Source organism: Oryza glaberrima, chromosome 3, assembly GCF_000147395.1.
Source record: "Oryza glaberrima chromosome 3, OglaRS2, whole genome shotgun sequence".
In the NCBI taxonomy this organism is placed as follows: domain Eukaryota; kingdom Viridiplantae; phylum Streptophyta; class Magnoliopsida; order Poales; family Poaceae; genus Oryza; species Oryza glaberrima.
The window spans coordinates 21,661,434-21,721,489 of record NC_068328.1 but is presented as its reverse complement, the minus strand read 5'-3'; the positions used below and the strand labels follow the sequence as shown (position 1 = coordinate 21,721,489).

The window sequence follows — 60,056 nt, the reverse complement described above, 5'->3', positions numbered from 1 at the left end:
TCGGTCATTTGACCGGTGACAGACCGGTTGAGTACACTGCACGCCGCATTAAATGCGGCATGGCGCGACCGCTCGGGTCGCCATAAATGCGGGTAGGTGGGCACCTGTAGGCGGACACCTAACCCAACGTACGTGGTGACCTAGAGAGGGGGTCGGGAGAGCCCAACCCCTAGTCACGGGAGGGGGCGGTCGCCCCCCGACCTCGGGCCCGATCCCCCCGCGGGGGAGGGCCACGTGGCGCCTGGGGCAGCCTTCTCCCTCTAGTCTTGGCCAGGGAGTGGCCGCCACCCTACCTCGGGCTCGACCCCCCTCGGGGGAGGGCCACATGGCATTGGGGGGCAGCCTCCTCCGTCCAATCTCTGGGATGGAGTGGCCGCCGCCCTACCTCGGGCCCGACTCCCCTCGGGGAGGGCCACGTGGCATTGGGGGGCAGCCTCTTCCGACTAGTCTTTGGGAAGGAGTGGCCACCACCCCACCTCGGGCCTGACTCCCCTTGGGGGAGGGCCACGTGGCATCGGGGGGCAGCCTACTCCGACTAGTCTTTGGGAAGGAGTGGCCGCCACCCCACCTCGGGCCTGACTCCCCTTGGGGGATGGCCATGTGGCATTGGGGGAAGCCTCCTCCCTCTAAAAATGATACCCCTGGGCCCATATCATCGACAGTAGCACTCGGCGTTAGCCCTGACCAAAACCTTTCCCAGGTGGTCAGGGTTGACGCCAATCTGCTAGTCAGTTGACATGTGGGCCCGATCTTCTGTCCTATCATTCTGGGAGTTGGGCGGTGGGAGTTTAGTCACGTTCAAACGTCGCCTTAACTTCCCACTTTCCTCCCGGTTTCCGAGGCGCTGTGGGCTCGGGAGTTTAGCCCGTACCTTATGCCGTGAACTTATTTCCTGTATATACTCAGCAAACGTTGTTAGATTCTCTCGGGCCTGTGACCTTACGCCGCGTACCTTGCTTGCCCCTACCTTTTGTTAACCTCTGTTCGTGTTCTACTTCATCTATTCAAACGATTATTTGGCGTGAGCGTGAGGACTGAACTTTCCATAGCCAGCAATCTTCACCCACGATCAAGCCAAGCTAGGCACTGTAGCCAGCTGGCGGGGCCAGAGCCAACCGCTATGGAAGAGCTAGCACAGGGGGCCCCGGGCGTCGACGGCGCCCAGAGCTTAACGCAGGGCTAGGAGAGAGCTAGGAATCGTAGCCCCCGCACTTTAAGCAAAGAATAGTTTGAATGGTTGAAACGAATACAAACTTTTTGTTACCAAGGGAGGCAAGCCAGCGCGTGACACGTGGGTACCGCAGGACCGCGAGGAAGAGATGGGTGAGAGATAAATATAAGCAATAATAATTCTATGCAAACGATTACCTTCGCGCGAGTGCGAGGACTAAATTTTCCATAGCCAACAATCTTCACCCACGATCAAGCCAAGCTGGGCGCTGTAGCCAGCCGGTGGGGCCAAAGCCAACCGCTACGGAAGAGCCAGCACAGGGGGCCCCAGACGTCGACGGTGCCCAGAGCTCGACGCAGGGCTAGGATAGAGCTAGGAATCGTAGCCCCTGCACTTTAAGCGAAGAATCGTTTGAATGAATGAAGCAAACACAAACCTTGCATGCATGTCGCGACCTTTCAAACCTTTAGCTCGAAGAGGGCCTCCCACCATGGGTTCCTAACCATTTTGGGAAGCCTGCGACCACTTAGCAAACGAGGTGAGGTTCCCACGAGCCTGTGTCCTCACGCTACACATTCTGTTTGCTCTTTCCTTTCGGTGGCCTCCTTCCAATATCTCTCCCTTCTACATCGACGACTACTTTCGCACGAGTGTGAGAGCCAAAAAACTCTAGAGCCAGCGATCCCCATCCATAGTTGAGCCAGGCCGGGCACCGTAGCCAGCCGGCGGGACTAAAGCTAGCTGCTACGGAAGAGCCAGCACAGGGGGTCCCGGGCTTCGACGGCACCCGGCGCTCAACTTAAGGCTGGAATAGGGCTAGAAAACTTAGCCCCCACACTTAGCGAGGAAACGTTCATGTAGATGGGAGAGAGGTTGGGCTCTTACCACCGAGGGAGCAAACAAATGCGTAACACGCGAGCGTCGCAAGGCCATGAGAAAAGAACGGGGGGAAAATAAATATAAGACTTCAAGCTGTACTAAGCTGATGAATTGAAAAATTGAAAATTACTTGAAGCTTGAAAGGACGATTAGTTGAGCCGGGCCGGGCACCGTAGCCTGCCGGTGGGACCAAAGCTAGCCGCTACGGAAGAGCCAGCACAGGGGTCCCGAGCTTCGATGGCACCCGGAGCTCAACTGCAAGAGTCCTCCCAGGAGTAGACCGAGGCAGGTGGCAGGTTCATAAGCGATCCCCGCGCTTGGCCCTGGAGGGCCATGGGGAAGAAATTCGCCTTGACCCGGTCGTCACCCCACGCCACCTCTAAGATCGTCGTGTGGATTCGGAGGGACTCGGAGGGGTTGACGCTTCCGTGGTACCTTTCGGTGAGGCCGGTGAAGATGCGGGGGGACTAGCCCCCTGCCTAGGGTGGCGCGGCTCTCCTGAGGAGGCTGCGCCCTCCCCCGCATTGGCGGTGCGACGCTCGTCACGCCGGCGCTCAAAAGAACCTCAAAAATCACGAACGCGCCCCCTACCTGGCGCGGCAGATAGCGGAGAATGAACTCCTCCACCAGGGAACCGTAAGGCCCCCCTTTGTGAGTTCGGCCAAGGGTAGAGGGTGAGATTCGAGGGCTTGGTGAGCGAAGCTGTGTGATCTTGAGAAGGTTCAATCCCCCAAAGACGATGAGACAAAAGGGGTTTATACAGGTTCGGGCCGCTAAGAAGCGTAACACCCTACTCCTGTGCTTGATTGATTGAGTGTAGAACACAAGTGCTTGGGGTTGCGAGACCCAAGCGCTAGTTCGCTCGGAAGTTCCCCCCCTCCTTTCTCACTAGGCCTAGACCTCCTTTTATACCTCAAGGGGTTACTACATAGGCCCAACAACCTAACTTCGTCGAGAAGTATTACAATCTTTGCATTAAATGCATTTCTTGTTCCTTGACGTGGAAGCCGCATACACGTCGCCTCGGTCGTGGGGCCTACCAAACCATGCCGCCTGACATGGGGTGCGCCCATGTCATTTACCATTTAATGGGTGAAGACTTCTGGGCTCCTATTACACCGAGAAACGGGAGCCTAGCTTTGACCGGAGCGGGAGGACCGACTCCGGCTGGGATATAAAGATGAGAACCTCTCACCATCATTATTTGATGGGACATGTTAGGCTGCACGCCGCCTGACACACGAGCAACGCACAGGCGCACTAGCCAGTCCCATCGGTCATTCGACCGGTGACAGACCGGTTAAGTACACTACACGCCACATTAAATGCGGCGTGGCGTGACCGCTCGGGTCGTCATAAATGCAGGTAGGTGGGCACCTGTAGGCGGACACCTAACCCACCGTACGTGGTGACCTAGAGAGGGGGTCGGGGGAGCCCAACCCCTAGTCACGGGAGGGGGCGGTCGCCGCCCGACCTCAAGCTCGATCCCCCCTCGGCGGAGGGCCAAGTGGCGCCTGGGGCAGCCTTCTCCCTCTATTCTTGGCCAGGGATTGGCCGCCGCCCTACCTCGGGCTCGACCCCACTCGGGGGAGGGCCACGTGGCATTGGGGGGCAGCCTCCTCCGTCCAATCTCTGGGAGGGAGTGGCCGCCGCCCTACCTCGGGCCCGACTCCCCTCGGGGAGGGCCACGTGGCATTGGAGGGCAGCCTCCTCTGACTAGTCTTTGGGAAGGAGTGGCCGCCCCCCCCACATCGGGCCTGACTCCCCTTGGGGGAGGGCCACGTGGCATCGGGGGGCAGCCTCCTTCGACTAGTCTTTGGGAAGGAGTGGCCGCCACCCCACCTCGGGCCTGACTCCCCTTAGGGGAGGGCCACGTGGCATCGGGGGCAGCCTCCTCCCTCTAAACATGATACCCCCGGGCCCATATCACCGACAGCAGCAGCCACGCAACCCGCTATTTCTTCAGAACCGGACGGTCTAACTGGTTCACAGCCGGGTCGATTGCATGCTGGTCTTTTACCTAGACCGGCAAAGGCTCTGGTTAGTTTTTTCCGGTCCGATCGCCAGTCCGGTCTTTTTTCCAGTCCGACCGACAATCGGGTCCGGTTTTAATAACTATGTGCAGAGGGGGTCGGGCCCCTCGGAAGCAATGGGGACGCAATCGGTTTATACAGGTTTTGGCCGCTGTGGAAGCGCAATACCCTACTCTTGTGTGTGGTTGGTTCTGGTGGAAGAATACAAGTGTTTTTTTCTCTTCGGATCCCTCTCCTCCTATTGACGGTCATTAGCGATCAGTTTCGACCTCAGTGTTACCAAAATAGAGGAGAACTAGTTATGCTTGCAATATCCATGTTAGAATAATAATATTCCTCTAGCATTTGGATCACTAACCTTTTGCAGAGAATAACCATAAAATGGAGAGGAATCGACATCAAACCAGACGATAAATCAATCGGACGATGTCGAGGATCAGACTTATGTATGAATGGGCCAAGAACTTAGAAATGACACGACAAATTGGACCAAAATTCACAAGTCTGCAGAGAGGAGAAGTCCAGGAGGCCGCCAACCGAAAATGTGCTGGATTGGACCAGCCCATGGTTCGGCCGAACTAAGGGGTTCGGCTGAACTAAGGGGTTTGGCCGAACCCCCATCTGCTCCGTTGGATGCAGGGTTTGGCGTGGACGTCCAGGATTGCTCTCCAATGACGGTTAGAGAGCATTTCCGACCATTCCAACTGCCATAACCGTCATTGGGAGACTATAAAAGGACTTGGCACAATCATATGCCTTTGTGAGAAATTATACACTTTGAGTGATCGAGAGAATCAATTGAGGAGCAAAGCGAAGTTATAATTTCATGAAAAGTAAGGGCGACTTGAGTCAAGATTGTTCTATTTCTCAATTCCCCAAGATCGCATGGTAGACACTACAAAGACCCACAAGTATAGGTATGACTTTGAATAATTTGTTTGCATAATTATAAGGAAGTCATAAACCTTTTGTAGAGTCCATAGCCTTCACTCAGGACGAGCAAATGTTAAGTGTGGGGGTGTTGTTGATGGTCCTTAAATCATAATATTTGACCGTCAATACATGCATATAATTAAATAAAATATGGTATCTAACTTAGTGGTAGGGATTATTACTAATCAATTCCACTAGTGTTGGTAAAATATGTGTATGTAGGTATTTTAAGGAGAAAACACATCCGGCATGTGAGGAAACACACCTCCGGCCAATCAGACGCAAGCACATAGATTGGAGGGCCCACAAGTCAGGTGGAACCACCATGGAATGAGTCATAACTGTCATAACCGCCATCAGGGCCCACCAGTCAGTGTCTCTGTCAAAGGAGAGGCCAGGAGGTGGGGCCCACCATGGGTTCGGCCGAACCACCACAGCCTCCTCTCATCCTGACCTTCGACGTGTACGCTCCGGTTGAAGTCTCAATGATGGTTGGAGGGCATTTAGGATATTTCCCATAGCTGTACATATGAAGGCTATAAATAAAGCTCCTCTCCCTCACTTCACTCACACACAACTTTGAGCTAAATTACAAGAGGCTCTATTGTATCTTTTGTACATTAGAATTAGAATTAGGTAGATAGTGAGGGGAAGCTCTTAAGGAGTGCCCAGAAGTTTGGCGCTCATCCGACTTCTACCTCGATGAGTGTAGCTCTCAGGAGGAATTCTGGAGGAGTACCGAAGCTGTCGGTACACTCTGCTCCAGGTTCGGAGAACTTCTTCTATTAAGTAAGCATTTGGGATCCTTTCTCTTGTTATTTAATTACTTAGTCTGAGTAATACATATTTCTATCTTTGCGGGTTCATTGTTTAGTATTCATACTAAGTACTCTAGTACTATGACTCTGGATAAAGAAGGAAATTCTTGTACAAGTATTAGAGTAGTAATTAATAACATAGACGTGGTGTCTAGGTTAGATATTACCTTTGTTTGTTGTGTATCCCACGGATTTGTCAGAGGTAGGCTGCAGGTGATGACAGCCCTAAATCCCTTCCTAGTAATCCTCCACATTCGAATACATCATGGAGCTATAGCCGGAACCAGCTGGCAGACCAGCAGGGGTCGGTGCCCGAAACAACAGATAGAAAACTACCTTCGCTTAGCTTAGATAATTAAAATACATAGAAAATCCTCTCTAGCCTGCCTAGCCTACCTATAGCTGTTGTCCTTGGATCATCTTAGCCTTAGATAGATTGTACACGTTTCCTGAGTTCGATATCCTTTTGGGGTCATCCGAAGGTGAAGTGCTACAGCGGTATTCCGTGCGCTTGTGGATTTATCTGTGGTCGTAAGAAATACCAACATTGCCGCCACCTGTCGCCGCCGATGCTCCTCCTCACCGGTGTCCATGCCGCCTGCCGCCGCCGCTCGCCCGCTGTGCCACCCACCCCCCGCCGCCAGCTTCCCGCTGACTAGGATTGTTGACCCTACATTTTTTTCCCACTTACATGTGGGTCCCACAAATTTAATTTTTAATTTTTGCTGACTAGTATGCCATGTCAGCAAAACCAGGCAAAAAATACTACCATGGGACCTCCTTTGAACGGTTTGTGTGAATTTAGAGGTAGACATTTCTGATTTTGTGGTTAAGGGATCTTAAAAAAACTCGCTGTTAAGTTGAGAGACCTCTGGTGAACTTATTCCAAATAATAAAGCTCATAAAAGCCGAAAAAAAACAAGCCCAACCAAGAAGCGGCCCGCTAAACTGCATGTTTCTCCAATCTATTGGACTCCGACGATGTTCGGTAGGAGTTGAGTAGGACCATGCGTCGACTCAAGTGGCAGTAGGTGGGGCCGCGGGTGGCTGCTCGCTCGTGCGCACCGGCCGCCCCCACCTCCAACCATGGCGTCATCCTCTTCCTCCTCCTCCTCCCCCTCTTCCCCCTTCTCTCCCTTCGCGCAACCACCACCCACCACCCCCCTCGCCGCCTAGTTCCCCCCACCTCCGCGCGCCACCCTCCCGCCCTCTCTCTCTCTCTCCGCCGGCGGTGGCGGCGGAGAGCGGCCCCATGTCGTCTCCTTCCACCTCCACGGCGGCGCTGCTGCTCGCCAGCGGGAGGCACCCGCGGCTCCAGTTCCAGTCCCTCCGCGCCCCCACCAAGCCCCCCTTCCACTTCCCCCACCTCCTCCTCCCCTCCCGCTCCTCCTCCCGCCGCTGCTGCTGCGTCCCCGTCCCCGCCCCCGGGGCGAGGTCCCGCGGCCTGCCCGCTCCCGTATCCGCCTCCGCGCTGCCCCTGCGGGTGACGCCTCCGCCCGGGGTGGAGGTGGAGGGTGGCGTGGGGAGGGCGGTGGCGGCGGCGGCGGCGGTGAGGAGGGTCGCGGTGGCGCTGGCGTGCGGCGCGCTTGCGGCGGCATGGTGCCACCGGGCGCTCGCGGTGGCGGGGGCGGCGGGAGCCGCAGGGGCATCTGGGGCGGTGGAGGCGGCGGCTGGGTTTGGCGGTATGGCACTGCGTGGTGGCTGGCCGAGGGTGCTGCAGATTCTGCAGCTGCTTAGAGAGCAGGGGATTATTCTCGCTGTGTTGCTTGGCCTCTCGGCGTTTTTCTCCATGGCTGAGACTTCCATCACCACGCTATGGCCTTGGAAGGTGCGTCTACCAACTATCAAGTGCCATGATACAAATTTGTTACACAATGTCTAATTGTTGCGTAACATCACTTCACTGGTTGAAAATTTGTTACACAATGTCTAATTGTTGCGTAACATCACTTCACTGGTTGATGGTGGTAACATAAGTCTAGCTAGATCAGTGATTGTGCGCAACTGGGCATAATGATGAAAATGATAGTATTTGGGGTTTGATTTTAAAATTTCCATGGTGAATTGAGCCATTTAGGTCGGAAGGACACGAGTTTACATGAGGAAGGTGGAAGCCGTACAAAAACATCTCTGATGTTGGTTTTGAGTGTTGACGGGTGGGTACTAGGCCATTAGGCATTACTCAACAAAGGGAGATTATGTGCATCAGATGAACAGTTTGTGCAGGGGCTTAGTTGCTTCCTGTGCTGGTGTTGTTGCATGATCCTGAGCTGGTACTGACCCTGTAAATATTTACCAGCTCCCAAAGTTTCTTTTGATGTATTTATGGTTTGAAAGAAATACATACAGTACACACCATACTAACATATGCACTACTTCAAACTGGATGCATGCACTGATACCCTTGTAATTGTCAGGGGAATGTGCACTGTCACAGTGTCACTGACTGCCCATGCTAATTCTTATTATTTTCTTTGTCCCAACAAACAATTAGTGTTCATCCAGTGGTAGGTCAAGTTATTTGCACATTTTAAGTTTAGTGCGGCTTTATCTTCACTCTTCAGGATCATGATTTAAGCTCTAGGTTCAGGTTTAGTAGGTAATAACATTAATTTAACATTGAGTTTTAAGCTTCTGTAATAATTTAGTTGTTACAATTTGGTCTTTGTGTCATCGTCTCCCAAATCAGCATGCTTTGGATGGACAAAATTTAATTGAATCCATTAGCAAGGCATATGACCATACTATTGAGTCCATAGTTTCATGTGTGCATCTCTGCTGGGATTATAGTTTGACATAACATCTTTTGTTGTTCCATGGCAAATGCATAAGTCCCCACCTTGTTTATCATCCATTAAACCCTGTTGGTTGATGGTAGTCCTTTTCATGTCTAAACAATTGATGCTTAGATTTGGCTTTCTGTTCCACTAGGTTCGTGAGTTGGCTGAAAAGGAACCTGAAAATGGTGTTTTCAGAATGCTCCGAAGTGATGTTACTCGCTTCCTGACAACCATACTCATTGGCACAACGTAATTTATTAAACTATGTGTTCTGCCATGTTTATTATATTTTTTTTCTATAATCCATATTATGTCATTGAGTTCAATCCATACCCACAATATGCCACTCACTGTGAGACAAACTTTTGGCCTTTTGGGTCTTGGAACCACACATTTGGAGATGCCAGTGGTGTATTGTGGACATTGGGTGTAATTCAGTGGCATAAATTGGATCCCTCCTTATTATTTTCTTCCTCACACTGGAATACTTCTGTATGAAAGTGTGGTCAACATTGGCGCAACAGCAATTGTTACTGAGGCGGCAACTGCAATGTTTGGTGAAGCAGGTGTCAGTGCAGCAACAGGCGTCATGACTGTATGTCGTCTCTTTTGCACTGATCTACTCATAATAAAAAATGTTCTCTTATGTTTATATGACGTCTAACTGTGGAGCCCCACCTTTTTTCAGGTCGCCATCTTACTTCTTACAGAAATCACACCCAAAAGTGTTGCAGTTCATAATGCTACAGAGGTTGCTAGGTTTGTTGTAAGGTGAGACAGATGTAAGCAGGACTTAGTTTCAAATATTTGTTGAAATAGCCTGCTTGTTAATACGATGTTTAATGCTGTATATCTATTGTAATGTATCAGACCAGTTGCATGGCTTTCATTGGTCCTGTATCCAGTTGGGCGAATTGTCACTTTTCTGTCCATGGGGATGCTACAGATTCTAGGCCTGAAGGGAAGAAGGTAGGCATACATAATACTGGCATTTAATGTATATTTTCTGCTTGTGTAGCATTGTTAATTGTTGTTCTTGATTAACTGAGTAACCATAACTTTAAAAATATGAGTAGCGTGTCCTTCATAAACAACTCCAACAGGTTACAAAAAGCTTCTTCCTTCATATTTTGCTATTGGTGTTAAACGTAACTAGGCAGGGATGTGAACGGCATGGGTGGTTCCACAAAATATGCACCAATATAAAAAGCCAAGTCGATCAAACTCATGTACAACAAGGATTCAAATATGGATTAACCGAATAGGTGGTTATCAGTTATCGTAAGTATTGGATATTTATATACTATATACACAACTATCACTATGATGGATTTGGATTCAACTGTATATTTTGAACCTAATATCTGTATGTGTATTGTTGTGCAATTTAAACATGTTCAGAACTCGAGGTGTGAAGATTTTTAAATAATCATCAGATTTTTTTTTAAAAAAAATTGGTAGGGTAGAGTTGATAATTTGTGTTTGGATTGGCGCCAATAAGAAACAAATTTATGGGTAATGCTGAAACATTTGGTAGGGCAAACTTTTGAGGGGATGTTTGGTATGGTTGCAAACCAAAATGGACGTACATTTTTTAAGGACACGGAATTCTGTGTGTTTTACACAATTTTTTTTTTCAGTGAACCATATGTTACTGAGGATGAACTGAAATTAATGTTACGAGGTGCAGAGTTGAGTGGCGCTATTGCAGAAGACGAACAGGTTAGATAATATCACAATAATTTCATGTATATATTTTGCTTACCTATGTTGTTGTTTATTGCCTTGATTATTATTAATTTTGTGAATTTGACTTATTTTTTGTATACTGGCCAGTGTGTGCACTTGTTACTGGAAGTTTATTTTCGTTATTGATGTCCATTTGTACTTTGAATTGGAGTTGCTATGTTGAAGTTTTACTGTTTGAAGTGGTAAACACCAAACACCATGATATACCAAAAGGATGTTATTTAGCTATTTTCATAATATGTGCTAGATCATTGCGCTTTCTTTCCTGGGAATGCACAAAAGACTTGCACACCTTTATATTAAGGAGTAAAGTTGACACAACACCCTGCTGCAAAACAACAGGCTGATGAAAAGAAAAAACACAGAAACACTAGGCAACTATCTGATCACAATGTGTTCTTTTTACTATTGTACCATCAGATGGTAACCTTTTATATGTTTTACCATGGGGCTCTTATTCATGGCTTGGAAAGCTTTCCACTGGTGATTGCATTTAATAAGGTTTATGTAGGCAACTTTCTAGTACATGCATATTCATACGTTCTGCATTGGGAGTTCTCATTCTACACTGCTCTTTGTCAAAGGATTGTTTAATCTTGAGTTCACTGACATAAGGAGGCAATAAATGTTCTCATTATCTATTATTATTTCTTCTATTGAAATGCTCCGAAAGAACGCTTCAAAAAGTAAAGTTAGATGAACACAAAGATATAAGTGCAATATGTTTTCTGTATTTCTGTATTGTACTATTCAGAATTTCTGATCCATCCCTGCTTGTACTGAACTCTTAGCTAGTTATTCTTGATCAGCTAAATTCAATGAGTGACATTTGTAACAGGATATGATCGAGAATGTACTAGAGATAAAAGATACACACGTCAGGGAGGTAATGACGCCTCTGGTGGATGTAGTTGCAATTGATGCTACCGCAACACTGATTGATTTCAAAAACTTATGGGAAACTCATCAGTACTCTAGGTATCTCAGCTGTGAACTTTTAGTATGCATCTTCAATTCTTGTTGTTGACATGTGCAGCTCTTACTTCCAGAGTTCCAGTGTTTGAGGAACGCATAGATAATATTGTTGGAATTGCTTACGCCATGGATATGCTTGAGTATGTTGAAGAGGTCTGTCTCTTGTTTACCATTTGAATTTTTAAAGTAGAAAAGGATGAGTAGGTGACTCTTATTTGTTCGGATTAAGGATTTTCTGAAGAAAGATGCATTTTGATTTGAAGGTTGAGAAGTTGAAGGAGATTACTGTGAAGGAAATTGCACATATGCCCACATACTTTGTTCCAGGTAAACTTTCACGAATGATACTCATTACAAAAATGTCCATTGATAAATCTAAAGGCAGATACAGAACATTACAAGTATTTGAGTACTGTCCTTTTTCAGCATCCATCTAACCTATTTATTTTCTATTTCAATGGATTTTTTCAAATCCAGATTTGTGTAGGGCATTGCATTCTTTATGTCTTAATGTTTCCTCTGGTCTACATGTCATATATGTAAAAATGTGATATTTTGTCTTGACAGATTCAATGTCTGTTTGGAACTTGCTAAGAGAGTTTCGCATCAGGCAGGTTCATATGGCAGTGGTCCTCAACGAATATGGTGGGACTATTGGTGTAAGATTTTTTTAACCAATCCTTTGTTCCTTGTACTTTCTCAAAATAGAATTGACTTTCTACTTATAGTTCTTATTATTGATTCCATTTATCATTGGTTATTTGAAGGGGATCTTTTAATTCATATTTGGTCAAATAACTGGAAATTCAATATTTTTAGCTCAACTTAGACACCTTTGCTCTTTCATGTTTTGTTGTTTGATAGGAAAATCATTTTGTTCTCTCCAATCTGCACAGTTCAGTTTCACCTGGTTTCTCTGAAATATAAAAATAAAGATTGTTTTCTCTTTTGTTTTGAACAAAACACCCCAGAGGAGTCCTCTGCTGTTATATGAAGATCTTTTTTTTGTTTTGCTTCACGAATTTGTTATATTATAACTAATGATTAGATGTTCCAAACTAGAGTAGTATCCAAACCAAGAAAGCAAGAATAAAATGGACTGTAGTATTCACAATCTAGCTGACAAGGCAAGAATAAACAAAATGAGGGTGTAACAGGGATGAACCAACCTGATTGCAGAAAGAGGGCAGGTTCTGGTTTACGTGACAGTAACTGCCTGACTGTAGTTGGTTTTATGAACCTTGCTTGCCAGCATTTTGATGGGACAGTGAGTGGTCTGTATATTCGGAACCGCAGATGTGTGGCAATATTTGGAGGGAGGATTGACAATTTTCCACACTCATCTTTGGCAATTGAGGATTTTCCACTACATATATCCTTGTCCCACATGTCATATCAGTGGCAAATTCTCAATTGCCAACTATCAGGAGTGGCAGAGCCTTGTATCCCAATATTATTGACATTATTTTTAGGTTGTGTTATATATCCATAGTTTATTGTCAATTTTTATATGCAAATACCTCTTGCAAGTTGTAGGGTCAAACGTGTTTACTCTTTACAACGATCTGAAATCAAAATCATTAAACATCTTTACAGCACAAATACATTCAGCAACTATTACTCTATATTGTACTTGTTGGGAATTAAACATGCCTTCTGGATGAAACTCAGTTTTATTATAAGATTTCCTATTTCATTAAATAATTATTCACACTCTTGCACCAGCTTTGTCCTATGTTCTGTGAATAATCAGAAACAGCTTCTGTTCATTACTTATCCCATGCATCTCTTACTTTCGGAAGTCTCTCTGACTAGTGACTACTGCTAAAAAATTGCAGATTGTAACATTAGAAGATGTTGTGGAAGAAATAGTTGGAGAAATCTTCGATGAGAATGATTCAAAGGTTGGCTATTTCAGTGGTCCTTTTGATTTAAATTTTACAATTCAGAGTCTAATGCCATTTACCACACGCTGTATGGAAGTGATATTTGATTTCTGCTTTTCTTTTCTCTGATCACACTAATCCCTCCATCTGTGTAGCAAATCAAATGCTAATCATCTTGTATAAGGATTTCATGAGAGAAAGAAAACTTAAAAAGCACACATGCTATTATGACTTTGTGAACATTCTTATAATCACTGCAGTAGTACAACTTTCAAGCTCTTAGTATTTATGTGTTTGCATTGTCTTAAGAGTTAGTGTGTTCCATAATTAGCCTTATTAATTAGATCCTGGTCAGTTACATCCCGGTTTGATGGAAATCATCCAGCAACTATCTAGTGCCAATTCTTATAATTAATACTACCTCCATCCCAAAATGTTTCTATTTCTAGCACAGTACATTGTCCCAAAATGAATCTATTTCTCCACCTACCTCCTCAACCAATCACAACCATTCTCCTTCACCTACTTTCTCTTTTCAACCAATCACAACCTTTCTTCAATCATTCCCACCTACTTTCCTAATACTTGTGCCAATCTAAACAATGCTTACATTTTGGGATGGAGGAAGTACTATGTAATGGTGGGAATCAACTGGCATCATGAAGAATCATTCTGAATTAACATAACTCAAGAGTATCATAAAAACTTGGCATTGAAGTTGTCAAACTGGCAGGGATGAAGTGCTCTGCCTCTGCTACTGTTTGAGCTATAACTGCCTGATTCTTGCCAGTTCTTTTAGTTTTAAGTCATAACAACATATTGCATTTAGTAGACCATGATCCATTTTGCTACTCTTTTGCTTAAGTAGACAGTTGTACCCATTTCCTTATGCTACTATGTTTTTACCTTTGCAGGAGGAAATCCAGAAGAAAACAGGTTATATAGTGATGCTGGATGACGGAACATTTGACGTTGATGCAAATACATCAATAGACCACCTATCTGAAGAACTTGGTGTTAAAATACCAGAGGTGTTATTTCTTGTTTGGTCTTTGCTTTTTCTACAGTTGCTGTTTACTTCTACAGTCACTATAAGTGTTATTTTGGACATTGCCATGGCAATCAAATTGGAATCTTGGTCACCAACATATCTTGAAAATCTAGCAAAAAATATTATATTTTATTTTCCAAGGCAAAATCATTTATATGATCGTTATAAATAATATTCAAATAATTTAACTAAATGTTCCCATGGTGACACATTTCTCACTGGAGTTAACTATATGTGCTCCAAGGGTAAATAAATGCATTTTCCACATATCATATGCAACTTGATATATTCGAATCAGTTCATCCCATATTTCCATATGTAAGGCCTATCTCCTGTGGCTGTTCCTTCTTATTCTTGAATATGAAATCCTGTTAATCATTATAATATCAATTTCAAGAGTTATCTTGAACACATCAAGTTTGTCTCGAGCTAATTCCTGAGGATTGAGTGCTTCTTCATTTACTTAACAGAGCTGATTGAGTGCTTTGAGATTTCTTCTGAATTGTCAATAACACATCTTGCTAGGTGTTAGCTTTAGAATGATATATGCCACTTGGCTTATATTAAGCATAGTTTTCTTAAGTGGAATGTGCTACTGCAATCACCATATGCTGGATATGAGGTTCACTTGGAATTTGGAAATGCATTTGTTTGCAGGGTCATCAGTATGAGACGGTGTCTGGTTTTGTCTGTGAATCCTTTGGTTATATACCAGAAGAAGGTGGGAAAATGCTAGTTATACTCGAAAAGGATAACAGAGAAGAAAATGATGAATATAAAGAAGAAGGATCTGATAACCAAGATGATAAAGAAAGAACTCAGGCTTATGAACTTGAGGTAAGTGGTACAATCCTCTGTTTACAATTTGTTTGCAGCAGGGTCAGACACTAGGTCTCTAGTAGAGATGTATATTAGCTAGTGTTTCTAAGATCGTTCTAGATTTTTTTTTTTTTTGCCAACACCATCCTGGATTATGTTTGCCAAGTCCTCCGACTAGAAACAATGATGAATAATCGCTATATACACCCCTAGGGTCTTTACTTCCTACATGATTTAAAATGATTGTTGGTATAATGCAAGCTTAAGGACCTTGTGAAATGATTACACTGGCTTAGTTTTTTGTCCACCACAGCCTATTATTTGAATGTATGAGCCAACATTACCCTAGATGTTTTATTCTGCATATAAGGAAAACAAAGAGCAATAAACAGATCTAGAGCTACTTTCTAGAAATGGCCTTTATTTTTTTTTAAAAAAAATTGTAGGGTACAATTTTTTTCTCGAACGCAGGAGAACTGCTTGTCATTTTGTTAAAGAAGAACATACGGGATACAACACCAAACACACACACACACACACTCCAGCCCATATACATACATAAGACGTTTTCTAACTTCACACCAGACTTTAGAAAACAACCAAAATAGGAACTCGGGTTGATGTTCCTAGCTACTTTGGTTGTTCATATCATTTCATCATGTAGGATACATTTTATAACTTTTTTTTTGTAAGCAGAGATGAACATCTCCTGCATCTATATTTTTTTAGTGATTTTTTTCCAAGCCCGGAATGGTTTCTAATGCATTTGGATGCACAAATGTCATCCAACAAAATTGGCTTATGTTATTTGTGTCATGTCCAAAACTTCCTTTGGTGATTCATTTCCATTTTGTTCACGTTCTATTTGTACTACTTTGCCTTTTAAATACCTTTCTATTTCTACATAGGATGAAATGTTCAGTTATGTGTTCTGATAATTTGTTTTTCATTTTTTTGCTTTATTTGAAAATAGTTAATATGAGTTCAGTACTTCAGTTATTAACCTGAACATAGCATTAATAAAGGCAATGGAATAATCAATATTACCACCTCAAGGTTGGGGTAAGTTTCAGGTTTTGACTGAACCTCATGAACTGCACAATTGGATATCTTTACTCCTGAACTTTTGGAACCAGAGCACTTAGACCTTCATGGTGGTCTTACCTCCAAAACACACACTCACTATACATAACTTTAGAAAAATTTGGAAGTACACAGGGAGTACAAAGGCCATAGGTGAACAGTCTCAGACAATGTTCTGCTTACGGCGGAATTTCAAAACTACATCAGCAAGGTGGTGTGACCTGAATCATCAAGAACCAGCTGAAGGTCAAACCTTGTTTCCTTTGTGTCAGCTCGGATCCATACACTGGCCTCTTTGGTTCCTTATCCCAGTGCAAGGGTCGTGGTGTCTCGTGGCAAACAGGTTTTGGGGCATGGACTTAAGTTATTGTTCCGTGGTTTGGTTCTTCAAGACCACACTAGGATCCCCTTATGAATACAGTTGTGAAGTTCATCCCACATGGGACATCGTCCAAGATGTCTCCCTCTGGATGTTCTCCACCGTATCCTAAAGTCAGGGGTGGAGGAAGGATGAGACAGCAGGGGGAGCTGTGGCTGAAGAGGGGGCTGCTGCCGAGAGCTGTCATTTGGAGTGAAGGCATGAGAATGTGGGGCTTTGTAGGGTAGTTGTCAATCTCATGATATTTGTCTGTTTAATGCAATTTGCTAAATAACTAGTGACCTACAGATTACCTTTCTTCTTTGATCCATAATTTTAGCAACCCATGGACCATGTCCTTGTCATAGGTTCCCTCGTGCTATGCACTGTAAAATAATCTTGGCACATCATGCAACTATACCTGGCTGGCCTAACCAATCCCACTTGGCCATCAGCCTACAATCTCTGCTTACCAAATCTGGCTAGAGTTTAGAGTTCATGAAAATGGAAAATTTGTCAAACTCATTGCACCTTTTGAATTATTTATCCACCATATATATAAAAAATGGACCATACTGCTCAATCACCATGTCTGCTTTTGGTACCCCTATTTTGGTTCACCATGTCCAAAATAATAGTTTCTTCAAACTCATCTTACATATCAATAGACTTGTAGTTGCATATGCTTTATATGCTTAGGGTCAAATCCGGGGAAAACATGAAAAATTGAGAAAAAAAAAAGTTGAGAAAAAAGAAAGGTAGCTGGATTTGATGATTTTTGTGTGAATTTTAACCAGTGCCCCTTCTGCTGTCTGACCTAGTTCAGGTTTCCAAAAACCCTGTGAGAACGTTTACTTCAGTTGATTTATTTAGCTTTTATTCAAGGTTGTATTTATTGGGTTATGTCACCACTTTCTTTTCAGTTGGAAGATATTTATTGTGTTCATGCCTATTCTGTGTACATAGCCCACAATAAAGCTGTTTTTTTCCAGTACTCATTTCTTTCTCTTTTTTTTATTTTGCTTTTTTTTTTTACAGTCCCTGAGCTGTGACTTACAATTATTATTTTTCCAACTTTAGATCACTCGAATTTATAAAGTATAATACTATTTTCATATATCCATATTCTATAATTTTAAGCATAACACATGATGTAAGGTGTCAACTATCAAATGAAAAGGAGTAATATGAAAAGTAACATGGTTCTAGGAAACAACTAACTTCTTGTTTGTTTTTTTTTACCTATTACACTTATGTTCTCTAGATAACAATATAATAAAACAGTTGAATTACTAAAACTGTATGAAGGCAAATCCATGTATAATGTATATTTGTCTTCAGGAAAAAAAAAGGAAACATACCAACATACTTAATCTCTAGTCAGGCTGGACTAAGTTCCAAAGCTTGCATATTTTTCACATGTTTAGTAAACATTGTTTACCACAAGAGTAGTTGCCCAATTATGCTTGCCATATTTTTTTTCACCCCTACCATTTCCTTACTAGGGAAAGTGGATTTTAAATATTCTATTTATGCAGGGATATAAAGTAGTACAATTATCTTGCTCAAGATCGTATTATTTAAATATTTTTTTATTTTCTAATAAATAACTCAAGAAAAAAGAGCTGGTAGCAGAATAATCACAACACTTTTCATTGACGTTTTGTACAGAACTTTGATTTAGTTGTCTCCAGATCTTTTTTTTTTTTGGTGCAGTTAGCAATCCTTCTTAGGAATCTGAAGCTTCCTCAGTTGTGCTTTAACTTGCATCATGTTCTGCTTACTAATTACTCCCTCCGTCCCTAAATATTTGACGCTGTTGACTTTTTTAAACATGTTTGACTGTTCGTCTTATTGAAAAACTTATATGAAATATGTAAAACTATATGTATACATAAAAGTATATTTAACAATGAATCAAATGATAGGAAAAGAATTAATAATTACTTAAATTTTTTGAATAAGACGAACGGTCAAATATGTTTAAAAAAGTCAACGACGTCAAATATTTAGGGACGGAGGGAGTATAATTTTTGGCACCTTTTCTAAATCTCTGACCTCCCTTGCAGATACTAGAAGCTAATGCAAGAAAGGTTGGCAAAGTCCGTTTCAAGCCAATTAGCAGCGAATGTGTAGATGTTGACAGCAAGGGTGTTAACCGGATGATTTCGAAAAAGATCATCAAACGGAAGAAACAGAACCCTGGTGATTCTTCCGATAGCGATGATGAGGAGTGTACTGATACATCAGAAAATGGTTGCCCTGCAGAGCTACTCTACTACTCAGACGATAACAGTGCCCAATTGGAAGATGCTGGCAATTCAGCGGCGACAAGGTAACAGGGAAACAACCAGCACAATCTTACTACTGGCAATAATTACAACTCACCACCCTCCTGCCCCTTGTTACAAAACCAAAGAAGAAGAGAAACATACTAGGCTACCAAAAACAACTAGAGCAGCAACACTGGTGGATACTTGGAAGGTTAACAGCTTAGGATAGCAATTTTAGTAGCAGTAGTAGTAATCTAGAGGTGCAGTGAGGTGTCGACATCAACTTCACTGGATACATGCTTGTAGGCCTTACTAGGCCACAGGTCCACGGCGAGCGAGTCACCACGGAGCTGGAAGGTTTTGAATTCACAGTCGATGGTGGCCGGCATGACCGGAAGTAAGGTAGCAGCAGCCATGTCACGCAGAGGCCTGCATGGATACAACAGCTCCGGATGGAAGAACCATTTCACCGGCACTTCCCTCGGAGCAGCCGTGGCTACGACGACGGCCGCAGCGCCACTGTGGGAGCGGTCGGAGCGGGGAGGGAGCATCTGGATGAGCCTCTCCTCCCGCTCCTCCTTGATCCTCTCCAGCTCCCTGAACCTCTGCTGCAGCAGCGCGATGGAGGAGAACATGACGGCGCCGTCGTTGCTCTGCATCCCCATCTCTCCTCGGACGATGATTGGCCAAAAACAACTGTATGATCAAAGGAACTCACTCTCTCCTCTCTTTGAGTTTCCGTTTGTCTGGCTACTTTGCCGTATGTGCTTTGGTGGTGGGGGTTCTGTTGTTTGAGGGGGGGTAGTAGTGGTGGTGGTAGTGTAGTGGGCATGTGCCTATTTATAAGCAGCAAGTTTTTGTCTTGGGGCAGATTGTCGTCTTGTGGTCGTGCTGCAACTTGTTTCAATTCTCTCTTCCATTATGCGATGGTGCGATGTTATGGGGCTGGTAGAAAAAACTACTCGCTCACTCACTCTATCCCCCCATGAGAGAGAATCTGGGAGTAGGAGAGGAGAGGAGAGAATGTGTCACGTTTTCCAAGAAAGAGAGAGAGGCGTGCAGGTGAGCGAGAAAGCGAGTAGTAGGATGCATAGGAGCATAGGAGAGAGTCCAAGGAAACTGGGCGTGGACGTTTGTGGTTGTGCCGTTTGTGTAGGTTGGAATCGAGTCGTGTTTTGGGGGGGTCGGCATGATTGCGCCCTGTCTGTCTCCCCTGTCGCCTTTTTCTTCTCTCTTGGCTTGGCTAGTGCCTGCTGCAGCCTGCATGCAGCAGCAGAGCGCTTTTCTCCTAAACACTGCTCCTATCATCGGAACACCCAGATGATGTACGCTGCCCGGAGGAGCGTCCTACATACCCCCTACTCCTCCGTGCTTTTGCCGTAGTGGCCCTGTGGGTTCTGGTTCCGTTTGGTTCTAGCCCTCTCCTAGGTCCTGCGTTTATGTGTAAATATAGGTAGATCGTCAAGGGGAGTACTACGCATGTAGGGTAAGGTGAGATGCACAGTAAGATCCAGCGGCGACAACTGTGCGTGCCATGAGCCATGGGCCGGTGTCTTGGTGTGAATTATGCGTGGGGAGTGTTGGGAGTCTTGGGCGCAGAAAGTCTCCGGTTGAATTTGCTTTCTTTAGGAGCGCACTGCTGACTGCTGCTGTTTCAAGTTTGAACCTTGTGAATTTTTGAGTAATTGACGCAACTCATGCGTCCTTTTATCGAATATTTGCAATTTATTGAAAATTCGGACTTTGCAAATCATCGAATATGTGCTCCAGTACAACGCATCTACATTGACCAGAGTGCCAATTATATGTTTCGATCGCATGAAACGATGTGTATGCTGATTTAGAACAAACAGAGATGTTATTTATCAAAGCTTTCATCAAAATGCAGCCAGTACAGACCGATATATATATATATAGAACTGAGCACCACCCAAGCACTCTGATTACCTATCCCGTAAATTTGCCATCTTTTTATGAATGTTGAAAGGGGCGCAGATGCTCTTTTTGATCAAAATTTTGTTTCTCTTGTCTGTAAAATAACATTTAAAGAAGAACCGACAATATTCCAACAGTGTATTATATAAATAATGATAAATGTGTAACATTTTCCAATAAGGCGCAGATATTGTGAGGTTATGAGGGTATAAATTTTGTAACTAAGGTGTAACACTTCTCAAGGTGATAATCTATATATGCTCAACCATTTGTACCAATTTATCCACCCATCTTGACACATGCATGCCCACACTCTCCTTTCCACACACAAAATAAAAGGCCCAAACTCTCCATGCTCGAATCATGTTGAAGCTGGCTTAAGTAACACCAATGGAGCTCACCTGGCAGCAGTTATCTAATCTCGCTGTCTCAGTGAAGATATCAGCAGCCTTATCCTGTGCTGGCCTTAAAGTAATCACGCCTGAATGCACAGTCATGTCAGAATCCACTGTGCGATGTCTCTCTTGATTTGCTTCCTACCTATGGCTTAAATGTTACCACTAATTTTTTACTCGCTCCGAACAAAGAACCAACACATATTATCTGCTGGTAATTCTCATCCCAGCTACGGACGATCCTGGCCGTACGTACCGCGACCTATTCTTTCGATGCCTCAATTTTTTTACTGCAAGTGCCGCTTCCATTCCGATCCTCCTCCTGGCTGCAAATTTGCATTGGAGACCGTGGATAGATAGTTAAACAGGGAATAACCTGTTTATTACGGCCAGATCGGTGATGTCCGAAGAAAAAGGGGTCAGAGAGATTCGGGCAATAGTTTATTCACATCTGCGTACGTTTGATCCCTTCAAGACAATGATCCTGCAACAAACATGCTTTGATTATTTTAACAACTTTCTGATGAACATCGGAGCGACATACAGATAGAATGTGCGTACTAGTTTTAGAAGATCGACGACAGATATATACTCCTATGTATAGAGAATGAGAATGTGTGAGGTAGGAGTATATATACAACACCTTCTCTCTGTCTCTTACTTTCTCCCTCTACAATGTGTATATGAAACTAGTAAAGTGGATGTGTAGCAAGGTATGGTGGTAAATAAACAAAGGGCGGCTGGTGCTGCTGCTGCATCGACGACGATATTCCCTTGTCGTGGACTGGATGGACGCAAATGGCATGCGTGCACCTGCAGCAGAGGAGAGGCCTCTCTCCTCTCACACGTCTCCATCACTCGCTCTCGCCCGCTTGCAGCGCTTGCTCTCCTCGCTTCGCTGCATGCCTCGCGCGTCGTCGTCTACCTCTAGCTTCCTCTCTGCAAAGTGCATGCGAGATGCAACGCTCGCTGCTGCAGAGCGGCCGATCGGTCGATCGATCGGTGACGCCCGTTGGGCTTTCGCTGCTCCCTAAAGCGAGCACCGGCCGCTCTCTCTTTCTTTCTTTCTTTCTTTTCCGATGGCTTTCCGGACTTTTGCTCTTTTTTTTTTCTCATCTCATGCATGCTGCATTGCCTTTAATTTCCTTTTTACGTTTTGTTGTTGTTTTCTCTGGTGGATATATATATGTATAATTTTTTTGATCCTTCTTTCGCGGGCGCAGACACTGTCTCCAGTACAAACGCTAGAGGACGACGAGCCAAAAGAAAAAGAAAAAGGAGCAAGAGAGATGAGAAGCAAAATATTAATGGCCGGCCGGCCTGGCCGTGTGTTGTGTTGTACTGATCATTGCACATCGCCCTGTCTGCCATGCATTTTACTGCACCTGGCCTATGTCACTACACTTACCAGCCGCTTGCTCGATCGATCCTACGTGCGTACGTACGTACGCGTGCTGCGCTGTGCTTGTAAGACGGACATGCATGACTAGCATTGACTAATGCATGCAACCGCTTTACATACGGGTCCATCGCTGTCCAGTAATCACACCAGACATTTTTTCTTCAAAAATGTAGCTATCGGTAAAGAGCTTTGCTAACTGCTATATATTCTTGCTTATAGAGTTTTAGTTCGTCACCTGACTGAACCTGATACGGGTCTAGGTATATATCAAGCATTTTTGTGATGACATGTGGTGAACATTCTTTTTCTTTTTTTAAGACTTGGATGCATTCAAACATAGATGCAGTATTTGTAGTAATAGTATCTCCAGCTTAGATGCAGACTACACAAATTTCTTTATGCATGCACGGATGGTTGCATATTGAAATTAACCAACTAAGCTTACTAATTCCATTTTTTTTAAAAAAAATTCCAACAATGTTGGCAAACATGGACAACACTAGCTAGTAGCTTCTTTTTTAATGAGATCTACCTGCAGGGAAAAAATAGCTACTAGCCCTGAAGCCACATCATATATATATAATATATTTTTTCCATACATTTCTTGCATATGTCGTACACAATAATGTGATAGCAAACACACAGTAAATTCTCACCTAAAAGATCATCGCTTTTTGTTTGCCTTTATATAAAAGTGAAAGGTGATGGATAGCTTGTTCAAGGCTCGAGAAGGATGTGTGTATGTGTAGTTGGTGGGTGTGGGGTCTGACGACGATCCAGAGTGGAGTTATTACTGGAGTACCATACCTACCTAGTAGGAGCGCTTGCATGCATGCGATGATAGATCGATATGGATCGAGGGCCAATGAATGGATGGAACCGATATGATGATAAGAGTGACCATGCATGCATGGACAAATCAGAAGTGTGCATGGCACGTACAGCTTGGTGTTAGCATTGCACCATGGGATGCTTCTGCGTGTGGGCACTGTACATGTGAGACAGCTCGGTAAGTACGACACTGGACAAGCTGCCTAATAAGCTAGCTATGTCCAACTGTAGCTCATGGCGCCATTAGGTTAGAGAGAGAGAGGGAGTTAATATATATATATATATATATATATATATATATATATATATATGTCCTAGCTATGTACGTACATACATACGCTTCTGCTTGATCAGATACGAATGATTCTTTGACCATATGCACGCGTAGAACCTGTAGTGATCTGTATGTTTGCTATTGCTTGTGCTTGTCCCTTTTGACAAAAGCAAGCATTTTCTTATACAATATATGTTCTGGAGTAGCCCGTACGAGTGTTAACGACAGACATATGCCAAATGTGAATGCATGCATGCAACATGCATTATCTAGTACAATTTCATTGGCTACCGGTTAATTTTTTAAAAATAGAGAAAATCGATTACACTACTACAAGGATTTTTCCGTGCGGATGAAATCGATTTTCGCGTGCAGAAGATTCGACCGTCTGGAAGAAATCGTCTGCGAAAATGCGTGATTTTTTCGTGTGGGCGATGCACCCGCACGGGAAAATCGATTTTCGCGTGCTGCCCGCACGGGAAAATAAAAAATCGAAACAAAAAAAAGAAAAAACAAACCCTAACCCTAATCTAGCCGTCGCCGCCGGCACTGCCACCCTAGCCGTGGCCCGCCGCCGTAATTGATATTAGGTAAGAGTCCATCTATAAATACAATATGGAAATATCTAAAATTCCAGTTAAGAAGAATCCGATTAGAATACAATGTAATAGGAAAAAAAGCCACGACGTTCACTCTCACGGGTTAGAAAATCCCATATTAACCAAAAAACAAAAAAAAAGATTAGACAAAGGAAAAAAAAGAAAAAATCTACACCATTAGATCATAATATATCTAGATCGTAAAGTCTAGATCTGCTATAAAAAGAAAAAAATACACCTTTAGATCATAATATATATAGATCGTAAGGTCTAGACCGTTCTATCATAATATACCTAGATCGTAAGGTCTAGATCTGCTATAGAAAAGAAAAATCTACATTTTTAGATCATAATATATCTAGATCGTAAGGATTAGATTTTGATGCGTCAGCGAGTCAAACAAAACATAAACAGCCACTTGGACCTCTACACCATTAGATCATACACATTTAACAACAAAAAATCCTACTAGAAATAATGTAAAAAGAGCCTTGAAATAAGGCACAGAACAAATTGCACATCATATATATTCATGTGGTCATTGGTTAATCTTCTCCATAATCATAGATAATATAGATTGGTACAGATAATAATAGGCTGCAAAAGGTATTTGTTTCCACATTATACTTTTAGATAGACAAAATTGACATACAGTAAATATATTACGATTTTAAACATATAGCAGGAATTTTAGTTCACTTTTGCCATCTTACTATAAAGAATCATCTTTGTTCTCATCTTTACCGTCCTACTATTAAAAGCCATGCATTATCTTTTCAAGCTTACATCTTTTGCCACCCTTCTTCCTCACCACTTTCTTGAGAGCATATATGTTTGAAGACAAACTACACAAGAAATTTAACGAGAATGTCGAGCGAGGTCGATATAATGGTGGTTGTGGACAAGCTTGAGGGCATAGCAGTAGTGATTGTTTCAGTTGAGATCGAGGATGAGACGATCATGAATAAGCTCGGATACCCAGCCCTTGCTGATGAGTTTCAGTTGCAAGTTTTGAGCTCGAGGACAATAGCAATTGTGCATGAGGCGAGATCAAACAAGGTGACAACCACAAGTAAGCACAAAGAGTGCAATGGCCATGGAACAAGATTGACGGTATGATAATAGAAAGCGAGCTTGATGATAGTAATGTCTAAAGTGGAGAGCAAGCTCAAGGAGTTGACAACATGATAGCTCGACCACTGTAGCGGACAGACAAGAGAGCATCAGCCGACAATAGTCTTGAGTAAGTTTAAAGGATGGTAGTTCACATGATCTCACATGCAGCTATGGTTCTAAGCTTGCGCAACACCATGGCACAATTAATATATGCTTAAAGAATAAAAACATATAGATAAATATTAAATATAATTATACTGAAACAGACAACAATTACTTAGTAAACAAACACATGTTTTATAGTTTAAAGAACAAAAGTAATATGAGTAAAACATAAAATGACTTAAATCGCGCAAATGAGCGGGCCAACCTGCTGTTATATTCACCCCGACATCGCCCGTGACCACGTGCGCACCGCGTCTCTGGCCGCCAAGTGGCTCGTCCGCCTCTTTGTGTCGTGCCGCGTCACCGTCCATCAGCTGATTCACGATCGACGAGCTACACCTCCACTACATTGATGCTGAGTTGACGGCGCACCTAGCCGCATCATGCATGGGCGACCGTGGAGGCCGCCACGAGCACTGACGTGTCCAACCTTGGCGCGCCGCGGCGAGGCATCAGTGGCGCGTGCAGCCTGAGGGCGTGGTGTCGAGGCATATACGTACGTATATCCGGATCGGACAGACAAGGATGGCGGACATATCTTCACCCTGATTATCGACCATCGCCGACTTCAGCGACCAGTACACGCACTAACAGGATCGACGACAAGCTATCTAACAACGACGACGGGCGGCTCGAGTACGTTTCGCTGCGACAACTGGCGCGTGTGCTGCAGCCGTGCCGGGCACCAGCGCAAGCCGTAGCTGACCAGTGCCCTGCCAACAAGCCTGGGCGCCCGCCACATCTTCATCCGCACCGGCGCCGGCGGCATCAAAAACCACCGATTACTTCCACAAGGCGCACGGTTCCAGGCAAGCCAAACGTCTCTCATTTCCTTAATTTGCATATTATTTCTTATACTCTCAAGCTAGAACATGCAGCATGGCTATTATTTATCACGCTAATACACTGAAACACTAGGTCGAATACGTAAGTGAGCTGAGTAGACATACACAAACAATCTTTTATACTAGCACAAGGGTTCACTACAAATTGTTCAAGTCCCAAACGGTTCAGAACCAGCGGTCCATAGCAGCGCAGTAAAAATTTCTCATGCAAGGACGTGATGGGAGGAGGTGATCAACCGCAGGAGGTACATGGAGGCAGAGGGGCAAACTTGTCTTTTCTACGTTGTTTCTCTCTCTATTTGATCCGTAAATAATAAAATAATGGTGGCAGTACCTTTTAGCAAATTATTGGTTTGGTTTTTTAGAGCATTTATAAACTGTATCACGTTTTCTGGATTTGCAGTAACAAAGACCATGAACTTTGAGCGGGTGATGTAGTAAATTTTGTCAAATTGTAAACACCAATGGTAATGTGATCACTGTAGCATATCAAGCTAGCTGTTTGATCGATGGAGGTGGCCTGTTCGCTCGGGCTAGCCGGATTGGCAACGAGGCATCAAGGCCCATCAGGCAGCAAGGCGGCATGGCATGCGCACGGCCCAAGCGGCCCCTTGCAAGCGGCCCGAATGCAAAAAAGCCAGTCGGGGCCGGCCATTTTGCAAGCGGCCCCTTGCCGCCCTCTGGCCGGGCGGCAGGCCTCGCTGCCTATAAAAGGCCTGCCGCCCAGCCCCCAGCCCTCATTCCTCCCCCCTCAAATCTAGTGAAAAAAAAAGAAGAGAGGGAAGGAGAAGAGAAGAAGGGGCGAAGCCCTGCCGGATTCAGACGCCGATTTCAGGTAATATTCATAGATCGTATATGTGACTATTGAGTTAAATAGTGTGTATTTTTTAAAAATTTTGTTTGAATAAATGCATTATATTTTTAGGGTTTTAGTTGTACTAATCTAGAAGTGCGTATTGTAGATATCGGTAACTACGTAGATCTACTAGTTTGGAATCAATATATTACCGTTGCATTGGCTTACACAAGAAGATATTACGTTGTAGATGTTTATTGCATGAAAGAGTAATATGATCTAGTTATTTCGTTGACAGATATGTCGATCAAACAAATATTCCAAGTTTACCATGGACCAGGAAACGTCCGTTACGGGCCAACTGGGGTAGATCTGTCAGATTTTATTATATCAGAAAGGGGAATTGATAGACCGGCTGAGAGGAGTGTACCTCCTATAAAAGGATGGTTAATGAGGGGCTTGAGAGTTGATCCACAGACAAGTGACATAACAATCAATGTTATAGTAAGTCGGGCAACTGAGGATTTTTATTGGGAACTAATGCCAGTTCAAAACTCTTGAGTGTGGAGATGGTATTTGGAAAATGCATTGCAACGCGGGTGGCCTCTAGCTTTGGTTCCGTTTGTGCACCCGAAGGATCCAAGTGTGCAGATGAACATGGATGATGGCGAGGGACCAAGTGCTGAAGTAAATGAGACTTCTGTGGAGGAGGTCAACGCACGAGAGGACGGGGGCGTAGTAGCTCTAGTGGGCATTCAACCAGGTGGAGTGGCCGACGAGGGGGAGACTGTCGGTGCCATTGTGGATGAAATGGAGAGGGAGGATTCTGACAACGAGCGTGTAGAGGAAGGTGATTCGTTAGATGATGAGACGGATATTAATCCAGCAGAATGGGCTAGTGAGGATTTTTCTGGGCTAATCGTCTCTGAAGAGGATAGTGTGAGATGGGAGTACAAAGAAAATGAGGTTATTCAGGGAGCGATTTATAGTAGAGCAGAAGATATGAAGGAGGCGGTAAAACATTTTGCAGTGTCACTTCATAAAGAGCTTTGGGTTGCCAAGTCGAACCGGTCGCAATATGAAGTTCGGTGTGTTAAGGAAAAAGATGGTTGTCCCTGGAGAGTGCACGCGTATAAGGGGAAATGGAAGGATTATTGGACAGTGTCAGTCGTTACCAAGCATACATGTTTTCTACCTGGTGTTCAGAAATACCACAGGAACATTACATGTGTATTTGTTGCATCTGAGATGTATGCGCATGTCATCGATAATCTCACATATGAACCAAGGTCAATAATCCGACACATCGAAGAGACATACAAGTATACTATTAGCTATGCCAAGGCCTGGAGGGCCAAACAGAAAATAATAGAGATGAGATTTGGAACTTACGAAGCCACGTATGACAATTTGCCACACCTGCTTGGTGTTATCGAGGAAAGAAACCCTGGGAGCTCTTACGAAGTGAAGAAATTCCCCTCAATTGAACATCCTGGCAAGAGTGTGCTGCAAAGGGCGTTCTTAGCTCTACATGCATGCAAGATGGCATTCGTGAACTGTTGTCCTGTTCTCTGCATTGATGGGACATTCTTGACAGGAAAGTATCGGGGCCAGATACTAACAGCAATAGGGGTAGATGGGAACAATCAGTTATTCCCCTTGGCATTTGCTTTTGTTGAGAGTGAGAATACCGACAGCTGGTACTGGTTCCTGAAATTGGTTAAAACAAAAGTTGTTAGTATAAGGCCAAATGTGTGCCTGATACATGATAGGCACGCTGGCATTCTGCGAGCGATAGAAGAGTTGCAGTTTGGGAGTATGGAACGAGGATACCCTGGTGTTTGGGAAGATGTACAGAGTAGGTGGTGCATGCTTCATATGGGAGCTAATTTCTTCAAGCAATTCAAGAACAAGGAGCTCATGAACATGTTCAAGAGGCTGTGCAATCAGAACTAGGAGAAAAAATTCAACGAGCTTTGGAAGAGATTAGATGAGTTGACAGCCAAATGCAGTGATCAGCGTGTAGCGGCTCCATCGACCGCCGTTGCTGACCCTCCTCAAGCTCTTGGACCTCTCCCAACGGATAGTCCAACATTGGTTAGAAGAACTGGATTGGAGATTCGGAAATTTTCTCAGTGGATTCTGCATGAACCAAAAGAGAAATAGGCCAAGGCGTATGACACAGGTGGTGCTAGATATGGAATAATGACAACAAATTTGGCAGAAGTTTACAACTGGGTGATGTGCGGTGTCCGTGGACTGCCACTAGTTGGCATAGTGGAGTTCATTTTACATGGGACATGCAGGTATTTTAGGGATCGGTTCCAGGCAGTTCTTCCCTCTATGCCGAACAACAGCATTTTGTTTGGAACTTTCATGCAGAAAAAGCTAGAGGAGTTGCGTAAAAAGACCATGAAACATCGAGCTCTAGTGCAAGGTACTCAACAGCACAGGTTTGAGATACTATGTCAAGATAAGGCAGGCAGGGGTATCTACCGCAAGAGAGTGAAGTAGAAGTGTGTTCTCAAAGCCGATGGCACATGTCATTGCTCTTGTGCAAAGCCGAAGCTGCTCCACAGGCCATGCACCCATGTCATTGTTGCCGCAGCGGAGTGTGGCACCAGATGCAGTATATGTGTCACATTACTTCAGTAAGCAAGCAATATATCATACATGGAGCGGCGAGATTTATGGGTTCGGCATAGCTGGGGAGTTCACAGAGACTAACGATGAAGTACTCAATATTCCTGACCCATCGAAGCTCCGAGGCAAGGCTGGAAGGAGGAGGACTCATCGCATCCGCAACGATATGGATGAGTCGGAGGCTAGCAGGGTGAAGCGTTGCAGCAAATGTGATGAACATGGGCACACCTACAAGCATTGTCCTAAAGACAAGGAGAAACCAAGTGCGGCGGAGGCAGGACTATCAGGATCAGCAGCAGATGGAGCTCGCCCTACAGGTGAAGGCACTACCTCCACTCGACCACGTCCTAGGCGTCGTCGTGCCACGTCTGGCTACGTGGTGTAGTTCTTATGTTCTATGTTGGCATGTGGCTTTGCTTGTAATTCATTTCGAACTTATCGATGTGTTTATGTTTCGTCGTGTAATTTCAGACTTCGGCATGTCGTGTCTTTTGGTCTCGTGATGTAACGTCAGACTAAGGCGCCTAACGTCTTTAGGTATGCTGATGTATGTCGGACTTCGACACGTAATGTTATGTTATATTATCGAACTCTACATATATGTTAAATTGCATGTCATCGTTATGTACCATTAGTAACGTTTGCTATATTTAAATAGCCTGTACTCTTGTTGTACATAATTATTCTTATGATTTTATTACTATTTCATAATTTTGCAAGTTATCTTTTGTTTTACATTACTATTTTTTGAATTGTTCTAACACGAAACACTATATTTTTCAGAGATGGCACGTCAGGATACACCTCAGTTGTTGGACCCGGCGATAGATCACCGACACCGGTCTCACCTTACTGCGGTGCAGGGGGCTCAGCTTGGGACGTTCCGGGCACGGACGTGCGGTGAGCTACTCACGGTTCACGACTCCTTTGTCGAGAGGTACGAACAGTGTTTTACTATAAGTTAGTTGCGCTGTAATATTTTTTATAATGACATATTAATTTGTTATTGCAGGCTGCGTGAGGCCGGCCTCCTACCGATGTGTCGGCTGGTGGAGGCTGCCGCCGGCGACGCGGATCCAGCCAGACGATGGACTGTGGACAGGTCCCTCCTAGTAGCTTTGGTCGACCGATGGAGGCTAGAGACGCACACTTTTCACTTGCCGTGCGGTGAGGTAGCCCCTACCCTACAGGACGTATCGTACTTGTTGGGGCTACCGCTCGCGGGAAACGCTGTTGGGCCAGTGACCACGGCTGTGGACTGGCAGGACGATCTGACGGCACGTTTCGCACTAGTACAGCGCGCATCGCACCTCCCGCTCGAGCCATTGGCACACCACCGCAACACCGGACCTACGAAGAGGTGGCTGCTTCAGTTCACCATGAGTGTTTTTGTACCGAAATGACAATCGTATTACATATTTAGTCCGCAGTTAAGGTGCCTAACATTTTATCGACGGCTGGCAGGTCGAGCAGCTATAGGCGGAGGCCGACGAGTACTCCTACAACCGCTGTTTGGAGGCGTACTTGCTTTGGCTTTTTGGCTGGGTGATGTTCTATGGCGGTCACGGGCACGCGGTCGACAAGGGACTCGTGCACTACGCCAGAAGCATCGCCGACGCCGCGGTAGGCGAGGTGCCTCAGTGGAGCTGGGGTTCCGCGTTGTTGGCGGCTCTGTACCGTGCACTTTGTGAGGCTTGCACGAAGACGGATCCCAGCGCGACCTTTGGTGGGTGCCCTCTCTTTCTTTCTATCTGGGCAGCTGAGAGGATTACGATCGGCCGCCCTGAGGTGGACCAGCACGCGTACGAGGAGTCATTGTACGAGGAGCGACCAGAGGTCGACTACCCTACGATGGGTACTCTGTGGTGCCGTCGTCAGGTACGTTGCATCGATCTTATCGTATTGTTAAGTTAATTGCTAAGTTCATTGTACATCACATCGATCGTCTCGTATTGCAGCGCCGATGGGCTCACGTCCAGGTTAGGCGGTCGTATCCTGAGTTTGTTATGGAGTTCGACTGCCTTCTGCCGACTGACATCGTGTGGGAGCCCTACAGTGCCGCGGCTACCCAGGCTCGTGCGCCGTTGGGTCTGTCCACACTCTGCACCAGGGACCAGGCGTACTGGATGACTACGGTTCCGATGGTCTTCGACATCTGCGTTGAGCCTCACGCCCCTTTCCGCGTGATGCGGCAGTTCGGCTTCCGTCATCCCTTTCCAGTACCGTTTCCGACCACCGTCCCAGCTGCTGTTCACCGGTAAGATCTTGCACTATGCTTTCCGTTGTTGCATTAAAATCTACCTGTTCACAATAATTTGTAACATCTGTCGATTCACACTAATATTACACATTAATTCGCAGGTACTCACGCAAGGGTCAGCAGTCAGCTGGCGACTGGCCCGCCAAATTGGCGACTTTTGTTGAGGACTGGTTGCTCGCAACCGAGGAGGTCGTGGACCACGAGGGAGAGCCACACACTGAGGAGGCGTATCAGGCCTATCTACGCTGGTACCAGCCACGCACCCGTACTAGGGTCACCTTCGCTCTCTTGGAGTAGCAGCCCCATGTTGCGAGCACTAGAGACCTCTACACCAGGCACCGCGACCAGGACTTCGCTCGTGCTGTGAGTACCTTGCATCTCACCATTCCTTTATGTTTTCATGTCTTTCTCTTCGTCAAATTTTACGAATATGTACGAACAAATTAACCATGTAGGTCGACGACATCAACCGGGTCGTCATTGACGGTTCAACGACGATCCAACATTTAGGCGCGGGGATTCCGGTACCCGTAGAGGAGCACCTGACGATGTACACGCGAATGGTGGAGTCGATGCGCTCGATTCTCCGAGTGCTCACCTGTCGTGCAGACGACGTTGCTCGGGCAGACGCAGCTATACAGCGGCCACCCGTACCGACTGGTCCCCGTCCAGCTGCGCACGTTCCTAGGCCGACTCCCCCTCCGCACGGAGGTAAGTATTTTTATTACTATTTCTGTACATGCCTCGCACATATAAGTAAGCCGTTTCACTTGCCGATTGCTTCAGGGTTTTGTGCACCGTTCAGCACCCCGCCTTCCTCGGCTAGGCCTTCTGTTGTGCCCCCCACAGGTACTTAAAAAAACAACATTACTTCGACAATCAATTTACATGCATTTTATGTCTTAGCTTACAAGGGTCCCGTTTGTCGATGTGTAGGTTTCGCCCAGTTTGCTATGACGCAGGCCGCCCACTTCTCCCAGGCTGCAGGGTCAGCGTCTCAAGCAGCTGCGTCGACCTCGCACTCAGCGTAGTTCTGGCAGTACACCGGGACTTCATCACAGGCAGCCGGCATGTCGAGTCAGGGTCCACCACTGGACCATGCTGGGACCTCGTCGGACCGCTTGCTGCCTTCCACCTTGCTCTTCGACATCACTGACTTCGACTTTGCTTCAGGCTTGACAGAGGACGTCATCGGCCCCTCACAACTAGGAGGCACACCGCCGGTGCAGAAGCAGGACCAGGCGCAGGCCACTCCTCCGCGGGACACTCGTGCTACCCGTGCTGTGCCACCGATCGTTTCACCTACTCCCAGGACCACGTGCGAGCACAGGCCCGGAGGACCAAGCGTGGTCGCGGCGCGGGGCAGGGTCAGTAGAGCAGTCTTCTCTTTGTTTATTTGCTTCACTTTCCAGTACTGTATGCTTGTGTAATGACTACGTTGTTGTTATATGTGCACGATACCTTTCGGCGCATGCACGATACCTTTCGGCACATGCACGACTACTTTCTGCCGCACCGATGCAGCCTCCTTTATTCGCGTGCGATACGAGTATTTGCCCGCCATTTGGCGCATACGACCAATGTAACTTTCGGCGCCGATCAGCCATGTAACTTTCGGCGCCAATCAGGCGTACCCACCATACCCCACCACGTTCACATGTCAGGGGTATCACTCGATTTTTTGCGCCTATATAAGTCGCCTTAACGAGTGAGGCCTCACAATCTTTCAGAACTCGGTCACATTCAGTACTCTCTTCCCCACTTGCTTCATTACAAATCCGACCGGCTTTCGTCAATGGCTAGACACGGGGGTGTTGAGGATCCAAACTGGCGTAGCGATCCTTATGTATACCTACTACCACCTTGGTGCCAGCGTCCTCTCTGCCTTTGCGGTGATCGATGCCAACTAATGGCTTCGAGGAATCCTGATATTTGAGGAAGGCGCTTTTTTAGGTGCCCTAACTATGACCGTGAGGTATTTTATTATCTGCATATGCTTATTCATTCCGTATGGGCAATCGCTTTATTCTTTGTAACACTACTCTATTCGGCAGACCCGCACTACGGCTTGCGCATAACCACTTGTTTACAAGAAGGTCGCTGGTATTTCGCATCCGAAAGTACTGAGCAATACTTACAGAGAAAAGCGGCTTATGAACGACAATGTCGTGAACAACAGAGCGACTAGCGGGTGCTAACTACGGCACTTCCTCCATGGGAAGCCCGTCCAAGATGCAGGTGTGGTGATCGTTGTCAGGTTCTTCATTCCATAAATCCTACAACATTGGGTCGAAGGTTCTTTGTTTGTCCAAATATTCTTGACGACGATTTCATGGTAAGAATATTTTGATTACATGAATCCTTATTTTCTCACAACATTTACTAACTTTGCTTGCTTTACATCTATTCTTTCCTCCCAGGAACTACCAAGGAGATGTCAATACAGAGAATGGATAGACACCAGAAGGGTTCTAACTCCACCTAGCCGTGTTGTGCAGCTTGAACTACCAGAGCAATACAGGGTTACTAAAGCGCGGTTTGAGAGAGGAGAGGGATCCTCACGTAGGGGTTAGCTATTATCAGACAACTTGGCATATTGAAATTTCTACTGTCATGCTTCCTTGTCCCATTACTACATCATCGTTGTGTTCAACTATTGCACTACCTCCCTCCTAGTTCGAATCTAATATCATTATGTAACCGCAATGCAAATAGTTGTATCATGTTCAAATTGTACTACTATTTCTTCATGTTACATAATTCTCCTTGTTTAAGTCCATATAATGTTTCTACGACCCAGACTGCGATAGGCCTATATAAATTATCCGAGTACTAATACGTCGAATAAGGTACAAAATAATACCTCACTTAACATATGAAATTGCGCAACAACCAACTTCAATACATTTTTATAACAATATTAACAAGTTTTACCAATAAATACTTCTTTATTTATTATTAACATAACATAGAAAAATCTTTTGGCCGTACTTTTTTCATCTGGGTCAATAGAGGGCGGCAAGGGACCCAGATGAAAAAAGTAGTGCCGCAAGCTTTTTATGGGCGGCAAGGGCCTAATCGCAATTTTGGCCGACGGCGCGGTCGACCCACCGTCTGCCACGTCAGCTTGCCGCCCACCATTGGGGCGGCAGGGGCTATTGCTGCAATTGTTTTGGTCGATAGATTATTTCTGTAAATATTAAAAAAAATCTAAAAACGAAAAAAATTCAAGGAAAAAGTACACCCCTGAACTTGTCATCAAGTTACAAAATCGTCCCCCAACCACAAAACCGGATACAACTCATCCTCCAACTTATAAAAACCAGTGCAAACTAGATCCATCGGTGGTTTTGACTCCGGATTTATCCGACGTGGCGGCTGAGTCAGTGAGGGACCCACGTGGGCCCCACATCTCAGGATGCCACGAAAGCAGGCCAGCCTCTCCCTTCCTCTCCTTTCCTCCTCTCTCTCCTCTCTAAACTCTGATCAGGCCATCTTCATTGTCGTCGGCGATGGCTGCGTTGTCGGCGCCACCTTACACGACTGCGACCAGTGCAGCGGCGCAGCGCCAGCGTCCGGGACAACGGGTGGGCATGACGAACGGAGGAGGGCGAGGTTGAGGGTCTTGAAGAGCGGGTGGGACATCACGTCGGTGGCGCCGCGTGGGAGCCGAGACGGGCGGCGGGGTCCTTGGCAAGGAGGTGAGCGATGAGGTGGCGCATGTCAGCATTGGCGGGGCCGCACGAGCCGGAGGCAGAGAGGAAGGCAAGTGGTCGGCGGACAATGTTGCGGAGGGTGGCCTCCTGTCCACGGCGGCGCCATGCGCGCCGCCGCTCGCCACCTCGGGGAGAACCGCATGCAGGCCTACATGGCTGCACCTCCTGCTGGTCTCCCACTCCCACCATCAGGGTGGCCCTGTGCAAAGTTGAAGGATAAAAACTTAATTGATGATATAATATGAAAATAATTTATACTCCGTAATATATTTCATAGCAATCTAGTATGGCCTAAAATGATAATTCAAAATTAGGGATTACCGGATTAGAAATTACCGGAAAGAATTAGGTTAGGGGCGTGACAGGTGTCAGGTGGCGACGGCGTTAGGCGGCACGACCGCACGAGAGAGAGAGGTAAGGCGTCGTTTACTCCTCTCGTTCGTTGCGATTGGCGATTGGCGAGTTCCACAGTGGGAGGCGATTCAAGATTGCGAAGCGGCGCAACTGTGCGAACCGGCAAAGACGTAATCGAAACCGAAACGATAAGAAAAAATAACAGATTTTCGGAACTAGTTAGACTAGTGTTGAAGTTTTGGACCTAAGGGGTCCCTGAAAATTGGAGGCCCTGTGCGGACGCGCTGACCGCACACCCCTAGGACGGCCTTGCCCACCAGGGCCTTCCCCGCCCGCGTGCCGGCGAGCACGGTGAGGCAGATGGCGAGGTACTCCTCCTTGTTGATCACCGGCGTGGGCAGGCCCAGGGACAGCGCCGTCGGGTCGAGCAGCGCTTGCAGGGCGGCCGTCATATCTGTCCCTGTTGCCGTCGTCGTTAAACCTAACTAATCAAGTTGATTGCTAACAAGGTGTATAGTTACGTAGCAGCAGCGGCAGCAGCAAACGGCGGATGATTTGATGGGATTGGTTGCTAACAAGTACAGTACGTAGCTGCAGGGAGATGGATCGATGATGAGCTTAGCTAGCCATGCACGTGGCGGCATATATAGTTAGGGACCGAGAGAAATTAAAGCGGCCGGCCGACGCCGACGCGCACGGCCTCATCGCCCGCGGCTCCTAGCCAAGGACCCCTCCGCTCGCCTCGGCTCCCGCCGCGGCGCCGACATGAAGTCCCACCAGTTCTTCAAGACCCTCAACCTCGCCCTCCTCCGTTCGCCGCGCCTGCTCGTTGTCCCCGGCAGCAGGTGCAGGCCAGCAAGCGGTTCACTGGTGGAGAAACCATCTTTGGTCGGTCGACCAAATTTCACAATAGTCCCGGTTCCATTAAAAACCAGGACTAAAAACGATTTTTAGTCCCGGTTAAAAAAATTTTGATCTTTACCAATCGGGACTAAAGATGATTTTTAGTCCCGGTTAATCCCTTGTCAGATGTATGTCAGGGGTCGAGGATCTTTAGTCCCGGTTGGAGCCGAGACTAAAGTGGTAATCTTTAGTCCCGGTTAGAGTTATCAACCGGGAGTAAATATTTCTCTCCCACATCTAATCGGTTAAGTCTCAGATAGATATGTAGATAAGATTGGAACAACCCCTCTCTTCCTCTTCTCAGATCCAATCCTCTTCCTCCTCCCCTCCCCTCTCTTCCTCCCCTCCTCCCCTTCCTTTTCTCCTCCCCTCTCCTTCCTCATCCTCCCCTCTACTCCGTCTTCCATCAGCCGGCCGGAGGCGGGCGGCGGCGGGCGGCCGCTAAGGGGGAGGCGGCGGCGGGCAGGAGGCCGGCGACGGCGGCGCGGCCGCGCGCGGGGAGGGGGGCGGCAGGCGTGGGGAGACGGGCGGCGGCGCGGCCGCACGGTGGGCGGTAGCGGTGACCGCGGCTGGGCGGCGGCCGGGTGCCGGCTCGTTTATTTTTTTATATATATATATAATTTGTGTTTCACTGGATGTATAATTTTTTAGATTTTGTGATTCATTGCATCGCATAGATCTGAGATGTATAATTTGTATAATCTGTGATGTATTTAATTTGTGTGTAGTTTTTTAGGATTTGTGATGTATTTGATCTGTGTGTAGGGTTTGTGATGTATTTGATTTGTGTGTATAAGTAACTTAATATTTGGGATGTTGATTTGGGGATGTGCATCCCATTCGATTCGGGAGAAAATACATGGATTAACCCTAGCCATTAAGCAAATCAACAACAAAATAAAAAAAAAGGATCTCGAGGAACTGTCGCTTGCCCTCTTTAGTCCCGGTTGGTGTTAGATCGATCTTTAGTCCCAGTTATTTGAACCGGGACTAAAGATAGCGATCTTTAGTCCCGGATTCGTTGTCCCGGTTGGAAAACCGGGACTACAAAGGATTCTAAACCGGGAGTAAAGAGCATTTCTCTACCAGTGGTAACCATCGGCGCCATGCGCGCCGCTGTGGACTGGTGGCCACCCTCCACAACATTGTCTGCCGCCCTCTCGCCTTCCCCTCCGCCTCCGGCTCATGCGGCCCCGCCGACGATTACGCGTGAGACCTCATCGCCCGCCTCCTCGCTAAGGACCCCACCACAGCGCCGCCGACGTGAAGTTCCACGCACTCTTCAAGACCCTTAACCTCGCCCTCCTCCGTTCGTCACGCCCGCCCATCGTCCCCGGCACTGGCGCCGCGCCGCTACACTGGTCGCAGTCGTGCAAGGCGGCGCTGACAATGCAGCCACCGCCGCCGCCGACGAAGTTGGCTTGCTCAGAGTCTAGAGAGGAGAGAGAGGAGGAAAGGAGAGGAAGGGAGAGGATCGCCTGCTTACGTGGCATCCTGAGATGTGGGGTCCACGTGGGTCCCACGCTGGCTCAGCCACCACGTCGGATAAAACCAGAGTCAAAACTGTTGAGGGATCTATTTTGCATTGGTTTTGTAAGTTGAAAAATGAGTTGTTTTCGGTTTTACGATTAAGGGATGATTTTGTAACTCGATAACAAGTTGAGGGACCTTCGGTGTACTTTAAAATTCGATTAGTAGCGTAGATTTCGTCCCAGTAAAAAAAAAAAAGCACACGGAACTTGATTCTCCACCCACAGCCCACAGGCTACAAGCACAACTCTCTTAGATAGTATTAGCGCTCCCGTCACTTTAATTTGCCCGTTACAAAAAAGAATGTGAACACTAAAAGACGAAAAGGCCTTCACGTCAACTCCAATATCTTCTTCATCCTTCAGATCATGACTTGTCTCTTTTGCTTAGCCGTATCAGGTAAACATAGATAGCGATTTTTAGTTTTAGTGGATTAAAATCAAGGAAATAGATAGTGATGTTGTCATGCTGATCACCAGCACGGAAAAGATAAACGCCGCTGGGAGACGGGCGGCTTGTGAGCTCATCATCATACATGTGTTGCGAATAACGGTTTGTCTACCAAATCGAATTTTCTCTACTATAATCTGTGCCACGCCTCCTGTAAACAGCTTAGCGTATGAGTTAATGTGGAGATGAATTGTTACCAACAAAAAGAGATGAAGATTATTTGGTGAGGGTAGAAAGAAGATTCAGTTTTTTCCTGTTGGCAGCAATTAATGCATAATTAGTGACAAACTGTAGTGTAGTATCATCCTATTTTTTTCCCAGCGTTGTCAGTGAGGTGTAGGTGTGGAGATAATGAACTATATGCCACTTTTAGACGTGGCAATTAACTATTTGCCATTGAACCCACATGTCATAGACATATGTGGAGCCACATATCATTGAGATAGGTATGGCAAATAGTTAATTGCCAAATCTAAAAGTGGCAAATAGTTAAATGCCCCTATAGGTGTGTATGTACTGCAAATGCATATATATTTTACATTACTGTTCATACGCGTATAATAGGAAAAAACATAATTGTCATCATCCATACATAGATCTTTGTAATAAATAAATGTAATACATTGATACAACTAAGAGTGTTTACACATTGATCCATTAATTCGGAACCCAAAAGGCTCAGTTAATTCAGCATCTACTGTTGGGGCTGAACCAAATCATTTGAACGTGTAAACTATAGTTCACCAACCGGCAAGCATATTTTACACAATCAACCTATCATCTTACCATGAACTCTGAGAATAGTTTCAACTAGCAAACCAGCAACAGAACAACAATAAACACATGCACACAATAAATGTTGTTTGTGTGGAAAAACATCCTCGGTGTGAGGAATAAAAAACCACGGGACCAATGTTCCACTCCGAACTTCCACTATAATCAACAATGGATACAAATGGAGTCATCTCTAGAACATTTAGAGACACATCACAACAATAGCTATAACATCAAGTTGCACACATGACATCATCAATATCAACCATCAAAACTAACAAGAGGTATATCATCAAACAAGCGAGAAATAGTAGATTATGTCCTCTTCGGTTCTCAGCTAAGATCTCCCAAACTATAGATGCAAATTGTACGAAACTTGATAGAAACGATGGTGTATGAGTCCCTTCCAAACTCTAAAAAAAACAGCACAATCGATCACCATTTGACCCCTCAAACTGACATTCAACCAAATGTTGCACAAGCTGTAACTGCAGTAACTCGAGCTGAAAAACTACTACTCAAATCCAGTGCTCTTCTCAACCGATTCTCACATAAACTGATCAGATTGAAGTGATCAAAGTGAGAAACGAACTCACCAAGTTTGGTGCCAATCCAATCACGTTTGAGCCTCCTGACTTGATGAAGATTGGGTAAGAGCCACCAAGCCGAACAAATTACAACTCTTCTTCTCCACTCTCTTCTCCCTCCCTTGTGTTTTGCTAGTTTCTTCTCATCCTCAATGGCTGCTGCTACACTCTACTCTTTCAATGGAGGCTGGTTTTTCTTCCCATCACAAAAGATGATGCAATCTTCACCATTAATTAAGGCATGAATCAATGGCTCACATTTATTGGACTTTTGGGCTGCAATAGGCTAAGAGCACAGTGTGACGCCCCACACTCTTCGAGGCCGGGCCCTTTTACATCTGGCAGCTACTTTTCTTCTCCACTCTCTTCTCCCTCTCTTGTGTTTTGCTAGTTTCTTCTCAATCCTCAATCGCTGCTGTTACACTCTACTCTTTCAATGGAGGCTGGTTTTTCTTCCCATCACAAAAGATGAGGCAATCTTCACCATTGATCAAGGCATGAATCAATGCCTCACATTTATTGGACTTTTGGGCTGCAACCTAAGAGTTCGTTTGAGATCGGCTTCCGAAAAAGAAGTTGTAACTTGTTGGTATGAGTATTCTATTAATCCTATTAAGACCTGGGCCGGGATGTCACATTCTCACCCCCTTAAGATACCGACGTCCTCGTTGGTCAACCCAGGCCAGGAACATCCCCTATTAGCACCACGTATATACAAACAATTTTCGGCGTATATATACGTATAGTTGCAAGGGTCGGCTCTGATACCATCTGTGACGCCCCACACTCTCCGAGGCCCACTTTGTCCTCACTCGTGCACACCCGGGAAGAATTTCCCGGTCGGTCACCTATCCCGAAATTGCTCCAGGCCAAGCACGTTTAATCTCAGAGTTCTTTCGAAATCGGCTTCCGGAAAAGAAGTTGCAACTTGTTAGTATGAGTATTCTATTAATCCTATTAAGCCCTTGGCTGGGATGCCACACAGGCTCCAATTGGAGAGAATTTAGCCCAACATCTACCAGATGCACCTGAAGATGTAACAACATAATGCCCAAAACACTTTTTTTTCTGAAATAGAAGCTTGTATTAGAAAAAAAGTTTACAATACCACTTTAGCAATTTCACGAGGGAAAGTGTCTGATCTGAATTCAAATCTTATAAGGTTCGTGACAGTACTACCAACTAATTGCTACATAGAGACACAAAATGGTTGGGATACTCACAAAAAATGGGATTTTGTTTTCAGTCAAATCATTTTATGATGCAATGAAAATAGAAACAAGTGGTTACCCTTTCAAGAAGATGTGAATTTAAAATTTCAGTTAAACTCGAAGTGTTCATTTGGTTAGCACTTATCTTGACTAAAGATAACCTCATTAAAAGGGGTTGGAAAAAAGGGAACATGCGGAGAGCGCGTGGAGCCTCATGGCCACGCGCGCGGCAGGTGAGTGATGGGTGGGTGAGCGACGGTGTCCTCCGCGTCTCTCTTCCTCCTCCGCCTTGCAGGGAAACAGGAAGTAGTAATACAAGAGGTGAGAGGAGTAGTGTGTAGTGCAATGTGCACACGTATACCGATAGAGTAATTTTACCATCCAACATTTGGTACATCGAGGTACCACATTTTGCATACAAAGTTTTAAAACCTCGAGGTACTAAATTTTATACTACAAAGTACCTCAAGGTACTAAATTTTATACTAGAAGGTATCTCGATGTACCAAAAATTTGTGGTACGTACCTCTAGGTATCAAATGTTAGATGGTAAAATTGCTCATATCGATATAGTTCTTCAATTCAACACAGCGTTTCAAATGTATCCTGATATGCAATTTTCAGAATCTGAGGTTTTGAATGTGTTGATTCAAACTAGATATGTGGTTTGGAGTTTTGAAGCTGCAGAGCTAGGTGAAGCTGACTTATCTAGAGAGCAATGGCCTGCTGCGGGTAGAAGGATGAGAGGGTGCGTGGTGGGGAACAAGAACGATGACGAGATGAAGCCGCTCTTGAGCGTGACGCTTCAACACGCTTAGGCCAGGTCCCGCTCACGGAGCTCGCTCCGCCTCAAACACGATACCAGCGCCTTCCTGGACGGCATCGCCACCGCGGACGCGCAGTACTCGCATATGTCCCTGGACATGCATCCGTTGGGAAGAGAGAGGAGGAAGATGGATTGGCTGCTGTTATTTGGGGTCCACGTGGAACCCATGATACTAACTCAGTTGTTACTTCAATCAAAATCAGGAGAGATATTGCCTTAGGATCCAATATGATTTGGTTTTGCAAGATTAGTGATGTGTTATATATGTTACTCCCTTCGTTTCACAATGTAAGTCATTCTAGCATTTCCCACATTCATATTGATGCTAATGAATCTAGATTTACTCCCTCCATTTCACAATGTAAGTTATTCTAGCATTTTCCAGATTCATATTGATGCTAATGAATCTAGATAGATATATATGTCTAGATTCATTAGTATCAATATGAATGTGGAAAATGCTAAAATGACTTATATTGTGAAACTGAGGAAGAATTTCGGTTTAGCGATGATTCTAAAACTCAACACTTTTCCATAAGACGAGGGACCCCGAGTGAACATTTTCCTTAGCCGCTCGCAGGGTCCAGCTGGGGCGCGGGAGCGCGAGACGCAAGCCCGCAACGCTGGCGTGCTCGCGTGAACTGGGTCCCGCACCGATTTATTGGGTCGACGCACAAATTGGCATCGTTTTAGCTGGCTTCGTTGTAGATCCTATAATAACGATACATCATTAATTCGATCATCCCTTGGATGCGGCCTGCGGCTTACATTAAATCTCGATCCAAAGAAGCAAAGATGATGACAGACAGAAATTAATTAAGCTAGAAATCTCCTCGATCGATCACACACACACACACACAATTAAGGTACATACATACATGCACTGCTGCAACTGCAACTGCAGGGTCGGTGCGTGGCTACTACAAGTGTACACATGGTACGTTGGTTGGCACCATCTCGATCGTGTCGTTGTGCTCACTTGCCGGGGACGAAGTTGGTGGCGTATGCCCAGGCGTTGTTGGCGACGGGGTCGGCGACGTGGTCGAAGAGGTTCTCGATGGGGCCCTTGCCGGTGACGATGGCCTGGACGAAGAAGCCGAACATGGAGAACATGGCGAGGCGGCCGTTCTTGAGCTCCTTCACCTTGAGCTCGGCGAAGGTGTCAGGGTCGTCGGCGAGGCCGAGCGGGTCGAAGGCGCCGCCTGGGTACACCTTGTCGAGGCCCTCGCCGAGCGGGCCGCCGCCGACGCGGTAGCCCTCGACGAATCCCATGAGCACCACCTGGACCGCCCAGATGGCGAGGATGCTCTGCGCGTGCACCAGGTTGGGGTTCCCCAGGTAGTCGAGCCCCCCCTCGGAGAAGATCTGCGCGCCGGCCTTGAACCACACCGCCTCCCCGAACTTCACCCCGTTCTTGGACAGGATCTCCGGGAAGACGCAGCCCAGCGCCCCCAGCATCGCCCACCGCGAGTGGATCACCTCCAGCTCCCTGTTCCTCGCGAACGTCTCCGGGTCGGCCGATAGCCCCGCCGTGTCCCACCCGTAGTCTCCCGGGAACTCTCCGGTCAGGTACGATGGCGTCTGCTCCGAGAACGGGCCCAGGTACTTGGGACGGTCAGGTCCATACCTGCACATATATATACTTGTATGTTAGCAATTGCAGTGTACATATATACAGTACTTATGTTTGTATATACATGCACTACGTACCAGATGCTCTGGGGCGCGCTCTTGACGGTGCGGCGCATGGTGATGCGGCCACCGGAGTCGCCGACGCGGCGGACGAGCTCATCCCGGCGAGGGGCGGTGCCGAGGAAGCTGGTGGTCTGGTGCAGCGCCGACGCGGCCATCGTTCTAACGAGGGCGATGCGGCGGCGGTTGGGTTGGTTTTTTGTGGTGTGTGGTGGAGATGGGCGGCGCGGGAGGGGAGATCTTTATACGGCGTACGAGTGGCGGAGCGGTGGACTGGTGGACGCGCGGCGCGCCACGTCCGCGCCACACAATTGGCCGCCGCGCCCCCGCGACTGGATATGGGTATGGCGCGGAATCTCCTCCCCGTCCACTCCACCAATTCGCTGATGCCACCTGGACGGAAAGATCTCGTCTCCTGCATCCAACACTATCTGCACCCACCAACCAACTCACCTAGCTAGAAGTAGCTTGCTGCTGAAGTGCTGATGGTCTACCGGAAACAAAAAATTGTACAGCTAGCTCAGCATATAAAAATTAACTTGTTCATCAGTGAATTCACTTGGAAAAAGTTACTTGTTCTTTTTGCAACACGATGAATCAGACTATCGCCATAGCCAAAGGGTGGCATTTCTTGCATTCAAAATGATATGTTAATTACTTCGTAGGACTACCTTGCCACTAACTATGGTTTGATGTGGGCCCACTAGTGACAAATTGGTGACTGAAAGACATGATGAAAACTCTTTCAATTAAGACATGATACATTTTTATTAATGGACGCTAGAAATAACAAATTGTTACAAATACGGTCTTTTCTTTTTGGAATTAATATTTTTCATGTAATTTATCATGTTGTCAAACATGCTATATTTTAAGTCATATATATTGAGAGAATTTGCTCCATGTCATTGAGTTTATCCTAGTTTAACGATTTTCTATTTGCTATTGACATTATCTTTTTTTCATAATATATCAGTGAGTATATCAATTGTTCTAAAATATGTCATTAGGCTGATTTTTTTTCTTCAAAATTACCAAAAATACCCTTACAAATGTACAAGGTTAACAATAGGTTTATCCATTTAGAAGTTTCCAAAAAATTATGAAACTTTTGTGTAGTATCTTTACACAATATAAAAGTTTCTGTATAGGTTTTAAAATTTCTACATTCTGTTTTTCAAATATAATTCATCCATTATATGCTATACATAATACTTTCAAATTGTTGTTTTTAATGCAAATAATCTTTCATATCCAACACAAAATATTTTTAACTACTTTTCTAAAAACATGAAACTTGTGCGCAAACTTCCAAGTTGTGCAAGGAGGCTAAATAAAAAATGATATATTTTTTAAACTTCCAATGGGATAAATCAATTCTTAACATTGTATGTGTATAATAGTGTTTTTTTTCTAAAAAAAAAAGGCTTAGCTCAATGACATATTGTTGAACAATGTCATATCACGTTTTTCGTGTTTTCTAATTTGCTTGATTTGAAAATTTTACATTCATATTTATTCGCCTAAAATAGCTTAAACAAAATTTCATAAATGAAAAGGGTTTAATTTGACTAAATAAATTATTAATTATGCCACACTTTTATTTTATCATTTGTTGATTGGAGTTATTTGATTTTTATTTGCCTTTTGGAAGTGGAGCTCAATTCCTAAAATCTCATAAAATTGCTAATCCAGAAAATTTCCCCAACATTCTTAAAATGTCCAAAATTCCAAATCCTTCAAATTTAGACTTTTCTAAAAAAAGTTCCTGTTCTTTTCTTTTTCCTCTCTTTCTCCTTTTTCTTTCTTTCTTTGTCCCGTTGCCTTCTGTTTATCTGTCACGATATCTCCTCCTCTCCCTCGATCTGTTTCTGCTCATGGGCCAGCATCCAATGCCCTTCCTATCCCGTGAAGGAATAAGTTCACTTTGACTCCCTTAAAAGTGACCACCGAACTATTGAAACCGGTGTAATTTGATTCCCTAGGCGGTTTTATTGACGTGACGCCTATATGGCAGTATTGACCGGGTCTTTTTTACACGTGGCGTTAACGTGGCGCTTAAGTGGCATTAGAATTAAAAAAGTACGTGGGACCAATTTGTTAATTACACAAAAAAAATTGCGGGACCCACTGACAGGTAGGGCCCACATGTCAGTTTATTCCTTCACCCATCTCTCTCTGTCTCTCATTTCGAGCTTGACACGGCAAGGCTATCGGCGCTGGCGCCGGCTGCCTCAGTGGCGTTCACTAGAGTACCCTCGCTGAGCTCCGTCCCGCTGCCATCACCACCAGTCGCAGTCCCCTGCGACCAAGAAAAGGAGATTGGGGAGAAGGAGAGAGAGAGAGAGAGAGAGTCCCTCACCGTTGATGGGGTGGCTGAGAAGGCAATGGGCGCGTGCCGAAGTGGCAGTGGTGGTGGACAGTGGCTGGCGTATGGGCGGGCACTGGAGCAGTGCCAGGCGAGGGCCACGGTGGCGGCGGCGGGCTTGAGGGCGGGCGTTGGAGTGGTGGCGACGACAGGCTGGCGAGGGCCGAACAACTCTCCATGGCCACCCCCCTTGTGGACCTCGGTGTCCGCGCTGCTCGATGCCGCCGCCGCTCCAGGTCTAGGGGTGCCCACCACCACCGTTGGTCGATCGCCTCGCCCTTTCGTTCCCCTCAGATTCACTTGCCGTGGTGGCGCCATATCGAAGGTGGAAGAGGAGGTGACGCTGCTAGAGAAACGGAGACGCCTGGACGCCTTGCGTCGCCACCTGGCTCCTTTCCCCTGCCGGCTACTGCTCACCGCCGCCGCTGAGGGAAGTAAAGGCGGGAGAAAGAGATAAATAAGGGAGAGAGGAGGAGGACGAGGGGCGGCATCGCTGGAGCCACACCGGTTGCATTGGGGGCAGTGCCGCCACTACCATTCGCTCTCGTTGGCCGCCACCGAAGGGGAGAGAAAGAGAAAGAAAGAGAGAAGGGAGGAAGAGGGGAGGAAGAAGAGAGAGAGAGGATGACATGTGGGGCCCGCATGTCAGTGGACCCCACAAAATTTATGTGTGTGAATGACAAACGGGTCCCACATATATGTTTTCTTATTCAAATACCACCTAAGCGCCACGTCAACCCCACGTACTAGGTCAACACCACCACATCAGCGCCATGTCAGCAAAACCGCCCCTCCAAAACCGCACAGGGAGTTAAATCGCACCGGTTTCAATAGTTTGGGGGTCTAGATATCTGGTTTGTGGTTTAGGGTCATGAATTAGATTCGAGTCACTTGTAAGGGAGTCAAAGTGAACTTATTCCTTCCTACTGAAACAAGCTGCAGAATTTGGAATAAGTTCACTTTGGGTCCCTCTATTTCTCGTCCAGTCCGATTTTCGTCCCTTGACCGCAAAACCGGGTACGACCCGTCCCCCAACTTACGAAAATCGGGCAAACGAGGTCCCTCAGTGGTTTTGGCTGATGTGGCGCCTACGTGGCTTGTTTAACTAAGTCTCTGTCCGACGTGGCATTGACGTGGCGCTTACGTGGCAATTCAACTCGAAAAATAAATAAACCTCATGGGACCCACATGTCAGTTTCACACAGAAATTATAAAAAAGGTGGGGCCCACGTGGGCCTCACATGTCATTCTCTCCCCTTTTCCTCCACCGTCCTTCGCCGCCCGCACCCGCCGGCGGTTACCGACGACGCGACTCCATCCGCCGCCGCAGCCCAGCGACCGGCGGCGTCGCCTGCCTCCCTGACCTGCCGCGGCCACGAGTTAGTGCAAGCGCACCCGCCGTCCCGCCGCTCCCGCCGGTAAGGAGGTTCCCCTGTTGCCATGCTGTATCGAAGAGAACCAGCAATGCTTCCTCCCTGCTCCCCTTGCCGGCCATTGTGACGGTCTCCTCTTCTTCCCTCTTGCTGCCTCCTCTCTCCTGGTCCTCATTCTTCACGATCTCCGTGTCCTTCATGGCATTCGTGATCTCTGCAGCTGGCGTCTCCACCCGCTGTACATCCTCCACGCGGACCACGCCGCATTCTTGGCCACCTGATACGTCGGCGCGTTTCGCCGGACTCGCTGCCTCTCCTTTGCCGTCAACGGGAGCCTTGTCGCCATGCACGGTAACGGTGTTGCCACCGCCACCGCCGCCGTCGTCCGCCGTGACGACCTCCAAGTTCTCGAGTTCCTTCCGAGCCCATAGGAGTAGCTCATACGCATATACGTCGGGTATAGACGGCCGCATGCATATGCGTCTTCGTACGAGCATATATATATGCATGCATGGAGACAACCAGCTATAGCTTCTAGCTAGCTTCTTGTTGGTTTGCTGCCAACAACATGCAGACGTATATATTAGCCAAGCATGTGTATATGGCCGAGCACACTCACATGTATATATGCCATTACGTGCATGACTCATGCATGAGTCATATTTAATTCATTAGCTTGCTTAGCACATTAGCGTTGTTAGCTAGCTAATTTACCTGCTTCGCAACCAGCCACTAACACATACTATGTGAGCGTGGCGGAGGAGTGGCGGCGGGCGAGCGCAGCAGTGGGCAAAGCAGCGGAGGGCGAGCGCGGCCGTGGGCAGAGCAGCGGAGGGCGAGCTAGGCGAAGAGGAAGACAGTGGATGGGATGGGGAGCTCCCCCGTGCTCGCCCGCCACCACCGTTGTGCCCCAGCGGGTGCCCCACGGCGCCGGCGACGAAGGCCTCGAGGCCCTCGATCGCGCCGTGAGCTTGCTGGGCAGGGACTCGATGAGGAGGACGAGGTCGTCAGCCCTGCCGAGGACACGCTCGGTGGCTGGGAAGAGCACCGCCGCGATGTCCTGGATGACGAGGAGCTGCCTGTCCGTGAAGGTCAGCGTGGGGCCCACCAGATGTCCCTAAAGACGGTGTGAAACTGACATGTGGGGCTCACGTGGACCCCACCTTTTTTATAATTTCTGTGTGAAACTGACATGTGGGTCCCACAAGGTTTATTTATTTTTCGGGTTGAATTGCCACGTAAGCGCCACGTCAATGCCACGTGGGACGGAGACCTAGTCAAACAAGCCACGTAGGCGCCATGTCAGCCAAAACCGCCGCCAAAACCGCCGAGGGACCTCGTTTGTCCGGTTTTTGAAAGTTGGAGGACTGATTTTGTGGTCAAGGGACGAAAATCAGACTAGGCGACAAATAGAGGAACCCAAATTTTCTTCATTTGGGCCAGAGAGAGACTAGTGGACCTTTTTCTTGACTTGTCTGGGCCAAAGCCCATGCCTGACTTGGCTTCATGGTGTAAGGGGCCGATTTTTGTGGATGCTTATTCTGAACAGAATAATTTGTCTTTTGGAGTTAAATATGAAACCAAAGCATCAAATATGGATCATTATCAGCAAAATAATCATTTGAGAATTTTGCAATTTTCTCATGATTAGTAAGGTGACCAACATCTGTGGCTACTCTATTCCTAAAATTAGGAGCGCCTCTTTGCACTAAAATGGCTATTATTTGGTAGAGATATTTCCATCAGAAAAATATTACTCCCTTAATAATACTCGTTATTTCAGATAAGAACATGTTTTAAAAAGGAAACTTTAACAATTATTTTCTATATAAAAATATCAACAAATTTATAATTTTATTATATTAGTTTCTAAGATTAATCTATGCCTATAACCTACGGTTCATATTTATGAAGTCTTGTTTGGTTAACAATCAAACTAGTGGGATTGAAAAAGATTGAGGAGCATAATTCCATGTTATAATAGGTGTGGAATAAATTATTTTAAAATATCTCTTAACTCTTTTGTGAGAGGGATTAACTGAACAAGGTGCAATAAAGCAAATATCTTGAAATTTATTCATAGTTCAAAACTAAAAATATACTCCCTCCGTTTCGAAATGTTTGACGCCGTTGACTTTTTTAAACATGTTTGACTGTTCGTCTTATTCAAAAAATTTAAGTAATTATTAATTCTTTTCCTATTATTTGATTCATTGTTAAATATATTTTTATGTAGGCATATAATTTTACATATTTAAAAAAAATTTGAATAAGACGAACGGTCAAATATACTTTAAAAAAAAGTCAACGGTGTCAAATATTTTGAAACGGAGAAAGTATAATATGGGACTATAAAAATGGTCACCATATCCGGATTGGGCTTAAACCCGACGGCGGCCGCGGGGGAGGGGGGCACGGCTTGCTTCCCATCGAGGGCGCCGAGCTCGCTGCCCTGTACGACCACGCAGCGGCGATGACCGGCAGAGATGGCGGTTGATTCTTCAGTGGCGCGGCTGGCCGAACTGGGTTGGTGCTCATTGGGGCCAGCTTGGGTTCGTTAGGTGATACGTCCCACGTCAGCAACAACAGTCCCGGACTCGGACTGGGTTGGTGCTCGGTGGCCGGACTGGGTGGTGATGGAGGAGGGGTTATAACGGTATTGCGGCTGAGGGAGGTGACACAATCGGGGCAAGAGTTGAGGGAGGCAATGTAGACTTATTTCTGAAGATGAAGTCTAGGCCCATAGGGGAATCGGCTTTAAAGGCCAGAGGAGCCGACCAGTCCAGCAGTCTCCACTCCAATCCCCACCACGCCGCCGTCCATGGCCAGCGGTTGCGATAGACCCCGGCGAGCGGCGAGAACGGCGACCACCCGCTTTCCCTCGTCCTCCAAACTCGCTGTTGTACTATGAATCGGATTCGGAGATCGATCGAGTTGCATTGAGTGTCGGATCGGAGGAGTTGGCTAGATAAAATCGGAGGAGTTTTGTTCCGGCGGGGAGGGAGGCGACGACGGCGGAGGAAGAGGGGATGGACGTACAAGGCAAGCGCAAGGCGGGTGCGTGTCGCCTCGGCGGCGGGAAGCGGCGGGCGGTGGCCGTCGTGGAGGTGGAGGAGCGGGACTGGACGTCGCTTCACGGCGACATCGCCAACCACATCGCGGAGCGGCTGCTCGCCGGCGACGGCGGCGTGAAGGACTACATGGCGTTCCGCGCCGTGTGCTCCCACTGGCGCGCGTCCACCGACACCCCGCGGGACCCCACGCTGGCCGACCCCCGCTTCCGGCCGCGCGGCTGGATCCCGATCTGCGAGAACATCGGGCTCCGCCCCGCCGACGCCGGCTGGATCGCCTACCTCCACGCCGCCACCGGCAAGGTCCGGCGCGGCATGCTTCCGGAGGCGGTCCGGGGACACCGGATCGTCGGGTTCACGGACGGCCTCGTCGTGCTGCTCGACACCCGCACCGCCGCCATCCGCGTCGTGCACCCCTTCACCCGCGTCACCGTCCACTTCCCAACCCTCGCCATCTTCTTCCACACCGTGGTCCGCCTTCACCCATCCTTCAGCATGGACTCCTTCATATGGATGAACGCCTTCGTCTGCGCCGCTGCTGGCCGCCCGGCCTCCATCGCCGTCGTGATCACGTTCCCCGACATGCCGCTGGTGATCACCGCGCAGCCAGGCAGCAAGAGCTGGTCCATGGTTAACACCGACCTCAATCTCTCCACCACCTTGCCCTTCAATGGCCGGCTCTATGGCATGAGACAGGACAACAATCAGCTCGTGCAGGTGTACCCTGGCACCAACAATCCGGCGAGCCCAGCCGCCATCGTCATTGCCCAAGTGCCAAACGGGATCAGCGACCGTCCGAGCAACTGTGTCTACTACCTCGTTGAGACCATGGCCAGCATGCTTCTAGTCGTTCTGCATAAGAATGCCAACAATAGTGCCACAGGGTTCACGCTCCTCGCCGTGGACCTCCGCCGTGGGAAGCTCACTCCGGTAACCGGCCTAGGCGGCGACAAAGCCCTCTTCCTAGGCCACGACCGGTGCGTGTCCGTCTCATCCAAGAACCTCCCTTCCATTGTCGTCGGCAACACCATCCACTTCGCCATGCCTGGCAGCAACCCGGTGACCGAGTACTCGTTCGACGATTCTTTGTTCAAGAAGCCGGCGACGCAATCCCAGTTACATAACGGGGTGAGGCCGATCCGCTGGCCGGTGAGGCCATACACCCTCGCCGATCACCTTATCACCTACTGCCATCATCGTGAATGGACGAGAGGTCTCATGTTCCATGAGTTCTACTATGTGCCGGCGTCTTACTCGAAACTGAGGGAGATCATTGCTGCCCAGGATTCCAAGGTTGTGGTTCCGGAACTGATTGAGAGGAATGGAGAGCTAACCGTAATGGAGCCTGTTGAGCTTCCTCCCAAGGCAACACCATTGTTGGCAATACCGTTGTCGTATCTTAATCGTTGATACTTCTTGCAAAGCTTTGACAGTGGTCGTCATCTTCTTACCTACTGTCGTGAAGCTCCTCTAGACTCAGATCTGGGAGCCGGAGCCCTATCAAACACCATTTAGCACACGCACTATGGCAAAACTTGCTGAGGCGTGGGACTCAAATTAGTAGTGGGCTTTTGTTATGTACTGTATGTTAAGCTATCCTTTCACGCTGCTTTACTTTGGCTCCATCTGCCCAGATTGAGAGTGCTTTTGTATTCAAGATAGATGCGGAGTCCAAGTTAAATGCAGCAGTTATTTGGTCAAATTGGCTTGCGAGAAACAACTTCATCTGCAAGAACATTATCCTGCCTTATGTCCTGCAACTGACTTCATCTTCAAGAACATTATCCTGCCTGATATCCTGCAACTTGCCTTCAAAGCATTGCCGTTTTTGCAACAGTGGAAATCACTTATGCTGATGAAGCTAGAAGAGGAACCGGAGATCTTCAGAGACTCATTCCTTGTCAGAATCCATCCAAAGCCTTCCCTGCCTCATCCTGATGAGGTTGTCTGACATACCTGAAGGCTGCAGCCAGGATTAAATGTTGGCTAGTTTTTGTCCAAGCTGCTTGTTGTAATGTTTGGTCAATGTCTTCAGGAAATTTCTTTATCTTGGTATTATAAAATCCCCAGACTGTGTACCTGTACGCTGGTAACCCCAGCAACTTATCGTTGTGTACCCTCTTCTAAGTTTTCCATATGCATATATGTTCTCGATGTGATCAATTCAATTAGTTTAAGAAAGGGCTACTGCCTACTGGCAATTCAGTTGAGTTTATGGAGTAGCTGAGTGCATCTCATGTATTTGACAAATCTTTTGTTATGGTCCCAACTCATGTTTTGTTTTATTTCTTCTGCTATATTGTCTGTCTTCACAGATTGAAGCTTCCTTATGTTATCATGTACTCCCTCCTTTTTAGGTTATAAGACGTTTTTATTTTGGGTCAAAGTCAAACGACTTCAAGTGAATGGGCCCATTTTTTATGGGACAGTCGGACCACATGTATAAAAAATAAAGCCCACGTACTATTTAAGCGGGTCACCATGGGTAGCGGGGATGGGGGATGGTGAATCATACCCGCCCCTATCAGACTCGACGGAGCCTACCTTTTCTCCATTTAATTCCCCATGGAAATTTATTTCATACCATCCCTGCCACCTAATGGGAAAATTCCCCACGGAGAACCGGGTAGTGGGGATCCATTGCCATCCCTAAGGTGTGGGGGGGGGGGGGGGGGAGGGGGGGGTATGTGTGGCATGTTTTCCAGAAAAGACCCTTCAATTTCTATGTTTACAGTGCTATCCTAGAAACGGAATTTTCGCTTCTTCGTATTGTATTTTTGCGAAACATGAGGGGTTTTGCGAATAAAATGCAACAGGGTGTCGAGAACGTGGGCGTTCCGTGCAAACACAAAGAGCTTTTTGCAAAAAAACCAACCACGCTTTACCTCTTCGTGGAGAAAAAAATTCCAAAAAAGGGAGAAAATCGCAACGGGCACGGGTGTTAATAGCTAGTGATATCTAGCCTTAGACATATATTTATGTATGTTAGAAGGATCTCTTGAGAAAAAAAAGAAAAAACACACTATTATTGATATATCATGATGTATATTTGATCAACTTATATTTCTATCGTATAGTGTATTATATTGTTGTATTTATGGTATTTAGGAAAATTATGTAAGTTATATCTTGCATATCTCAAATATGGGATATAACACTGCCTTTTGTCTGTCTTTCTGGAAGTTGTGCCAGAAATGTTCGCCAGCTAATTGCCCTTCCCTATTTGAACCAAATTTTCCGATCTGGTATATCTATAACAACGAATTGAATGTATACTCCTTTACAAGAGAGACCTTTAAAAGAGAGTGTGGTGGTGGTGAGTGGTGAATCTGCCACCATCTCATCACCAACTCCCAAAATTCTGACATATTGGATCACTGTCCATCCCTTATCCAAACCAAATGTAAATGTATGGTCAGTGAAAGTCATAGATAAACATTGAAGCTCTCAACCATAAGCAGCCAGCTAAAAAAAGTCCAACGCACCAAAAAATATAACCAATACTTACAATAGTTAGCTACTGAATTATTATACACGGGTTCCCCCAAATCCCCAATCTGTGCGAAGTGGGGACGGCGACAGGAGGCGCCAACGGGGAGGAGGGATGGCGGGAGGTGGGGGAGGACGAGTGGTGGCACGGGTGGCTAGGTGGCGGATGCAACGTTGAGGGGAGGGTGGTTGACGACGGCGGCGGTGAAGGAATGGCGGGCGGGGTTGGAGGAGGGAGGGTAGGCGACGGTGGAGAGGGCAGGACGGGAAGGGCGGATGGCAGCGGTGACGGCAGCCCCAGACCGGCGACGGCGCGGGCCGTGGGTGGGGAGGAGGTGGTGAATTATGGTCAAGGTGGGGGGGTATCTGTGGCATGTTTTCCAGAAAAGACACTTCATTTTCTATGTTTACAGCGCTACCATAGAAACAGAATTTTTGCTTCTTCGTGTTGTATTTCTGCGAAACATGAGGGGTTTTGTGAATAAAATACAACAGGGTGTCGAGAACGTGGGCGTAATTCCGTGCAAACATGAGGAGATTTTTGCAAAAAAAACCAACCACGCTTTACCTCTTCAAGGAGAAAAAAAATTCCAAAAAGCGGAGAAAATCGCAACGGGTAGGGTGTTAATAGCTAGTGATATCTAGCCTTAGACATATATTTATGTGTGTTAGAAGGATCTCTTGAGAAAAAAACAGAAAAAAACACACTATTATTGATATATCATGATGTATGATTGATCAACTTATATTTCTATTGTATAGTTTATTATATTGTTGTATTTATGGTATTTAGAAAAAGTATGTAAGTTATATCTTGCATATCTCAAATACTGGATATAACATTGCTTCTTGTCTCTCTTTCTGGAAGTTGTGCCAGAAATGTTCGCCGGCTGATTGCCCTTCCCTATTTGAACCAAATCCTCCGATCTGGTATATCTATAACAACGAATTGAATGTATCCCTTCTTTCTTCTTTCTATAAAGTTAAGGCCAAAAGCTCAAACCTCGTGCTTCCACGTCATCATCAAATTGTGAACCGTTGGATGAATGCATTAGATCACTTCTCAGACGTTGGATGGAATGCAGCATAAAGCCCAACCCATTAGTCACCGGGTGAGTCTCTTCGCCTCCTCAGTGTCAAATGTAGCCCACATGAACACATTGGCCCATCTCCACACACATCTATATGTATCCAGCCCGTCAATCTGTATAAAAGAGCTTTATGGCTGAACGCCCTTCAGTTGACATGTGCTACCTAAATTATCTACAAATTTCGGATAGGGCTGCTAAAAAGAATTTCTCCAAGAAAGCTATTTGTTTCTTCTGTTTCTTCTTGAGATTGTACCTCCTATCTAACAAATTGATGTTAACCAAGTCCCGCAGAAACGCGCGGGGCATCCTCTAGTACTCCTTTACAAGAGAGACCTTTAAAAGAGAGTGTGGTGGTGAGTGGTGAATTTGCCACCATCTCATCACCAACTCCCAAAATTCTAACACATTGGATCACTGTCCATCCCTTATCCAAACCAAATGTAAATGTATGGTCAGTGAAAGTCATAGATAAACATTGAAGCTCTCAACCATAAGCAGCCAGCTAAATAAAGTCCAACGCAGCAAAAAAATATAACCAATACTTACTATAGTTAACTACTGAATTATTATACACGGGTTCCTAAAAAATAATTCTACTTCTTACAGTACGAGATAATATCAAATGCTACCAAATAGTGCCATGCTACCGGTGCTACCAACCCTTAAAAATGTATTTAAAAGTCACAAAAAATATGAAAAAAACTTAGACATGCAACACCATATGACATGCAGTATCATACAAAAAATAAACTCAAAATTAGATGTAAACATGAAGAGAAAAAAAAGGATTACGTTTACATTGAATTTTGAGTTGATTTTCTGTGTGATACTGCATGTCATGGTGTTGTACGTCTGATATTTTTTTCATATTTTTTGTGACTTTTAAATACATTTTTAAGGGTTGGTAGCACCGGTAGCATGACATTGTTTGGGAGTACATGTTATTCTCTCCTTACAGTACTTCCCACCTCTCACAATATCTATTCTCTCTCATTGATGCAATTGGGAAGCGTGCAAATGGTGGGAAGCTTGCAAGATGCATGGATGACGATAGGTCATGCTGTTTTTTCCTACCGCTGCAGCCCGGCGATAGATTAAGCATCGGTTACTCTCTCTCTCTCTCTCTCTCTCTTATTTTCTCACTCTTCCATGTATGATTTATCTTAGATGAATAGTACTCCCGTCTGTTGACTATACCTTATTATTTTTGCTCTTTCAAGTTAATAGTAAATGGAGTGAATACTTGGCAAGCAACCTCTAATCCTATATACTTATATAGTCTCCCCACTAAGTATAGTTATTGTTATTTCTCTCTACTCTCGTTAAACCATATCACCCTAATTATTTCTAGCATTTGGATGATTGATCTATGTTTTAAATTTTATCTTCTTTCTTCTCCCTAAATCCATGCAATCTCAATTATTTTTGTCTAAAAAAATATATCAATTTGTTTTAGTTTTAATAATCATATTACATCTTATTTGTACATATTATACAATTTAATTTTTCACAATAATGTGGCGAGTTATTCATCTAGTTTAGTTTAAAATTAAGTTCTAAAATTTAAAATAGATTTTCTCACCGCAATGTGTCGAAGTGATTTTTAATTCTGTAACAACATATATGCATTTTCTAGTCACTGAAGAATACACGTGGGCTCCGGTACTAAGGAAAACTTGCATGCGAAAAAAAGGGAGAGGAGCAGCCAATTTTTATTCAATGGAGCAACAAAATTTTGCTCAATGCATGGGAACTGATCAAGAGCAAGGCATGCAATTCTTGCATGCCAAAACAATAAATTTGCATGCAAAACCGATTGGATAGTGTGTAATTTGTAAGGGAAAATACTATAATGCCCCATATGTTGTCCCTAAGAGTGCCTCATTGTATTGAGTGATGAGGTGAAGGAGAGAAGTGAGGAGAGAGATGATGAGCCACCCCTAAATCAAGAGGCAATCTCTACACAAAATTCACGAAGGGTGTGAGAGTATTAGAGATATTGATATTTGTGTACTAGAGGTGATACATTGTATGTGTTGCCTCTTAGTTCACGAGTGAATAAAATAGATAAATTTTGAGTGGTAGTCACATATGCCATACTACTTGCCCAAAGAGCCACCGGTCCTTGTATAGGTAAACAATAAATTTGTACTATATAGAAAACTGAACAGCCACCGTATCCTTTGCACTCATCAATTTATAACTTTTGTTTGCGCTGATCAATTTAGAAGGGAGGGATTGTTAGAGAGAGGTAATGGTGGTGCTGCCTCAGCAGGAAACCCTTTCTTGCACTTCTCATTAATAATTGAGGACTCCAATTTCATCTCACTGCAGAAGTGCAGATTGCAACAGGCAGCGAGCAAGGAATTATCGGCGAATTATCAGCAACAGAACCAAGGGTTGGAACTTACATAACAGTTCGAGGTTATGAATTTTACCGCATGCCGGATAACTTGATGCCATGGGTTAAAAAGGCATTGATATGATTTCTCATTCTAACTCGAAGTCGCCGTTGCCAATCCGTGATTATCTCTATGCTATCAATGAAGATATTGGGGGAGAGTTGTTTTAAGATATGTATGTGATATCCACGTGACGTAAATTGGGGCGGGGTCAAAAAAGGATACGATCCAATACCCCTATAATTTCCTTCTTGTCCCATCATTCCTTTATTGAGAATGTGACCAACAATATAGTGATGGCAACGATTGCGACCATTGTACGTACTTACTTGGATATTAGATGTATGTATGCAAGAGAAAGTATGGAGGAAAGTATGGATCATGCACCCTCTTTTTTTTTTGAATAATCGGGCGCTCATCCGCCCGCTGCCTGCAGCCCTACATCATGCATGCTATGCTTACTACCTTGCCCTCTGTCTCCCTGTCTTCCATGGTTCTGTGTTTGCCTACGAAGATTCTGTAGCTACATGCAAGTTCACTACATTCTTTCCTCTCATACTCAAGTATACCACTGGTATATAGTAACTTACTTTGCAAAGCTTTAAATACTTTTTTTCTCTTAAATTACTTACCCAATCTACAATCTAATTATACCATTATACTCATCACAATTAAATCTTAACACCAAGATCTTACACCATCATATATTAATAAAAAATATGTAAATATAAAAAAGTTCACTACTAATAAAAAATGTTTCAACACTTAATCAAATGTTTCAAGGAGATACAACACGAAAGGAATATTGACTGCAACATTGACAACCATTACACGAAACATTAAGTCCCAACTCCCAACAAAAGAAACATCGGAAAAGTTCATATAAAAAATACATATGTTTGCAAATATATGATTTGCCAATACATTTTTATATGATTCGTGAAACATAGACCTGTAATTATTGAGACATCACAACATACCATGTGCAATATTTGCAAATGACCTAGTGTATTGAAGCATTCATAAAACACTGGGTGCAACACTACACAAGGATCCATTGTAACAAGAAAACTAAGAATGTGCAACAAAGTTGATTGTTAGTTGAAACATTCCCTTCTCACATTTGAAACATCGAACTTTAATTATTGAAACATATATATTTTCATCAGGATATAATCATATGAGTGCTTATTGTAAAGATTTAATTACAACGAATATAACGGTATAACCAGATCATAAATCGGATAAGTGGTTCAAAAGAAAAGTTATTTCGAAGTTAGATTTAAAATTTATCTTGTATGTAAGAAGGATCCTTACCCTTCCTGATCACCCCTTACTACCATCTGACATCACACCTTTTTTCTTTAACTAGAAAAAAATGCTCGTGTGTTAAAACCGGTGAAGACTGTTTTAATCTTATTATTGTTATACAAAATTCACTGTAAGAATTTGCTTGGATATTTATTTTTCTGAAAAAATCATGAGCTGCAATTAGGAGTCTGATTATCTCAAGTTAGCATACGAGTTTTTTTAAAAGAGATTTCTTATATGGCTCCTATATTTTTTAAAAGTGAACGAACTTAAAACCCGACTCAAATATGGATATGTATATCCAAAAGCGAATGAAATTAAAAACCGACTCATACACGGATGACGTACCAAAGTAACAGCAAAAACATTTTTGTAATAGTAGAGATTTGTCCTGCATGCACGTAATGCCTTTTTTCCATATCGATATAGTGTCACCGACGTCTGATTTTTTTGTCTCGCATTGGGCACCCGGTGCAAAGTATTCTCTAGAAACTACATCCGTATTTCGTAATAGTGCATTTCGATCAAGAATTCAAATTACTAGTACCAAGAGCGTATGTTTTAGTACCAGTTATCCCATCAATTACCTACTATTTAATTTTTTCTTCATTTTGTCTCCAAATTTAATAAAGGGCACCTAGATTTTTTTTCTCAAATAATTTTTCTTCCAAGAGCTAGAAATGCATTAATAATGGGGCAGAGCTACGTAGTATAACATATGCTCTTAACGTTGCATTCGTTTCATTGCACAAAGGTCCAAATTACAAGTGTTGCAAAGGTTATGTAAGTTATGAAAAAAAGTTAGCTAATGTGCACTACAATGGAGATGATATTTGCAT

The 60,056-nt window shown here is 45.4% G+C and overlaps 4 protein-coding genes across 4 annotated transcripts; 2 read left to right on the top strand and 2 right to left on the bottom strand.

The window, feature by feature from the left end:
* Positions 1–6,913: 6,913 nt before the first annotated feature.
* Positions 6,914–18,879, top strand: LOC127766818 (DUF21 domain-containing protein At1g55930, chloroplastic-like). Its single transcript, XM_052291971.1, has 14 exons — positions 6,914–7,662; positions 8,766–8,863; positions 9,116–9,209; positions 9,303–9,385; positions 9,485–9,583; positions 10,255–10,336; positions 11,202–11,341; positions 11,413–11,491; positions 11,602–11,665; positions 11,906–11,997; positions 13,177–13,242; positions 14,139–14,255; positions 14,933–15,112; positions 18,605–18,879. Exons 1-14 carry the CDS (start codon positions 7,087–7,089, stop codon positions 18,872–18,874), a joined length of 2,040 nt encoding a protein of 679 aa, XP_052147931.1. The 5' UTR covers positions 6,914–7,086; the 3' UTR covers positions 18,875–18,879.
* LOC127766819 (uncharacterized) lies at positions 18,879–19,639 on the bottom strand. Its single transcript, XM_052291972.1, has one exon. The coding sequence runs from the start codon at positions 19,471–19,473 to the stop codon at positions 19,063–19,065; it is 411 nt and encodes a 136-aa protein (XP_052147932.1). The 5' UTR covers positions 19,474–19,639; the 3' UTR covers positions 18,879–19,062.
* Positions 19,640–43,216: 23,577 nt separating this feature from the next.
* On the bottom strand, positions 43,217–44,346 carry LOC127767297 (chlorophyll a-b binding protein, chloroplastic). Its single transcript, XM_052292578.1, has 2 exons — positions 44,131–44,346; positions 43,217–44,047 (listed from the first exon to the last, which is right to left on the bottom strand). The coding sequence occupies exons 1-2, from the start codon at positions 44,268–44,270 to the stop codon at positions 43,396–43,398; spliced, it is 792 nt and encodes a 263-aa protein (XP_052148538.1). The 5' UTR covers positions 44,271–44,346; the 3' UTR covers positions 43,217–43,395.
* A 6,310-nt stretch (positions 44,347–50,656) lies between these two features.
* On the top strand, positions 50,657–53,209 carry LOC127765284 (uncharacterized). Its single transcript, XM_052290149.1, has one exon. It carries the CDS (start codon positions 50,883–50,885, stop codon positions 52,332–52,334), a length of 1,452 nt encoding a protein of 483 aa, XP_052146109.1. The 5' UTR covers positions 50,657–50,882; the 3' UTR covers positions 52,335–53,209.
* The last annotated feature ends 6,847 nt before the right edge of the window (positions 53,210–60,056 follow it).

What these genes read in the sequence shown, in the direction of transcription:
- LOC127765284 (XM_052290149.1), top strand. Translation starts at nt 50,883, where the DNA reads ATGGACGTACAAGGCAAGCGCAAGGCGGGTGCGTGTCGCCTCGGCGGC.
- LOC127767297 (XM_052292578.1), bottom strand. Translation starts at nt 44,270, where the DNA reads ATGGCCGCGTCGGCGCTGCACCAGACCACCAGCTTCCTCGGCACCGCC. An exon ending in AGCGCGCCCCAGAGCATCTG is followed by an intron (nt 44,048 to 44,130) that starts GTACGTAGTGCA and finishes ATATATGTGCAG; the next exon opens with GTATGGACCTGACCGTCCCA.
- LOC127766819 (XM_052291972.1), bottom strand. Translation starts at nt 19,473, where the DNA reads ATGGGGATGCAGAGCAACGACGGCGCCGTCATGTTCTCCTCCATCGCG.
- LOC127766818 (XM_052291971.1), top strand. Translation starts at nt 7,087, where the DNA reads ATGTCGTCTCCTTCCACCTCCACGGCGGCGCTGCTGCTCGCCAGCGGG. An exon ending in GTTGCTAGGTTTGTTGTAAG is followed by an intron (nt 9,386 to 9,484) that starts GTGAGACAGATG and finishes GTAATGTATCAG; the next exon opens with ACCAGTTGCATGGCTTTCAT. An exon ending in AATATGGTGGGACTATTGGT is followed by an intron (nt 11,998 to 13,176) that starts GTAAGATTTTTT and finishes AAAAAATTGCAG; the next exon opens with ATTGTAACATTAGAAGATGT.